The sequence below is a fragment of the Triticum aestivum genome, chromosome 3D (genome assembly GCF_018294505.1).
Source record: "Triticum aestivum cultivar Chinese Spring chromosome 3D, IWGSC CS RefSeq v2.1, whole genome shotgun sequence".
Taxonomy (NCBI): domain Eukaryota; kingdom Viridiplantae; phylum Streptophyta; class Magnoliopsida; order Poales; family Poaceae; genus Triticum; species Triticum aestivum.
Window position 1 is genome coordinate 528062264 of NC_057802.1, and position 72089 is coordinate 528134352.

A 72089-nucleotide genomic window follows, 5' to 3' on the forward strand; every position below is an offset into this window, starting at 1 on the left:
AACTTGTCGGAAACTTCTTTGAGACAAGTCGAGCTTCATAAATGGTGACATTACCATCAGCATCTGTCTTCTTAAAGATCCATTTATTCTCAATGGCTTGCCGATCATCGGGCAAGTCCACCAAAGTCCATACTTTGTTCTCATACATGGATCCTATCTCGAATTTCATGGCTTCCAGCCATTTGTTCGAATCCGGGCCCACCATCGCTTCTCCATAGCTCATAGGTTCATCGTTGTCCAACAACATGACCTTTAAGACAGGGTTACCAATCAGAAGTTGTACACACCCTTGTTGACCTACGAGGTTCGATAGTAACTTGATCTGAAGCTCTATGATCATCATCATTAGCTTTCTCTTCAACTGAGGTAGGTGCCACAGAAACATCTTTCTGTGCTGCTATTCTCTGGTTGAAGTAAAGGTTCAACAACCTCATCAAGTTCTATCTTCCTCCCACTCAATTCTTTCGAGAGAAACTCTTTCTTGAGAAAGGACCTGTTCCTAACGACAAACACTTTGCCCTCAGATCTGAGATAGAAGGTATACCCAATCGTATTGTTTGGGTATTCTATGAAGACACAATTTCCGCTTTGGGTTCGAGCTTTTCTGGCCGAAGCCTATCGACATAAGCATCGTAGCCCCAAACCTTAAGAAACAACAACTTAGGTTTCTTTCTAAACCATAGTTCATACGGTGTTGTCTCCACGGACTTAGATGGTGCCCTATTTAAAGTGAATGTAATTGTCTCTAATGCATAACCCCAAAATGATAGCGGTAGATCGGTAAGAGACATCATAGATCGCACCATATCCAATAGGGTACGATTACGACATTCGGACACACCATTACGCTATGGTGTTCCAGGTGGCGTCAACTATGGAACGATTCCACCTTGTCTTTAGTGATTGCCAAACTCAACTCAGATACTCTCCCCTTGATCAGATCGTAGGAACTTGATCTTCTTGGTATGATGATTCTCAACTTCACTCTGAAATTGCTTGAACTTTTCAAACGTTTCAGACTTATGCTTCATTAAGTAAATATACCCATATCTACTCAATTCGTCGGTGAAGGTGAGAAAATAAGGATATCCACTGCGTGCGTCAACACTCATCGGACCGCACACATCAACATGTGTGATTTCCAACAAGTCACTTGCCCGTTCCATTGTTCCAGAAAACGGGGTTTTAGTCATCTTGCCTATGAGGCATGGTTCGCATGTGTCAGGTGATTCAAAATCAACTGACTCCAAAAGTCCATTAGCATGGAGGTTCTTCATGCGCTTTACACCAATATGACCTAAGCGGCAGTGCCACAAGAAAGTGGTACTATCATTATCAACTCTACATCTTTTAGCACCAATGTTATGAACATGTGTATCACTACGACCGAGATTCAATAAACCATTCACATTGGGTGCATGACCATAGAAGGTGTTATCCATACAAACAGAATAACCATTATTCTCTTACTTAAGTGAATAACTGTATTGCAATAAACATGATCTAATCATGTTCATGCTCAACGCAGACACCAATGCAAACAACATTTATCTGGGTTCAATACTAATCCCGAAGGTAGAGGGAGTGTGCGATGGTGATCATATCATCCTTGGAAACATTTCCAACACACATCGTCAACTCGCCCTTAGCTAGTCTCTGTTTATTCCATAGCTTTTGTTTCGAGTTACCAATATTAGCAACTGAACCGGTATCTAATACCCATGTGCTACTAGGAGTACTAGTAAGGTACACATCAATAACACATATATCAAATATACTTTCATTGAAGTTTCCAGCCTTCTTATCTACCAAGTATTTGAGGCAGTTCCGCTACTAGTGACCGTTCCCCTAATAGAAGCACTTCGTCTCGGGTTTGGCTTCTTGGGTTTCTTCACTTGAGCGGCAACTGGCTTTCCATTCATGAAGTTTCCCCTTCTTGCCCTTGCCCTTCTTTGAAACCAGTGGTCTTGTTAACTATCAACACTTGATGCTCCTTCTTGATTTCTACCTTTACGGCCTTAAGCACGACGAACAGCTCCGGGATCATCTTCCTTTGCATGTTATAGTTCATCACAAAACTCTAGTAGCTTGGTGATAGTGACTGGAGAACTTTTATCAATCACTCTCTGGAAGATTAACTCCCACTTGATTCAAGTGATTGAAGTACCCAGACATTCTAAGCACATGCTGACTAGCTGAGCTATTCTCCTCCATCTTGTAGGCAAAGGTCTTGTCAGAGGTCTCGCACCTCTCAACACGGGCATGAGCCTGAAATACTAATTTCAGCTCTTAGAACATCTCATATGTTCCATGTCGTTCAAAACGCTTTTGGAGCCCCGACTCTAAGCCGTAAAGCATGGCGCACTAAACTATCAGGCAGTCATCAGAACGTTTCTGCCAGATGTTCACAACATCCACAAACGACGCCAGAGGGGTTGGCACACCGAGCGGTGAATTAAGGAGAGAAGCCTTCTATGTAGCAGTGAGGACAATCCTCAGACTACGGCCCTAGTCCGCAGAATTGCTTACAATATCTTTCAACTTAGTATTTCTCTAGGAACATATTAAAACAAGGAGCTAAAGCGTGAGCTATTAATCCACAACACAACTTGCAAAGACAATTTAGACTATGTTCATGATAATTAAGTTCATCTAATCAAATTATTTAATGAACTCCCACTTAGATAGACATCCCTCTAGTCATCTAAGTGATACATGATCCGAATCGACTAGGCCGTGTCCGATCATGACGTGAGACGGACTAGTCATCAACGGTGAACATCTCCATGTTGATCGTATCTACTATACGACTCATGTTCGACCTTTCGGTCTCTTGTGTTCCGAGGCCATGTCTGTACATGCTAGGCTCGTCAAGTCAACATAAGTGTTTCGCATGTGTAAATCTGGCTTGCACCCGTTGTATGCGAACGTTAGAATCTATCACACCCGATCATCACGTGGTGCTTCGAAACAACGAACCTTCGCAACGGTGCACAGTTAGGGGGAACACATTCTTGAAATTTTAGAAAGGGATCATCTTATTTATGCTACTGTCGTTCTAAGCAAATAAGATGTAACATGACAGACATCACATGCAAATCATAAAGTGACATGATATGGCCAATATCATCTTGCGCCTTTTTATCTCCATCTTCGAGGCGCGGCATGATCACCTTTGTCACCGGCATGACACCATGATATCCATCATTGTGTCTTCATGAAGTTTTCTCGCCAACTATTACTTCTACTACTATGGCTAACGGTTGGCAGTAAAGTAAGGTAATTACATGGCGTTTTCATTGACACACAGGTCATACAATAAATTAAGACAACTCCTATGGCTCCTGCCGGTTGTCATACTCATCGACATGCAAGTTGTGATTCCTATTACAAGAACATGATCAATCTCATACATCACATATATCATTCATCACATCCTTTTGGCCATATCACATCACATAGCATACCCTGCAAAAACAAGTTAGAATTCCTCTAATTGTTGTTGCATGTTTATGTGGCCGCTATGGGTTTCTAGCAAGAACGTTTCTTACCTACGCAAAAGCCACAACGGTGATATGCCAATTGCTATTTACCCTTCATAAGGACCTTCTTCATTGAATCCGATCTGACTAAAGTGGGAGAGTCAGACACCCGCTAGCCACCTTATGCATCAAGTGCATGTCAGTCGGTGGAACCTGTCTCACGTAAGCGTACGTGTAAGGTCGGTCCGGGCCGCTTCATCCCACAATGTCGCCGAATCAAGATAAGACTAGTAACGGTAAGCAAATTGAACAAATCATCGCCCACAACTACTTTGTGTTCTACTCGTGCATAGAATCTACGCATAGACCTAGCTCATGATGCCACTGTTGGGGAACGTAGTAATAATTCAAAATTTTCCTACGTGTCACCAAGATCAATCTAGGAGATACTAGCAACGAGAGAGAGGGAGTGCATCTTCATACCCTTGAAGATCGCTAAGCGGAAGCGTTATGAGAACGCGGTTGATGGAGTCGTACTCGCGGCGATTCAAATCGCGGAAGATCCGGTCTAGCGCCGAATGGACGGCGCCTCCGTGTTCAACACACTGCTACCTCTTGAGCACTGCGTTGGTTTTCCCTTGAAGAGGAAAGGGTGATGCAGTAAAGTAGCGTAAGTATTTCCCTCAGTTTTTGAGAACCAAGGTATCAATCGAGTAGGAGGCCACGCACGAGTCCCTCGCACCTACACAAACAAATAAATCCTCGCAACCAACGCGATAAGGGGTTGTCAATCCCTACACGGTCACTTACGAGAGTGAGATCTGATAGATATGATAAGATAATATTTTTGGTATTTTTATGATAAAGATGCAAAGTAAAGAAAGTAAAATAAAAACAGCGCCAGAAATAGCTTGTTGTCGGGAGATTAATATGATGGAAAATAGACCCGGGGGCCATAGGTTTCACTAGTGGCTTCTCTCAAGAGCATAAGTATTACGGTGGGTGAACAAATTACTGTTGAGCAATTGACAGAATTGAGCATAGTTATGAGAATATCTAGGTATGATCATGTATATAGGCATCACGTCCGAGACAAGTAGACCGACTCCTGCCTGCATCTACTACTATTACTCCACACATCGACCGCTATCCAGCATGCATCTAGAGTATTAAGTTCATAAGAACAGAGTAACGCTTTAAGCAAGATGACATGATGTAGAGGGATAAACTCATGCAATATGATATAAACCCCATCTTGTTGTCCTCAATGGCAACAATACAATATGTGCCTTGCTGCCCCTACTGTCACTGGGAAAGGACACCGCAAGATTGAACCCAAAGCTAAGCACTTCTCCCATTGCAAGAAAGATCAATCTAGTAGGCCAAACCAAACTGATAATTCGAAGAGACTTGCAAAGATAACCAATTATACATAAAAGAATTCAGAGAAGATTCAAATATTGTTCATAGATAAACTTGATCATAAACCCACAATTCATCGGTCTCAACAAACACACCGCAAAAGAAGATTACATCGAATAGATCTCCACAAGAGAGGGGGAGAACATTGTATTGAGATCCAAAAAGAGAGAAGAAGCCATCTAGCTAATAACTATGGACCCGAAGGTCTGAGGTAAACTACTCACACATCATCGAAGAGGCTATGGTGTTGATGTAGAAGCCCTCCGTGATCGATCCCCCCTCCTGCAGAGCTCCGGAACAGGCCCCAAGATGGGAACTCAAGGGTACAGAAGGTTGCGGTGGTGGAATTAGGTTTTTGGCTCCGTATCTGGTAGTTTGGGGGTACGTAGGTATATATAGGAGGAAGGAGTACGTCGATGGAGCAACAGGGGGCCCACGAGGGTGGAGGGAGCGCCTGGGGGGTAGGCGCGCCCCCCTACCTCGTGCCCTCCTGGTTGATGTCTTGACGTAGGGTCCAAGTCCTCTGGATCATGTTCGTTCCGAAAATCACGTTCCCGAAGGTTTCATTCCGTTTGGACTCCGTTTGATATTCTTTTTCTGCGAAACTCTAAAATAGGCAAAAAACCAACAATTCTGGGCTGGGCCTCCGGTTAATAGGTTAGTCCCAAAAATAATATAAAAGTGTATAATAAAGCCCAATAATGTCCAAAACAGAATATAATATAGCATGGAACAATCAAAAATTATAGATACGTTGGAGACGTATCACACACATACAGCCGGGGACGTCTCCTCCTTCTTGATCCAGCAAGGGGAGTTGAGGGAAAACTCTGGCAGCATGACGGCGTGGTGGCGATGGAGCTCGTCGTTCTCCGGCAGGGCTTCGCCAAGCACTATGGAGGAGGAGGAGATGTTGGAGGAGGGAGGGGCTGCGCCTGGGGAAGGGGTGCCTGGCAGCCCTCCCACCCCCCACTATTTATAGGAGAAGGGTAGAGGGGGGCGGCGGCCAAGGGGAAACCCTAGATGGATTTTGGGCGCCCCCACCCCTAGGAGACTTGCCCCCCAAGCCAGGAGGGGCGGCTGCCCTAGGGGAGGCGCCCCCACCTCTCCTGGTTATGTGAGAGGGGTTGGGAGGGGCGCACAGCCCCTTAGTGGGCTGGTTTGCCCCTTCCCCTTTGGCCCATAAGGCCCCCCAACGCTTGCCCGGGCCTCCGAAACCCCTTTCGGACATGCTGGCCATAGCCTGGTACCCCCGGAACACTTCTGGACTCCAATACCCTTCGTCCAATATACCGATCTTCACCTCCGGACCATTTCGGAACTCCTCATGATGTCCGGGATCTCATTCGGGACTCCGAAAAACCTTCGGTAACCACATACTATTTCCCATAACAACTCTAGCGTCACCGAACCTTAAGTGTCTAGACCCTACGGGTTCGGGAACCATGCAGACATGACCGAGACACCTCTCCGGCCAATAACCAATAGCGGGATCTGGATACCCATATTGGCTCCCATACGTTCCACGATGATCTCATCGGATGAACCACGATGTCGGGGATTCAATCAATCCCGTATACAATTCCCTTTGTCCATCGGTATGTTACTTGCCTGAGATTCGATCGTCGGTATCCCCATACCTCGTTCAATCACGTTACCGGCAAGTCTCTTTACTCGTTCCGTAACGCATGATCCCGTGGCTAACTCCTTAGTCACATTGAGCTCATTATGATGATGCATTACCAAGTGGGCCCAGAGATACCTCTCCATCATACGGAGTGACAAATCCCAGTCTCGATTCATGCCAACCCAACAGACACTTTTGGAGATACCTGTAATGCACCTTTATAGCCACCCAGTTACGTTGTGACGTTTGATACACCCAAAGCACTCCTACGGTATCCGGGAGTTGCACAATCTCATGGTCTAAGGAAATGATACTTGACATTAGAAAAGCTCTAGCAAACGAACTACACGATCTTGTGCTATGCTTAGGATTGGGTCTTGTCCATCACATCATTCTCCTAATGATGTGATCCCGTTATCAACGACATCCAATGTCCATGGCCAGGAAACCATGACCATCTATTGATCAACGAGCTAGTCAACTAGAGGCTTACTAGGGACATGTTGTGGTCTATGTATTCACACATGTATTACAGTTTCCGGCCAATACAATTATAGCATGAACAATAGACAATTATCATGAACAAGGAAATATAATAATAACCATTTTATTATTGCCTCTAGGGCATATTTCCAACAGGACTCACTAGCCATGGAGCATTGGATGCTAACCAAATAATATAGACTTGAAAGGTCTGGTCGGATTCGACGTAGTGGGATCCGAGTCGAGATAAGGTCCGAGTCAGACAAACCCAACTATGATACGCAGCGATATGTCATCTGTGAGTCTCTAGTACAACATACGTTCTATGTCCTAAGTCCTAGGCTGGCACATGTACTCGAGATGGTGACAGACTTGCTTTGGGCTGACCAAATGCTACTCCGTGACTGGGTAGTTACAAAGGTAGGTTTCGGGCTTGTCCAGACCCATGTTGCGAGACATGGTCGAGCAAGATGGGATTTGCCCCTCCGATCAGGACAGATATACTCTGGGCCCCTCGTGTGATCCGACCAGGATAAGCATGGCCATGCGACAAGGATTATGAGATAATCCGGATAGTGGTCGGCATCACTAGAACGAGAAAGAGATCGGGCTAGCACAAGGATGACACACTCGCCTTGAGCTCGACAACATATATCGTGTGGCAAAAGGAATGGAAGTATGATGTACAGGTTCGCTAACCAGCTTCATAGTCTGCTTGGTGTTCGGCATGCCTTGCTAGAGGCCGCTACCAACCGTGCAGTTCGGAGGTGCTCTGAATTGTGACCAAGCCGGCTTGAACCTAAGGGGTCGCGCGCTTAAGGGAAGGAACCTACGAGGTCGGATCCGAGGACACTGGTCGGATGTGATCCGAGCTGTATTCGGATTGTGGCCGAGTAGACTTATGGGCTTTAGGGTCTGTGTGAGGCCCATGTGTTGAGCCCGCTACGGACGCCTATATAAAGTGGAGGTGCGGCACACTCATGCGATTGATCGCTTCAGCGCTGTCACTAGGGTTTGCATGTGTTGCGAATAGACACCTCCACTCGCTGCCGGTTGTGTGATCGGACCTAGCAGTCCGCCACACGATGTTCCTCCTGCACGCGCGGATACCGTTAGAGGCGGTGCACTTGTGCCGCTCCGGCGAACCTGTACGTGGGATCGGACGACCGGATGTTCGAGGGAGATCGGACGAGGAGGAGAAGCACCACGCGGACGCGCTGCCCCAACTCTTCTTCCGTTGCACGGCACTGCGCGTCTAGTGGTAACGAACCGTGATCCATCTCCCATAGCATGTTCATGGTTGTTCTGCGCATAGGAAAATTTTAATTTGCAGTCGACGCACCCTACCGTAGAACCCAACAGTGGTATCAGAGCCTATGCTATAGGATTTGGATTCAGATCGTATGCATATTAGATATGTTGAGACGGCAGATGAGATCTGTTGTCGTAGATGAGATCGGCTATGTGCACGGTTGATGAGATCAACTGCACACGGGGAATGATGTGGCTATGTTTTCTGTCAATCGGGATCGATGAGGTCGTGACACGATCTACCCCTACCGGTCGGTCATCCGCCATCGGGGTTAACAGTGAAACGTAAATCCGACTCGGATTCACGATGATCGATAAGATCGATCAGAGCAGAAAATTCGGCGTGATCGGAGTTCAGATGTTTTCTGTCAATGGGGACCGCCGTGTGCGTAGCGCCGTGTATTTCGTAAATGATCACTCAAACCGGTAGAGTGTGATTCTATGCATAACTTTATTTTGCAGGGTTTGATGTGAATAGTATGGCTCATGTGTATGTGATGCATGTGTGTAAATTTATACATGGCCTGCGTGTCATGTTTGCCAGCCGGCAGGAGCCAAAGTGTTGTCATTATATTGTATAACGACCTTCGTGTCGACTTGTGATTCTCTATGTAAAATTCATTACTAGTTGTAGTAGTTGGATAATAGAGATCAGGTTGGTGGCTTGGCGTCCCGGCGTGACAAACAAGATGGAGTTCCTAGATGGTCATCGGAGTCGAAGCCGACCTGGAAGAACGTCCATGAAGGAGCCATACTATTTCACAATATGTGTTTATTTGTGATTGTTATGATTCTTGTTTTCTATGCATGCTAGAATGGTAGAAATATCCCTCATGAATATTAAGCGAATTTCCATCCCCGATGTTGCACCTTCGCACGTCAAGTACATCTAGTAGTGGGCTCATAAAATTGGGGTGCTGCTGGGTGTCCTTGAACTGAAGGGTTCGTGTCGGACACGGACATGCACTGCATCAGGTTAACTTGACAAGGCTATCAAAACAGTTTTGGGCCTTGTGGCTAAGAAGGTTGGGAGCCGGGGTATAAGATACCTACCCGACCGACAGGAGTCGTATAGAGATACGATTAGCAAGGAGTTGCTTACCGGATAGGCATGTTGTCTAGCAGTGATGCTAAAGCTCACTAGTCGCATGTGCTAGTCGGATCCTGAATCACTGGGAGTTTGCGGAGGGATGCTAACTTCAGTGGGAGTATTTCTATTTAAGGCTTGAATTACTCTACATAAACACATTGCTTAGTGATTGCATATTTTCTGTTGTAGATCAATGGCACCACCTACTCAACCCAACTTTGCATTGAAATCAATTCTGGAAAAGGATAAACTAAATGGAACAAACTTTACCACCTGGTATAGAAAGCTGAGAATTGTTGTCAAGCATGATAAAAAGGAACATGTTCTAGAGGATCCACTTCCAGAGGAACCTGCCGATAATGCTAGTGCCACAACTAAGAATGCCTACCAGAAACTCATTGATGAATCAACGGAGATCAGCTATCTGATGCTGGCTTGTATGGAGCCCGATTTGCAACAGCATTTCGAGAATGTTGAGGCTTGCGATATGATCGAGAGTCTCAAGAGCATGTTTCAGACACAGGCTAGGACCGAAGGGTTCAACGTCTGGCGATCATTGATGGATTGCAAGCTGAAGGAAGGTGATCATCTGAGCCCGCATGTGATCAAGACGATCGGATATGCGCAAGCTTTGGATCGGCTGGGCTTCCCGCTCTTGGATGAGCTGGCTACTGATGCAGTTCTGGGTTCTCTTCCACCCAGCTATGGGACGTTCATCTCGAACTATCATATGCATGGCATGGATAATAAGCTCACTGAATTGCATGGGATGCTCAAAGTGGCAGAGCAAGATATTAAGAAAGGCACGCATCAAGTGTTGATGGTGCAGAAATCGTCTAAGTTCAAGAAGAGTTGGTCCAAGAAGAAGGCTAAAGCAAAGGGCACGGAGATGGTAACCTCCGCCGCTGCGCCGAACTCTGGACCGGGCTCAAAGACCATTTGCTACCATTGCAAGGAAACTGGTCAGTGGAAGAGGAACTGTAGCAAGTGGCTTGCAGAGCATGGCAAGAAGGCCGGGAATGCTGCTTCGGGAAAAGGTACACTTGTTTCATATGTTATAGACATTTACCTTGCTGACATACCTAGTAGCTCTTGGGTATTTGATACCGGATCAGTTGTTCATATTTGCAACTCGATGCAGGGGCTGGTAAGAACTTGGCGTGTGGCACAAGGGGAGATTGACATTAGGGTCGGCAACAAAGCAAGAGTTGCTGCGTTGGAGGTCGGCACGATGCAGCTCCAGCTTCCTTCTGGATTTATTTTGGAATTGAATAATTGTTATTACATTCCTGCACTTAGTCAGAACATTATTTCTGCCTCATGCTTGATGAGTCAGGGTTATGAATTCAATTTAAAGGACAATGGTTGTTCGTTTTGTTTGAATGGTATGTTCCACGGCTATGCACCCATTGTTGATGGGCTATTTATATTGAATCTGGAACATGAACTGGTCTATAACGTGAATGTCAAGAGGCATAAGCCTAATGAGATAAATCCAACATACTTCTGGCATTGCCAGCTTGGACACATTAGTCTGAAACGCATGAAGAAGCTCCATGATGATGGGCTCCTAACTTCGTCCGACTTTGAGTCGTTCGAGACATGAGAATCATGCTTGCTAGGCAAGATGACTAAGTCTCCTTTTGCAAAGAGTTGCGAGAGGGCGTCTGAGCTATTGGAACTTATACATAGTGATGTGTGTGGTCCAATGGAGCACAACTGCCAGAGGTGGCTTTCAGTACTTCGTGACTTTTACCGACGACTTGAGTAGATATGGATATATCTATTTGATGAGGCACAAGTCGGAAACTTTTGAAAAGTTCAAAGAGTTTCAGAACGAGGTTGAGAATCAGCTCGGCAAGACTATAAAACTTCTACGATCAGATCGTGGAGGTGAGCACATGATCCAGGAGTTTGATGATCATCTGAAAAGCCGAGGTATAGTACCTCAGCTCACACCTCCGGGTACGCCACACAGAAACGGCGCATCGGAACGGAGGAATCGTACCTTGTTGGACATGGTTCGGTCAATGATGAGGAAATCGGATTTACCCTTGTCATTTTGGGGATACGCTCTAGAAACTGCAGCTTTCACACTTAACAGGGTACCATCAAAAGCCGTAGACAAGACACCACATGAGATGTGGACTGGGAAGAGTCCCAGTTTGTCTTTTCTAAAGATTTGGGGTTCTGAAGCATTTGTCATGTGACTTATGTCAAACAAGCTTACACCTAAGTTGGATAAATGCATATTCTTGGGATATCCGAGGGAAACCTTGGGATATAGCTTCTACAACCGAGAAGAGAACAAAGTGTTTGTTGCTCAGAACAGGGTTTTCCTTGAGAAAGAGTTTCTCAGTTGGGAGGCCAGTGGGAGGACGGTCTGACTCGAAGAAATTCGAGGACCACTCGGGGACGGCTCGGCTGGTGATGAGATCATACCGGGGTCAGTCGGGGAACCCGTAGTGGAAGCGGCACCAGAACCACGGAGGTCGGAAAGATTGCGCAGAGTGCGCAATGTATTGTTGCTAGAAAGCGACGAACCGGCCACGTATGCGGAAGCGATGGTGAGCCTAGATTCCGAGGCATGGTTGGAGGCCATGAGATCCGAGTTAAAGTCCATGGATAAGAATCAAGTCTAGGACTTGGTTGATCCGCCGCCTGGCGTAACGGCCATTGGTTGCAAATGGGTCTTTAAGAAGAAAACCGATGTGGATGGAAATGTTCAGATCCACAAAGCTCAGCTTGTCGCTAAGGGTTATGGACAAGTTCAAGGAATTGACTACGACGAGACTTACTCGCCGGTAGCGATGCTGAAGTCGGTGAGGATCGTACTAGCTATAGCTGCATATTTCGATTACGAGATATGGCAGATGGATGTCAAGACGGCTTTCCTTCATGGAAATTTAACCGAGGACGTGTATATGATACAGCCCGAGGGTTTTGTCGATCCGACTAGCACTAGTAAGGTATGCAAGCTCAAGAGATCCATTTATGGGTTGAGGCAAGCATCTCGGAGCTGGAATATTCGTTTTGATGAGGTCGTCACAGGTCTCGGTTTCATCAAAAGCGAAGAGGACTCTTGTTTATACAAGAAGTTAAGTGGGAGCTCGATAGTGTTTTTGATCTTGTATGTGGATGACATATTACTGATCGGAAATGATGTTTCGATGCTGAACTCGGTCAAGGAGTCATTGAATGGCAAGTTTTCGATGAAGGACCTTGGTGAGGCAATGTACATTTTAGGCATTAAGATCTATAGAGATACATCGAGGAGGCTGCTCGGCTTAAGACAGAGCACGTACATAGATAAAGTGTTGAAGCGGTTCAACATGAGTGAGGCGAAGAAAGGGTTCTTGCCACTCTCACATGGTATAAGGCTAAGCGAGACTCAGAGTCCTTCGACATCTGATGAGCGAAGCAGGATGAGTAGGATTCCGTATGCCTCGGCAATCGGATCCGTCATGTATGTTGATACGTCTCCAACGTATCTATAAGTTTTGATTGTTCCATGCTATATTTATATTCTGTTTTGGATGTTTAATGGGCTTTATTATACACTTTTATATTATTTTTGGGACTAACCTATGAACCGGAGGCCCAGCCCGAATTGCTGTTTTTTGCCTGTTTCAGTGTTTCACAGAAAAGGAATATCAAACGGAGTCCAAACGGAATGAAACCTTCAGGAACGTGATTTTTGGAACAAACATGATCCAGAGGACTTGGAGTCTACGTAAAGCAATCAACGAGGAGAGCACGAGGCAGGGGGTGCACCTACCCCCCCCCCCCCAGGCGCGCCCTCCACCCTCGTAGGCCCCTTGTTGCTCCACCGACGTACTTCTTCCTCCTATATATACCTACATACCCCCAAAACATCAGAGACGGAGCCAAAACCTTATTTCCACCGCCGCAACCTTCTGTACCCGTGAGATCCCATCTTGGGGCCTTTTCCGGCGCTCCACCGGAGGGGGCATTGATCACGGAGGGCTTCTACATCAACACCATAGCCTCTCCGATGATGTGTGAGTAGTTTACCTCAGACCTTCGGGTCCATAGTTATTAGCTAGATGGCTTCTTCTCTCTCTTTGGATCTCAATACAAAGTTCTCCTCGATTCTCTTGGAGATCTATTCGATGTAATCTTCTTTTGCGGTGTGTTTGTTGAGATCCGATGAATTGTGGGTTTATGATCAAGTTTATCTATGAACAATATTTGAATCTCCTCTGAATTCTTTTATGTATGATTGGTTATCTTTGCAAGTCTCTTCGAATTATCAGTTTGGTTTGGCCTACTAGATTGATCTTTCTTGCAATGGGAGAAGTGCTTAGCTTTGGGTTCAATCTAGCGGTGTCCTTTCCCAGTGACAGCAGGGGCAGCAAGGCACGTATTGTATTGTTGCCATCGAGGATAAAAAGATGGGGTTTATATCATATTGCATGAGTTTATCCCTCTACATCATGTCATCTTACTTAAAGCATTACTCTATTCTTATGAACTTAATACTCTAGATGCATGCTGGATAGCGGTCGATGTGTGGAGTAATAGTAGTAGATGCAGAATCGTTTCGGTCTACTTGTCGCGGACGTGATGCCTATATACATGTCATACCTAGATATTCTCATAACTATGCTCAATTCTATCAATTGCTCGACAGTAATTCGTTTACCCATCGTAATACTTATGCTCTTGAGAGAAGCCACTAGTGAAACCTATGGCCCCCGGGTCTATCTTCCATCATATTAATCTTCCAACACTTGGCTATTTTTATTGTCGTTTATTTTACTTTGCATCTTTATCATAAAAATACCAAAAATATTATCTTATCATATCTATCAGATCTCACTCTCGTAAGTGACCGTGAAAGGATTGACAACCCCTTTATCGCGTTGGTTGTGAGATTCTTATTTGTTTGTGTAGGTGCGTGGGACTCGAGCGTGATCTCCTACTGGATTGATACCTTGGTTCTCAAAAACTGAGGGAAATACTTACGCTACTTTACTACATCACCCTTTCCTCTTCAAGGGAAAACCAACGCAGTGCTCAAGAGGTAGCAAGAAGGATTTCTGGCACCGTTGCCGGGGAGATTCGCGCCAAGTCAAGTCAAGATTTGACTCCCAACAACAAGCCATCTCTGGCGCCGTTGCCGGGGAGTCTACGCACAAGTCAAGACATACCAAGTACCCATCACAAACTCTTATCCCTCGCATTACATTATTTTCCATTTGCCTCTCGTTTTCCTCTGCCCCACTTCACCCTTGCTGTTTTATTCGCCCTCCTTCCGTTCGATCTTGTGTTACCATGTGCCTTCTTTTTTTGCTTTCATCTTTGCTTGCTAGAAATCTATTGATATGGATCCACTTAAAGTGTTCTACTTGGATCATCTTCGATCCTTATGCCTCGTGTTGAAACCCCAACTAGTCTAGTTGATGGGAAATCTTTAGATGAGCATGCTCACTTTGTGCGTCACCGTTTGTCTGAAAAGGGGAGACTCTTATGGGATCAAATAAACAGATTGATGTGTTATGCTTGGAATCTTTGTGAAATTTATGATTTTACTTGTTGCTCTGAAAACCTTAGGAAACACCTTCCCTACCGATGTGAGTTTAGTGATAATGGAATCGTATCTTCGTATGCTAAGGGTGCTTATAATTACTATGATGTTCAACAAGTTGAAGAATTTGTTGCTTTTAAGGGTGCTTATGAAATTGCTTCTTTGATTGAAACGTATGATGCTACTCTTTACAAATCTGAAAATCTTGCCATACTTAAATATTGTTATGATAATTATGCTTCCAATGCCTATGTTAAACCATATATTGAGGACTCCTCCGCTGTCCAAGAAGAGGCTAATATTTCGCAGGAGTCTATGGAGGAAGAAAATAATGATATGCATGAATCTATAGATAATTATGATTCCAATGATTTGATTTAAATATCCCTTAATGAACATGATGCTTGCTATTCTTGTGGCCATGATGCCAATATTTATGAAGATGAATTTGCTATAGTTCCCTATGTTAAACATGAGACCGTTGCTATTGCACCCATACTCGATAGTTCCTTCGATGAAAAGCATGATCGCAATGATGTTATAATAAATTCTCTTAATGCCAACTGTGTTAATAATATGCAAAACCCTAAGCTTGGGGATGCTAGTTTTGCTATGTCTACTACTTGTTGCAATGATCATGATTGGGGTGATTCTTCTTTTGATCTTGAAAATTTATTTGAGCCCCATGATGAATATGAGATTGATAATAGTGTTTGCAATAATATTGAAAGTGGGTTTGGAAGAGTGTCAACTTTAGATCCCATATATTTGGATTTCGATCAATCTTATGAAATTTTTGATAAAAGTGGGCTTGGAGAGGTCATGACTTTAGTTAATGATAATCCCACTATTTTGGAAGAGTGTCAACTTCGCATGCATGTGGATCGTGTTGAGAACATGTTATGTGATAGCTATATTGTTGAATTTTCTTATGATCCTACATGTAATTATTATGAGAGAGTAAAATATGGTTATAGAAACTTTCATGTTACTAAATTACCTCTCGTTATGTTGAGACTCCTATTGTTTCTTTTCTCTTCCTTGCATATGCTAGTTTTTGCTTGCTATGATAATTTGTTTGCCTATAAGATGCCTATGCATAGGAAGTATGTTAGACTTAGATGTGTTTGTCACATGCCATATGATGCTCTCTTTGTGCTTCAATTCTTGTCTTTCATGCGAGCATCAATAAAATTATCAATGCCTAGCTAGGGGCGTTAAACGATAGCGCTTGTTGGGAGGCAACCCAATTTTATTTTACTTCTCTTGCTTTTTGGTTCTGTTTAGGAATAAATAATCCATCTAGCTTCTGTTTAGATGTGGTTTTGTGTTTTAATTAGTGTTTGTGCCAAGTAAAACCTATAGGATCTTTTTGGATGATAGTTATTTGATCTTGCTGAAAATTCCAGAAATTTTCTGTTCACGAAAACAATTGTTTAAAATCACCAGAACGTGATAAAATACTGATTCCAATTGCAGTAGATCAATAAACAAATTTTCTAGGTCTTCCTATTATGGTAGAATTTTTTTTGAGTTCCATAAGTTTGCGTTAGTTACAGATTACTACAGACTGTTCTGTTTTTGACAAATTCTGTTTTTCGCGTGTTGTTTGCTTATTTTGATGAATCTATGGCTAGTAAAATAGTTTATAAACCATAGAGAAGTTGGAATGCAATAGGTTTAACACCAATATAAATAAAGAATGAGTTACAGTACCTTGAAGTGGTGTTTTGTTTTCTTTCGCTAACGGAGCTCACGAGATTTTCTGTTAAGTTTTGTGTTGTGAAGTTTTCAAGTTTTGGGTAAAAGATTTGATGGATTATGGAACAAGGAGTGGCAAGAGCCTAAGCTAGGGGATTCCCATGGCACCCCAAGGTAATCTAAGGATACCAAAAAGCCAAAGCTTGGGGATGCCCCGGAAGGCATCCCCTCTTTCGTCTTCTTCTTCGTCCATCGGTAACTTTACTTGGAGCTATATTTTTATTCACCACATGATATGTGTTTTGCTTGGAGCGTATTGTATGATTTGAGTCTTTGCTTTTTAGTTTACCACAATCATCCTTGCTGTACACACCTTTTGAGAGAGACACACATGATTCGGAATTTAATAGAATACTCTATTATCTTCACTTATATCTTTTGAGCTATATAGTTTTTGCTCTAGTGCTTCACTTATATCTTTTAGAGCATGGTGGTGGATTTGTTTTATAGAAACTATTGTTCTCTCATGCTTCACTTATATTATTTTGAGAGTCCTACAAAACAGCATGGTAATGTGCTTTAATTATGATAGGCATCCAAGATTAGTAAACAAAATTTTCTTATGAGTGTGTTGAATACTATGAGAAGTTTGATGCTTGATAATTGTTTTGAGATATGAAGATGGTGATATTAGAGTCATGCTAGTTGAGTGGTTATGAATTTGAGAAATACTTGTGTTAAAGTTTGTGATTCCCGTAGCATGCACGTATGGTGAACCGTTATATGTGATGAAGTCGGAGCATGATTTATTTATTGATTGTCTTCCTTATGAGTGGCGGTCGGGGACGAGCGATGGTCTTTTCCTACCAATCTATCCCCCTAGGAGCATGCACATACTACTTTGCTTTGATAACTTGTAGACTTTTGCAACAAGTATATGAGTTCTTTATGACTAATGTTGAGTCCATGGATTATACGCACTCTCTTCCTTCCACCATGTTTATCTCAATTGTTAATACACATGCCTGTTTGCAAAATCTGAAGACCGTACTACATAACAGCATCAACAAAGTGTTGGAAATATGCCCTAGAGGCAATAATAAAATGGTTATTATTGTATTTCCTTGTTCATGATAATTGTCTATTGTTCATGCTATAATTGTATTAACTGGAAACCGTAATACATGTGTGAATACATAGACCACAACATGTCCCTAGTAAGCCTCTAGTTGACTAGCTCGTTGATCAATAGATGGTTATGGTTTCCTGACCATGGACATTGGATGTCATTGATAACGGGATCACATCATTAGGAGAATGATGTGATGGACAAGACCCAATCCTAAGCATAGCACAAGATCGTGTAGTTCGTTTGCTAAGAGCTTTTCTAATGTCAAGTATCATTTCCTTAGACCATGAGATTGTGCAACTCCCGGATACCGTAGGAATGCTTTGGGTGTACCAAACGTCACAACGTAACTGGGTGGCTATAAAGGTGCACTACAGGTATCTCCGAAAGTGTCTGTTGGGTTGGCACGAATCGAGACTGGGATTTGTCACTCCGTATGACGGAGAGGTATCTCTGGGCCCACTCGGTAATGCATCATCAAAATGAGCTCAATGTGACTAAGGAGTTAGCCACGGGATCATGCGTTACGGAACGAGTAAAGAGACTTGCCGGTAACAAGATTGAACGAGGTATTGGGATACCGACGATCGAATCTCGGGCAAGCAACATGCCGATAGACAAAGGGAATTGTATACGGGATTGATTGAATCGCCGACATCGTGGTTCATCCGATGAGATCATCGTGGCACATGTGGGAGCCAATATGGGTATCCAGATCCCGCTATTGGTTATTGGCCGGAGAGGTGTCTCGGTCATGTCTGCATGGTTCCCGAACCCGTAGGGTCTACACACTTAAGGTTCGGTGACGCTAGAGTTGTTATGGGAAATAGTATGTGGTTACCGAAGGTTTTTCGGAGTCACGGATGAGATCCTGGACATCACGAGGAGTTCCGGAATGGTCCGGCGGTGAAGATCGGTATATTGGACGAAGGGTATTGGAGTCCGGAAGTGTTCCGGGGGTACCAGGCTATGGCCAGCATGACCGAAAGGTGTTTCGGGAGCCCCGGCAAGTGTTGGAGGGCCTCATGGGCCAAAGGGGAAGGGGCAAACCAGCCCACTAAGGGGTGGTGCGCCCCCCCCCCCCCACACCCTTTCCCATGTTACTTGGGGAGGTGGGGCGCCTCCACCTGGCTTGGGAGGCAAGCCTCCACCTGCTTGGCTTGGGGGGCAAGTCTCCCTAGGATTTTCCCTAGGGAGATCCAATCTGCTTGGCCGCCGCCCCCTAGGGGAAACCCTAGGGCGCCTCCCCCTCTCCCCTTGCCCCTATATATATTGGAGGGGTGGGAGGGCAGCCGCACCTCTTCCCTGGCGCAGCCCTCCCTCCTCATACTCCTCCTCCTCCTCCGTAGTGCTTAGCGAAGCTCTGCCGGAGAACCACCAGCTCCATTGCCACCACGCCGTCGTGCTGCTGGAGTTCTCCCTCAACTTCTCCTCTCCCCTTGCTGGATCAAGAAGGAGGAGACGTGCCCGGGCTGTACGTGTGTTGAATCGCCACGAGTATGACTCCATCAACCGCGTTCTTGTAACGCTTCCGCTTAGCGATCTTCAAGGGTATGAAGATGCACTCCCTCTCTCTCGTTGCTAGCATCTCCTAGATTGGTCTTGATGACACGTAGGAAAATTTTGAATTATTACTACGTTCACCAACAGTGGCATCATGAGCTAGGTCTATGCGTAGATTCTATGCACGAGTAGAACACAAAGTAGTTGTGGGCGATGATTTGTTCAATTTGCTTACCGTTACTAGTCTTATCTTGATTCGGCGGCATTGTGGGATGAAGCGGCCCGGACCGACCTTACACGTACTCTTACGTGAGACAGGTTCCACCGACTGACATGCACTTGATGCATAAGGTGGCTAGCGGGTGTCTGTCTCTCCCACTTTAGTCGGATCGGATTCAATGAAGAGGGTCCTTACGAAGGGTAAATAGCAATTGGCATATCACTGTTGTGGCTTTTGCGTAGGTAAGAAACGTTCTTGCTAGAAACCCATAGCAGCCACGTAAAACATGCAACAACAATTAGAGGACGTCTAACTTGTTTTTGCAGGGTATGCTATGTGATGTGATATGGCCAAAAGGATGTGATGAATTATATATATGTGATGTATGAGATTGATCATGTTCTTGTAATAGGAATCACGACTTGCATGTGGATGAGTATGACAACCGGCAGGAGCCATAGGAGTTGTCTTAATTTATTGTATGACCTGCGTGTCAATGAAAAACGCCATGTAATTATTTTACTTTATTGCTAATTGTTAGCCATAGTAGTAGAAGTAATAGTTGGCGAGACAACTTCATGAAGACACGATGATGGAGATCATGGTGTCATGCCGGTGACGAAGGTGATCAAAAGGCGCAAGATGATATTGGCCATATCATGTCACTTTATGATTTGCATGTGATGTCTGTCATGTTTACATCTTATTTGCTTAGAATGACGCTAGCATAAATAAGATGATCCCTCACTAAAATTTCAAGAGATGTGTTCCCCCTAACTGTGCACCGTTGCGAAGGTTCATTGTTTCGAAGCACCACGTGATGATCGGGTGTGATAGATTCTAACGTTCGCATACAACGGGTGTAAGCCAGATTTACACATGCGAAACACTTAGGTTGACTTGACGAGCCTAGCATGTACAGACATGGCCTCGGAACACAAGAGACCGAAAGGTCGAACATGAGTCGTATAGTAGATACGATCAACATGGAGATGTTCACCGTTGATGACTAGTCCGTCTCACATGATGATCGGACATGGTCTAGTCGATTCGGATCATGTACCATTTAGATAACTAGAGGGATGTCTATCTAAGTGGGAGTTCATTAAATAATCAGATGAACTTAATTATCATGAACATAGTCAAAAGGTCTTTGCAAATTATGTCATAGCTTACGCTTTAGTTCTACTGTTTAAGATATGTTCCTAGAGAAAATTTAGTTGAAAGTTGACAGTAGCAATTATGCGGACTGGGTCCGTATACTGGGGATTGTCCTCATTGTTGCACAGAAGGCTTATGTCCTTAATGCACCGCTCGGTGTGTGAACCTCGAGCGTTGTCTGTAGATGTTGCGAACATCTGACATACACGTTTTGATGACTACGTGATAGTTCAGTGTGTGATGCTAACGGTTTAAAATTGTGGCACCAAAGACGGTTTTGAAACATCGCAGAACATATGAGATGTTCCAAAGACTGAAATTGGGATTTCAGACTAGTGCCCACGTCAAGAGGTATGAGACCTCTGACAAGTTTCTTAACCTGCAAACTAAGGGAGAAAAGCTCAATCATTGAGCATGTGCTCAGATTGTCTGAGTACTACAATCTCTTGAATCGAGTGGGAGTTAATCTTCCAGATGCGATAGTGATGGTTCTCCATAGTCACTGCCACCAAGCTATTAGAGCTTCATGATGAACTATAACATATCAGGGATAGACATGATGATCCTTGAGCAACTCGCGATGTTTGACACCGCGAAAATAGAAATCAAGTAGGAGCATCAATTGTTGATGGTTAGTAAAACCACTAGTTTCAAGAAGGGCAAGGGAAAGAAGGGATACTTCATGAAACGGCAAATCAGTTGCTGCTCTAGTGAAGAAACCCAAGGTTGAACCCAAACCCGAGACTAAGTGCTTCTATAATGAGGGGAACAGTCACTGAAGCAGAACTACCCTAGATACTTGGTAGATGAGAGGGCAGGCAAGGTCGACAGAAGTATATTGGGTATACATTATATTAATGTGTACTTTACTAGTACTCCTAGTAGCACCAGGGTATTAGATACCGGTTTGGTTGCTAAGTGTTGGTAACTTGAAATAAAAGGCTACGGAATAAACGGAGACTAGCTAAAGGTGAGATGACGATATGTGTTGGAAGTGTTTCCAAGGTTGGTGTGATCAAGCATCGCATGCTCCCTCTACCATCGAGATTGGTGTTAAACCTAAATAATTGTTATTTGGTGTTTGCGTTGAGCATAGACATGATTGGATTATGTTTATCGCAATACAGTTATTCATTTAAAGAGAATAATAGTTACTCTGTCTATTTGAATAATACCTTCAATGGTCTTGCACTTAAAATGAATGGTTTGTTGAATCTCGATCGTAGTGATACACATGTTCATGCCAAAAGATATAAGATAGTACCACATACTTGTGGCACTGCCACTTGAGTCATATTGGTATAAAACGCATGAAGAAGCTCCATGTTGATGGATATTTGGACTCCCTCGTTTTTGAAAAGATTGAGACATGCGAACCATGTCTATTAGTATATATGCATGAAGAAAGTCCATACAGATGGATCGTTTGGACTCACTTGATTTTGAATCACTTGAGACATGCAAATCATACCACATGGGCAAGATGACTGAAAGGCCTCGTTTTCAGTGAGATGGAATAAGAGAGCAACTTGTTGGAAGTAATACATTTGATGTGTACAGTCCAATGAGTGCTGAGGCACGCAGTGGATATCGTTATGTTCTTGCTTCATAGATGATTTGAGTAGATGCTGAGAATATTTACTTGATGAAACACAAGTCTGAATTATTGAAAGGTTCAAGTAATTTCAGAGTGAAGTTGAAGATCGTCGAGACAAGAGGATAAAATGTCTATGATACGATCATAGAGATATCTGAGTTACGAGTTTGGCACACAATTAAGACATTGTGGAAATTGTTTCACAACTAATACCGCCTGGAACACCATAGTGTGATGGTGTGTCTGAACATCATAACTGCACCCTATTGGATATGGTGCATACCATGATGTCTCTTATCGAATTACCACTATCGTTTATGGGTTAGGCATTAGAGACAACCGCATTCACTTTAAATAGGGCACCACGCAATTCCGTTGAGACGACAACGTATGAACTATGGTTTAGAGAAACCCAAGCTGTCGTTTCTTAAAAAATTTGGGGCTGCGACGCTTATGTGAAAAAGTTTCAGGCTAATAAGCTCGAACCCAAAGCGGATAAATGCATCTTCATAGAATACCCAAAACAGTTGGGTATACCTCCTATTTCAGATCTGGAAGCAAAAGTGATTGTTTCTAGAAACGGGTCCTTTCTCGAGGAAAAGTTTCTCTCGAATGAATTGAGTGGGAGGATGGTGGAGACTTGATGAGGTTATTGAACCATGACTTCAACTAGTGTGTAGCAGGGCACAGGAAGTTGTTCCTGTGGCACCTACACCAATTGAAGTGGAAGCTTATGATAGTGATCATGAAACTTCGGATCAAGTCACTACCAAACCTCGTAGGACGACAAGGATGCATTCTACTTCAGAGTGGTACGTAATCCTGTCTTGGAAGTCATGTTGCTAGACAACAATGAACCTACGAGCTATGGAGAAGCGATGATGGGCCTGGATTCCGACGAATGCCTCGAGGCCATAAAATCCGAGAGAGGATCCATGTATAAAAACAAAGTGTAGACTTTGGAAGAACTACTTGATGGTCGTAAGGCTGTTGGGTGCAGATGGATTTTAAAGGGAAGACAGACAATGATGGTAAGTGTCACCATTAAGAAAGCTCAACTTGTCGTTAAGATGTTTTCCGGCAAGTTCAAGGAGTTGACTGCGATGAGACTTTCTCACTCGTAGTGATGCTAAGGGTCTGTTGGAATTATATTAGCAGTTATTGCATTATTTTTGAAATCTTGCAGATAGGATGTCAAAACATTGTTTCCTCGACGATTTTCTTGAGGAAAGGTTGTATGTGATACAACCAGAAGGTTTTGTCAATCCTGAAAGATGCTAACAAGTATGCAAAGCTCCAGCAATCCTTCTAAGGATTTGAGTAAGCATCTCGGATTTGGAATGTACGCTTTGATGAGATGATCAAAGATTTTGGGTTTATACAAAGTTTATGAGAAACTTGTATTTCCAAAGAAGTGAGTGGGAGCACTATAGAATTTCTGATGAGTATATGTTGTTGACATATTATTGATCAGAAATAATGTAGAATTTCTGGAAAACATACAGGGTCATTTGAAAAGTGTTTTTCAATGCAAAACCTGGATTAAGCTACTTGAACATTGAGCATCAAGATCTATAAGGATAGATCGAAAACGCTTAATAGTACTTTCAAATGAATGCATACCGTGACAGGATTTTGAAGGAGTTCAAAATAGATCAGCAAAGGAGTTCTTGGCTGTGTTACAAGGTGTGAGTATTGAGTAAGACTCAAGACCTGACCACGGCAGAAGAGAGAGAAAGGACGAAGGTCGTCCCCTATGCTTTAGACGTAGGCTCTACAATATGCTATGCTGTGTACCGCACCTGAAGTGTGCCTTGCCATGAGTTAGTCAAGGGGTACAATAGTGATCCAGGAATGGATCACATGACAGCGGTCGAACTTATCCTTAGTAACTAGTGGACTAAGGAATTTTCTCGATTATGGAGGTGGTAAAAGAGTTCGTCGTAAAGGGTTATAACGATGCAAACTTTGACACTAATCCGGATGACTCTGAGTAGTAAACCGGATTCGTATAGTAGAGCAGTTATTTGGAACAGCTCCAAGTAGCGCATGGTAGCTGCATCTACAAGATGACATAGAGATTTGTAAAGCACACACGGATCTGAATGTTGCAGACTCATTGACTAAAACCTCTCTCGTAAGCATAACATGATCAAACCCTAGAACTCATTGAGTGTTAATCACATGGTGATGTGAACTAGATTATTAACTCTAGTAAACTCTTGGGTATTAGTCACATGGCGATGTGAACTTTGAGTGTTAATCACATGGTGATGTGAACTAGATTATTGACTCTAGTGCAAGAGGGAGACTGTTGGAAATATGCCCTAGAGGCAATAATAAAATGGTTATTGTATTTCCTTGTTCATGATAATTGTCTATTGTTCATGCTATAATTGTATTAACTGGAAACCGTAATACATGTGTGAATACATAGACCACAACATGTCCCTAGTAAGCCTCTAGTTGACTAGCTCGTTGATCAATAGATGGTTATGGTTTCCTGACCATGGACATTGGATGTCATTGATAACAGGATCACATCATTAGGAGAATGATGTGATGGACAAGACCCAATCCTAAGCATAGCACAAGATCGTGTAGTTCGTTTGCTAAGAGCTTTTCTAATGTCAAGTATCATTTCCTTAGACCATGAGATTGTGCAACTCCCGGATACCGTAGGAATGCTTTGGGTGTACCAAACGTCACAACGTAACTGGGTGGCTATAAAGGTGCACTACAGGTATCTCCGAAAGTGTCTGTTGGGTTGGCACGAATCGAGACTGGGATTTGTCACTCCGTATGACGGAGAGGTATCTCGGGGCCCACTCGGTAATGCATCATCATAATGAGCTCAATGTGACTAAGGAGTTAGTCACGGGATCATGCGTTACGGAACGAGTAAAGAGACTTGCCGGTAACAAGATTGAACGAGGTATTGGGATACCGACGATCGAATCTCGGGCAAGCAACATGCCGATAGACAAAGGGAATTGTATACGGGATTGATTGAATCCCCGACATCGTGGTTCATCCGATGAGATCATCGTGGAACATGTGGGAGCCAATATGGGTATCTAGATCCTGCTATTGGTTATTGGCCGGAGAGGTGTCTCGGTCATGTCTGCATGGTTCCCGAACCCGTAGGGTCTACACACTTAAGGTTCGGTGACGCTAGAGTTGTTATGGGAAATAGTATGTGGTTACCGAAGGTTGTTCGGAGTCCCGGATGAGATCCCGGACATCACGAGGAGTTCCGGAATGGTCCGGCGGTGAAGATCGATATATTGGACGAAGGGTATTGGAGTCCGGAAGTGTTCCGGGGGTACCAGGCTATGGTCAGCATGACCGAAAGGTGTTTCGGGAGCCCCGGCAAGTGTTGGAGGGCCTCATGGGCCAAAGGGGAAGGGGCAAACCAGCCCACTAAGGGGTGGTGCGCCCCCCCCCCCCACCCTTTCCCACGTTACTTGGGGAGGTGGGGCGCCTCCACCTGGCTTGGGAGGCAAGCCTCCACCTGCTTGGCTTGGGGGGCAAGTCTCCCTAGGATTTTCCCTAGGGAGATCAAATCTGCTTGGCCGCCGCCCCCTAGGGGATACCCTAGGGCGCCTCCCCCTCTCCCCTTGCCCCTATATATAGTGGAGGGGTGGGAGGGCAGCCGCACCTCTTCCCTGGCACAGCCCTCCCTCCTCATACTCCTCCTCCTCCTCCGTAGTGCTTAGCGAAGCTCTGCCGGAGAACCACGAGCTCCATTGCCACCACGTCGTCGTGCTGCTGGAGTTCTCCCTCAACTTCTCCTCTCCCCTTGCTGGATCAAGAAGGAGGAGACGTCCCCGGGCTGTACGTGTGTTGAACGCGGAGGCGCCGTCCGTTCGGCACTAAATCGGATCTTCCGCGATTTGAATCGCCGCGAGTACGACTCCATCAACCGCGTTCTTGTAACGCTTCCGCTTAGCGATCTTCAAGGGTATGAAGATGCACTCCCTCTCTCTCGTTGCTAGCATCTCCTAGATTGGTCTTGGGGACACGTAGGAAAATTTTGAATTATTACTACGTTCACCAACACAAAGCGTTTTGCCTAAAAAAATCTTTTTTTCCTTACAATAAATAACATCATCAATGTGTTCTTGTCTCAGTAGTAACATCCTAGACAGGTCTGGAAGAATAAATATACCCACAAAAAGTTCCACTAGATTAAATGCACGAGGAAAAAATATTGGCTTATGAATTGATGATATATGTACATAACAGAAGAGTTGATTGGATGTACAAGCAAAAAAAGCTTGCTTGCAAAAGATCAGTGAACATTAAAAACATGGGATCGAATGAGAGGAGCATCTGCAGTGCATATCAAGCCTGGAATTATCACACAAACCATGCCATCCACTGAAAAAATGGTTCCGGCAAAAGGGGAACAACAGAGCTGCGGCCAGATCCGTGGCCAAGGGTACCGGGTCACCATAGCCAACGGAGGCGGGTGGCGGGACCTCAGTGAAAGCTTGGAAGATGGGAAGTGCTTTCTAGTGGTTGGGTTCCATAGGATGGTGACAATGGGTCTCATTGTGGCCGGAGGCAGAGGTAGCGTGCCAGTGAACCATCAGATCTGGCAAGATGAAGGATTGGGATCATGATACGTCTCCAACTTATCTATAATTTTTGATTGTTCCATGCTGTTATATTATCATTCTTGGATGTTTTACAATCATTTTATACCATTTTTTGGTACTAACCTATTGACATAGTGCCCAGTGCTAGTTGCTGTCTTGCATGTTTTTTACATTGCAGGAAATCAATACCAAACGGAGTCCAAACGCAGCAAAACTTTTTGTGGATTTGTTTGGACCAGAAGACATCCAGTGGGCCGAAGAAGCACCTGAGGGGGTGCTCCGAGGGGAGCACAACCCACCAGGGCGCGCTTGGAGGCCCAGGCGCGCCCTGGTGCATTGTGCCCACCTCGGTTGCCTCCCTCACCGCCTCTTTACTCTATAAATACCCCAATATTCCAGAAACCCTAGGGGAGTCGACGAAAATCAATTCCAGCCGTCGCAAGTTCCAGAATCCACAGATCCAAGCTAGACACCATCATGAAGGGGTTCATCATGTCCATTGATGCCTCTCCGATGATGCGTGAGTAGTTCTTTGTAGACCTACGGGTCCGTAGTTAGTAGCTAGATGGCTTCCTCTCTCTCGTTTGATTCTCAATACGATGGTCTCTTGGAGATCCATATGAGGTAACTCTTTTTGCGGTGTGTTTATTGGGATCCGATGAACTTTGAGTTTATGATCAAATCTATCTTTTTATCCATGAAAGTTATTTGAGTCTTCTTTGATCTCTTATATGCATGATTGCTTATAGCCTCGTATTTCTACTCCGATATTTGGGTTTTGTTTGGCCAACTTGATCTATTTATCTTGCAATGGGAAGAGGTGCTTTGTGATGGGTTCGATCTTACGGTGCTTGATCCCAGTGACAGAAGGGGAACCGACACGTATGTATCGTTGCTATTAAGGATAATAAGATGGGGTCTATTTCTACATAAATAGATCTTGTCTACATCATGTCATCGTTCTTATTGCATTACTCCGTTTCTCCATGAACTTAATACACTAGATGCATGATGGATAGCGGTCGATGTGTGGAGTAATAGTAGTAGATGCAGGCAGGAGCCGGTCCACTAATCTTGGACGTGATGCCTATATAATGATGATTGCCTAGATATCGTCATGATTATTTGAAGTTCTATCAATTGCCCAACAATAATTTGTTTACCCGCCGTTTGCTATTTTTCTAGAGAGAAGCCACTAGTGAAACCTACGGCCCCCGGGTCTCTTCTTTAATATATTGGCCTTCGCGATTTATTCTTATTTGCTTTTATTTTCAGATCTATTAATCCAAAAATACAAAAATACCTTGCTGTAATTTATTGTTATTTACTTTATCTCGCGTTCCCACGAGATCTATTTATCCAATCTACTACAATTTTACGTATCTTTTTACCCGTGAGGGATTGACAACCCTTTGCAAGTATTTGTTCTTTGTGTGCAGGAGTTGTTTACATGGTGTTGCGTGGTTCTTCTACTGGTTCGATAACCTTGGTCTCATCACTGAGGGAAATACCTACCGTTGTTGTGTTGCATCATCCCTTCCTCTTTGGGGAAATACCGACGCAGTTCTAGCAGACATCAGATCACTATTGTAGAATTGTCTATAGTGGTAGACACTAAATGCCTATTAGTGGCGGGCAAGGTGCTTGCCACTAGTAATGTATCTACCAGTGGCGGACGTCTTAGGTCACCGACCACTAGTATATAGCTTACCAGTGGCATGGCGGTGCAAACAACCGCCACTGTTGTAGTAATTAACCATTGGTGAGTGAGCCTCCCAACACACAATAGGTAAGCTCGCACAGAGAAAAAATAGTACCGCCATGACAATGTTTTTTCTTGTTGTGGCAGCATTTTGCATATGCTACTGTGGCAACATTTGCACATGATCATCACATTGCATTACAATTATAAAATTTGATGTATCAACATTCAAACATGCACCATATATCGAAATTCCAATACATGCATGACATTACATCGCCTCCTTGAGACGCATCGCCTGATCTCTGTCCTCTGCATATCGGTACACCCACTCCTTGTCCGTCGCAAAGACCCCTTCACACAAATATCGCAAGCCCATCTGTCATTATTAGCGCATGACAAAAATTGATATATCACACACATGCACATCCATATACATGCATACACCACATTGCATTGATGACACAGTAATTAAGGGTATTACTCAAGCAAACAGAATATCACAAGAAAATACAGAAGTGCAGAGCATGCATGTGTCATTACATAATTAAGAGTTTGACACGTTTGAAAGGAGCCAGGCTGGCAACGAGAGACGTCAGCAATCGACGAGAACAAGTCAGCGATGAGCCCCCGCTGCTTGTCGTCGCATTCAAGCATCTCGTTTCTCCTTCGTCTCTACCGTGTTGCAGAACATCCGCCCGCCCTGACATCCTTGTTGATGATCTGCGCCATCACGTTCCGGAGGCGCGCATACTCTGTCAAGAAGTTCTATTCCACACTCTCAAGTTGTTTGGACCACGTGGTCATGGATGCATGATCTCTCAAAAATGATCTTGCACGTACATAGTCATTCATGACATGATATAGTAGCCAGACCTGTTGGAGCTCGACTCACGTGGTTCTTGTGTGCAACAGAAGCTCCAGTGGATCTTGAACTTCATATGCGTTGTGCGGGCGGGGTTCCTCGAGAGTGATTATACCTGTAGAGAGAAGTATCAAGAACTTTCTTCAGTGCGGTTCAGTCCTTGTTAGGGTCTCTCTTCAAATAAAAAAATAAGCCCGCCCATGCCCCAACAACAGTGAGATTAAGACCCTGTATTCGTCGATGCACAAAGAATTGAACAAAGTAATATGCATGAAATCAACCCATGAAGTCTGGTATATATGCAAGCATAAAGGAGTGAAGGACGTACATGGCATAGTAGGGCAAGAGTAAGGTGTCCTTGTTCAAATTCTCAAGCATGCATGCCATAGGTAGTCCACCATGATCTTTTGACCAGCGTGTAGATTCCATGTTGTCCACGTGCATGCGATACGGATCAAGGAAGGTGAGATATGATTTTGGAGTTTGGCCTATGAGGTTTGATAAAGCGTTCATAGCCTCATGAAGGACGGGTAGATCCTAAAGTAGTGGAAATATTGTTGTGGACCTCCTCAAAGGGCAGATATATTTTATCCGCAGGGGGTAATGTTCGACAAATTGAAGACCCTCTTTCACCTTGGTCATGTAACAATCGACATATTTTTCAATTGCCCAACTTAGCATGTCTCAGTCTCATGTAGAAGCCTCACCTTCATCGAGAGGTCCTTCGACCGAGACTCCGGTACAGTTCACTAGGCAGATATTGAGAGTATATATGCCCACTATCAACTAATATGCGCATACTATGAACCACCCGTTCTTTTGGTGCCTTTTTGGCGACCGGTTTGGCCTTTCACTTTCTATGCTTTCTGTCGCCCTTGCCAGACGCCGAGTCTTCAGCTAGACCCTGATCATCCCTTGCTGGCGGCGTATTGGCGGGGTGATGCTCACCCGCTGTGACATATTATCTTGAAATATTTCCGCAGTCTCAGCAAGGTAGGCCAGGGGTGAAGGCCCACAAAGGTGGGATCATCGTCATTAGCAGATGATGGAGGCCTGAAACACCTCTATGTCAGTCTGCGGCCACTTCAGCAGGTAGCTCTTGAGCAATTGTCTTGTTGTGACGTCCTTCGAGTAGGTTTAAAAACCGAACCGAACCGAAGGTCTGATGAAAAAATTGTTGCCCGGTGTTTAAGGTGTACCGATCTTTTAGTTAAAAAAAGGCGAAATATTTAAAAAAATTGCATCAACAAGGCAAGGCATGTTAAAGGCCAATAACCAACTAGGCTAATAACAATTTGTGATTTATTAATGATTTACATATTACGTGCATTCATTTGATTAAGGCCAACTTTTTAAAAATACCTTAAGTATTTTTTTTCATCGCAAATGAACCGGCAGTCCAATCAGTAAAAGCCTGAACCGAAAGCCTCGTCGGTTTTGTTCCTTTTTAAACTATGCCATCCTTCAATGCCCGACATTAGTCCTGGCCATGGGCAGCCCGGCCCAAATAGACCCGGCCCGAAAATACCCGACCCGACCCGACGCTGCACCCGTGCTTAGATTTTAAGCCTAAAGGCCGGGCCTGGCTCGGGCCTGCCTTTTTTCACGATTAAGTGAAGGGGCCAGACCCGCGGCCCGAGGCCCGGCGGGCTATATCACTTGGTATACCCGGCGCCGCGATCCTGATGAGGGGGAGGAGTCAGGAGCACGCCCGTGACCTGCTCCTCAGACAGAGAAGGGGAGGAGGGCACCACCGGCTTGACGTACACAAGCCGCTGGAGCCTCAGATGGGAGGATGCGGATCTGGACCGCCGCCACCGTCAGTAAGCAGAGAAGAGAGAGAAGGATGGGTCATGGGCGAGAGGAGTGATTCTTATTCAGGTTTGGAGAAGGATCGCTCCCCAAACTTTTATCCTAGTCGGATCTCTCCCCAAACTTGTACCCGCCCGGCTGTCCGTCTTCATCTCCACCTCCTCAATCCTCTTTTTATCCCTCTCGCCAGGCGCCTTGGATCCACGAGCGAGCAATCCACGAATTTTCGCTGCTCAGATTACCTTCCCGTCGGAGGCCGCCGCTGGCTGATCGACGCGTCCGGATGGACAAATTAACTCCTCCTGCCAGCCGCGGCAACAGCAGTTCACAAGAAAGCACGTTGACACCAGAGAAGACGGTAAACATCCCAATCCCAGCGACAGAAGAGAAGAAGGTTCTAACTGACCACAAACAAGAACAGGGACTAGAGGAATTACAAAACCTCCTTGATCTGGACCAAGAGGCCATCATGACGAAGTGCAGATTACTCATTGAAAAGTTGAACACTGCTAGTGTACTAGTATTTCCTTCTACGTGTGATGAAAAGCAGCAGCTTGAGGTCTACCAGCGGCTTTCCCGCTACTACATCCAAGCCCTTGAGGTATCTGTTCTTTTTGTGAACGTTACTTTGAGCGTCAAAACATTTAATCTGGAAATGAAACAACTTAGCTTTACAGTTTTCATGATATATTACCTGGTTGGTTTGGCCTGTGTATCTGAGTAGTCTGATTTCTCTGCATTTGTGTTTGTACTCATTTACTTTCTGCTTTTCTACTGCAGTTATCTTCTTTTAGAGAGAAACTGGAGGATGCACAAAGGAACAAGCAGTTGGACGCTCTGTATGTTTATGAAAATATTTTCCTTCAGCGCGTCAAACAGGATCCTGAATGGTATTTCCATCCTGAACAATGCAAGCTTGCTGGTTTGGACGACTACCAGCGGCTAGTGCTTCGTGATGATGTAGGTTAACAATTGACTCCTCCATGGCGATTATTTTAACTTCCATAGACTTGATCAAATTTGTTTCTACAACCACAGTTATTCTGCATTCTGTTTAAACTACTCCTGAGGTTCGGGATGGATTTTATTTTTGTTTGGTTGGACCATGATTATACTCCTTATTTAGGGAACTTGTTAATAACTTATTTTGGGTAGTCATGATTAACTCAGCAAGTGCATAATTTTTCTTTATGTGCTCTAGTACTAGCAGCTTAATGTTCTACAATTAACATTTCCTTTTTGTGCAGCCAATGTACGGAGATTGGGATGAGTACCGCCTGACTTACCATACCTACCAGGGAGATCTAGAATATGTCAAGTTCCGTGAGGAGATATCAGCGAAAATTAAGGTAGGCATGATGCAGTAAAGTGTAAACCATTGTATTGGTTCCGCTAATTTGATCTGATAGCGTTATTTCCCATGCGACAGTGGATTGAAGATGAAGCAGCACTCTTTGGGGATCAGGTACCTCTTAAAGCTTCTTGCATTCTATCTAACTACACTTGTGTTATAATGTCACACATGAGCATGATAACAATTTAATTTTGTTGTGTAGCGGATGAGAAACGAGCTAGTGGCTCTCTTTCAATCATTGAAGATTGCGCTGCAGTTTCGTGATATTCCTGGACGTTCAGTTATGTCTGGCTTCAGAGTAATGCGCTTGCCTCGCCTATTAATTTGGCGGGTGCAATACTGAAATATGTGGTGGTGGTATTTGACATTTCTGTTTTCAATTTCAGGAGCATATAAATAACCTTCGGTTTGACTTCAAAGACAGGAAGGACTTGGTTGGTCTCTATCTTGAGTTATGGAAACGGGTTGCTAAGAATAAGGTTGTATTCTCATGCCTAAATCTTCATCACAACCAAGAAAACTTGTGGTGCTCTTGTTCTCTCTGTGCTAGCTTTGTATGCTTGTTGACTTTGATATTCACTTGCCTTGACATTGCTAAGGTGAATTTCGGTGAGGCTTTGAGGCAATTGTATAAAGAGGACATTTTCCCCTCCCGCAGGGCTTTGATCAAATTTGCGCTGGATAGCTGTCCAGACACAAGTTTGGTAAAATATAACGTAGGTTCTTCTACATCGCATATAATGTTCATTTGGCTTCATCAACTAACTAATTAATTAATCCGCAGATGCTTCCATATTTCCATTTAATCATCTCGTTTCACTAATTTTTCTGTTTGTTTCACTTTGCAGTATGATACCTACGTGGATGGCATTGATGAGAAGGTAAGCTTGGTTTGTGTGGATCCATGCCTGGTTGGAATCTTTTACATCGATGTGACTAACACTGTTGCTTATCTGTAGCTTCCGGAAGACGAAGCTCATCCCTTGATCATGGAGGCCGTTAAGAAAATGGTTTGTTGATCTTGCTAGTTTTGTAGTTAGGAGATGTTTTTTTCAATCTGAATCTGATCCGTCTCCAATTGGCTTTCTTTTGCTGAAGTGGAAGTCTGATTTTTGTTTTTAGTTTAAGAAACGGAAGAACTATTTGGATTACACCAGAAAGAAGTTGGAAATCGCAGCGCGCATTGGGTTGATTCCCACAAGTACGAACAAACTTGACTCATGTCCATGTAATATGATAGAATGCTGTTTCTGAATATATATTTTTTTGTCGTGTAATTTTGCTTGCAGCAGCCTAGAGGTCACTACCCAACGCGGGGACGAAAACCATGGTGAAGCAAACGCGGCAAGAGTAGCCGAGGGAAGCGATGCCATGAGCGAAGAGTGGTTGTTGGTCTCCGGTGCTGATTCCACCCGTGCTCTGTCCCATGAGTTGCAAAGAGTGAGCTGAGGGAAGCTATGCCATGAGCACAGAACGATTGGTCTCCGGTGTTGTTTCTACCCTCTGCCCTTTCCCATGAGCTGCTGGCTCTTTTATGATACCATCGTCCCTATCCTATGTGCTCATTCATCCAGGGCACACTTTATAGCTTAGTTTTTTTAAGCGTAGAACTTATTGGCGATGACAGTAACAGGAGTGAATTGCAAAAAACCATCACATTTGAGGCATCGTTTGCGGAAAACTATCAGGTCACTAATCTTTTGTAAAAATCTCCACGGATTCGGTAAACATTTTGCAAATAGCACTGATCAGGTGATTTGGCTCATTTAATCACTTTCTGACAAGTGGGACCGGATTGTAAGGAGCTGACTTGACATAACATTTACACACAAACCCTTAGTTCTAAAAAGAAAAAGCAACCAACCCCTCCCTCCGTTCGCTGCCTGCAGGACGCCTCCGTGGCCGCTCCGCCCGCTCAGCCGGCGGCATGTTGCCTCACCGGCGAGCCACCGCGCCGCCACCTTTCATCTCCACCACCACGCCGCGCTCGCCGCCTGCTGTAGACCAAGCTGCACATCCCCTTCTTCCCCCGTCTCCTGCTCTCTGCAGCATCCATGCCCCCAGACGCGATGTGCCGACGCTTCTGCAGTGAGCCGGCCGCCATGGTCGTTTCCGTCAACTACCGTCGCGCGCCCGGGCACCGGTACCCCGCCGTGGAACTCATCCTCGAGGAACCCCGCAGCACGATCGTGACCCAGTGCGCGCTGGAGGTGTACCGCTTATCCCGCGCGCAATTGCGCGATCTGCAGCTCGACGACGGCGGCGAACTTGTGAAGCGTCGCCACCGGGAGGCTCACCGGCGCTTGTCCATCCAGCCCTAGCCTCTGGCCGCCGCGGTAGCCTGCTCTGCCCCTGCTCGCCGGCGACGAGGCAATAGAACAGGAAGCTGCACTGCCACCCGTCTCAGCCGGAGCGGCTTGGGTTTGACCGGGAGACGATGCTCCGGCAAGCAGCGCGAGCCAAGATTGCGGCCGACCAGGAGCTTCAACAAGTGCGCATGAGTGTGCACACACGTGCGTGGTTCAAATCAATAGAAAGTACTTAGAAGAGAACATGGGAAGAATTGATATGCTCTGGAGCTCGCCCGCTCGCGGCCAGATGCAGTCACAGCTCATCCTGCACGACTTCCTTGGCGTCTTTCTCGTCGCCGGCATCCCCAGCGTGGCCGACACGCTCGAGGATCCCTACCGCATCCACAGCGCGGCGGACATCCTTGGCCTTGCTGCGCGCCGCATGGACCGCACGCACGCCCGCGTCATCGGGCGGGAGCGGCGGGTAAGGAGAAAGAGGGCCGCGACGCTGTGGCTCGCCGGCGGGGTAGAGGACGCACGGGGTGGTGCCGGAGTGGCGCGGGAGTTGGGCAGCTCGGGGCCTCTCCCGATCCAGACGGGATCGAGGCAGGGGGGAGGAGGGTCTGATTGCTTTTTCTTTTTACAATTCAGGGGTGTGTCTGTCAAAACTTTGTCAAGTCAGCTTCTTACAATCTGGTCCCACTTGTCAGAAAGTGATCAAATGAGCCAAATCACCTGATCAGTGCTATTTGCAAAATGTTTACCGAATCTGCGGTGATTTTTGCAAAAGAGTAGTGACCTGGTGGTTTTTCGCAAACGATGCCCCAAATGTGGTGGTTTCTTGCAATTCACTTTAGTAACAGAGCTATTTAGACTTTTGCATGCGCCACTGAAAGAAAAAAGAAACTAATCTTCTTTGAAGGTAGGACCTAGAAAACTAATCATCTTTGAAGGTAGAACCTAGATGATCGGCTACATGCGCTCACTTCCTAATATACTAACGGGATTGCTCCGCCGGTTGCCAAAATGCGGTTTTGTTCGCGTTTTACTTGGCCTGCGGATATACGAAATGGTCTTAGTAAATCATGAATAAGATCATTTATTCTGACCTCAACAAGGGAAGCACCAGCCTTATTCACTACCAACGAATTTCTAACATATTGACTATTTGTGTGATAAACTTAACTTGTTATTTTCGTGAGAAATAAAATGGACAAGTCGAAGTGGGAAATTATTATTTTTCCTTCAAGAGATCATTAGGAAAGAGTGTTAATTTCTTCAGACCGAAACAAAATACTTTTGCTTGCTCTGAAATCTTTTTTCCATTGGGCATAAACCCAAATTTTCCTTTTGACTCCTTAGATTTTTTGTCACAGCGCCCTCTCTAAATACTTCCTTCATTTTTGTATACAAGGCCACAAACCTATGAGGGTGCTTGGATACGTTTTAGTCCCATGACTAAAAGTAGCGGGACTAAAACTTGCTAGCCTCATCCATGCTTGGATCCAAATATTAAAGAGACTAAAATCAAGTTAATGAGCATTTATTATCCTCCAAACCCTCCAATTCAGAACTCGCCTGTGTTTAAGGAGAGGAGTTAAATGAGGGGAGGGAGGACTAATCCATATTTTAGTAGGGGTACCCCTGACTAAAAAATTTTAGTCTCAAGACTAGTTTTAGCCCCTCTTTAGTCAGGGCTGTTTGGAACTTTAGCCTCTTAAAGAGACTATTTTTAGTCAGACTAAAATAAGTCCCTTGGATCGAAGCACCCTCTATATTACAGGTACCAAGGAAAAAGTTAATGCATGCTTAAGCCAATGTTGAAAGCCAACTTGTCTCCTTGTTCAACGTGTTAATTAATGTGTATTTTTCTTTTCTACCCATAGCAAGCCAATGCTTTCACTCCTTTTTGGTTGATTAATGAGGCGCATTCAAGCCAACCTCCTCACACCTGCATGCATGCAAGGGATAATTAATGTCCTCCTTTGCTAAAATGAGGCAAACACAATTAATCTCGTCTCGATTAGTGTTACTGGCCTTGTTGTTGGAAATATGCCCTAGAGGCAATAATAAATGGTTATTATTATATTTCTTTGTTCATGGTAATTGTCTATTGTTCATGCTATAATTGTATTGTGCGGAAATCGTAATACATGTGTGAATACATAGACCACAACGTGTCCCTAGTAAGCCTCTAGTTGACTAGCTCGTTGATCAACAGATAGTCATGGTTTCCTGACTATGGACATTGGATGTCATTGATAACGGGATCACATCATTAGGAGAATGATGTGATGGACAAGACCCAATCCTAAGCATAGCATAAAAGATCGTGTAGTTTCGTTTGCTAGAGCTTTTCCAATGTCAAGTATCTTTTCCTTAGACCATGAGATCGTGCAACTCCCGGATACCGTAGGAGTGCTTTGGGTGTGCCAAACGTCACAACGTAACTGGGTGACTATAAAGGTGCACTACGGGTATCTCCGAAAGTGTCTGTTGGGTTGGCACGGATCGAGACTGGGATTTGTCACTCCGTGTGACGGAGAGGTATCTCTGGGCCCACTCGGTAATGCATCATCATAATGAGCTCTATGTGACTAAGGTGTTAGTCACGGGATCATGCATTGCGGTACGAGTAAAGAGACTTGCCGGTAACGAGATTGAACAAGGTATTGGGATACCGACGATCGAATCTCGGGCAAGTAACATACCGATTGACAAAGGGAATTGCATACGGGATTGATTGAATCCTCGACATCGTGGTTCATCCGATGAGATCATCGTGGAACATGTGGGAGCCAACATGGGTATCCAGATCCCGCTATTGGTTATTGACCGGAGAGGCGTCTCGGTCATGTCTGCATGTCTCCCGAACCCGTAGGGTCTACACACTTAAGGTTCGGTGACGCTAGGGTTGTAGAGATATGAGTATGCGGAAACCCGAAAGTTGTTCGGAGTCCCTGATGAGATCCCGGACGTCACGAGATGTTCCGGAATGGTCCGGAGGTGAAGAATTATATATAGGAAGTCAAGTTTCGGCCACCGGAAAAGTTTCGGGGGTTACCGGTATTGTACCGGGACCACCTGAAGGGTCCCGCAGGTCCACCGGGTGGGGCCACCTATCCCGGAGGGCCCCGTGGGCTGAAGTGGGAAGGGAACCAGCCCCTAGTGGGCTGGGCGCCCCCCCATGGGCCTCCCCCCTACGCCTAGGGTTGGAAACCCTAGGGTGGGGGGGGCACCCCACTTGCCTTGGGGGGCAAACCACCCCCTTTGGCCGCCGCCCCCCCCCAGATGGATCTTGGCCGGCGGCCCCCCCTCCCAGGGGGCCTATATAAAGGGGGGAGGGAGGGCAGCAACATTACAGCCTTGGGCGCCTCCCTCCTCCCCTGCTACACCTCTCCCTCTCGCAGACGCTCGGCGAAGCCCTGCCGAGATCCCGCTACATCCACCACCACGCCGTCGTGCTGCTGGATCTCCATCAACCTCTCCTCCCCCCCGTTGCTGGATCAAGAAGGAGGAGACGTTGCTGCACCGTACGTGTGTTGAACGTGGAGGTGCCGTCCGTTCGGCGCTCGGTCATCGGTGATTTGAATCACGGCGAGTACGACTCCGTCATCCACGTTCATTGGAACGCTTCCGCTCGCGATCTACAAGGGTATGTAGATGCACTCCTTTCCCCTCGTTGCTAGTATACTCCATAGATGCATCTTGGTGAGCGTAGGAAAATTTTAAAATTATGCTACGATTGCCAACAGTGGCATAATGAGCCCGGCCTATGCGTAGTTACTATGCACGAGTAGAACACAAAGTAGTTGTGGGCATTGATGTTGCCAATTCTTCTTGCCGCTACTAGTCGTATCTTGTTTCGGCGGTATTGTAGGATGAAGCGGTCCGGACCGACCTTACACGTACGCTTACGTGAGACAGGTTCCACCGACTGACGTGCACTAGTTGCATAAGGTGGCTAGCGGGTGTCTGTCTCTCCTACTTTAGTCGGAACGGATTCGATGAAAAGGGTCCTTATGAAGGGTAAATAGAAATTGGCAAATCACGTTGTGGTCATACGTAGGTAAGAAACGTTCTTGCTAGAAACCTACAAGCCACGTAAAAACTTGCAACAACAATTAGAGGACGTCTAACTTGTTTTTGCAGCATGTGCTATGTGATGTGATATGGCCAGAAGATGTGATGAATGATATATGTGATGTATGAGATTGATCATATTCTTGTAATAGGAATCAGGACTTGCATGTCGATGAGTATGACAACCGGCAGGAGCCATAGGAGTTGTCTTTATTATTTTGTATGACCTGCGTGTCATTGAATAACGCCATGTAAATTACTTTACTTTGTTGCTAAACGCGTTAGCCATAGAAGTAGAAGTAATCGTTGGCGTGACGACTTCATGAAGACACAATGATGGAGATCATGGTGTCATGCCGGTGACGAAGATGATCATGGTGCCCCGAAGATGGAGATCAAAGGAGCATGATGATATTGGCCATATCATGTCACTATTTGATTACATGTGATGTTTATCATGTTTTTGCATCTTATTTGCTTAGAACGACGGTAGTAAGTAAGATGATCCCTTATGATAATTTCAAGAAAGTGTTCACCCTAACTGTGCACCGTTGCGAAGGTTCGTTGTTTTGAAGCACCACGTGATGATCGGGTGTGATAGATTCTAACGTTCGAATACAACGGGTGTTGACGAGCCTAGCATGTACAGACATGGCCTCGGAACACACGCAATACACTTAGGTTGACTTGACGAGCCTAGCATGTACAGACATGGCCTCGGAACACAGAGGACCGAAAGGTCGAGCATGAGTCGTATAGAAGATACGATCAACATGGAGATGTTCACCGATCTTGACTAGTCCGTCTCACGTGATGATCGGACACGGCCTAGTTAACTCGGATCATGTTTCACTTAGATGACTAGAGGGATGTCTATCTGAGTGGGAGTTCATTGAGTAATTTGATTAGATGAACTTAATTATCATGAACTTAGTCTAAAATCTTTACACTATGTCTTGTAGATCAAATGGCCAATGTTGTCCTCAATTTCAACGTGTTCCTAGAGAAAACCAAGCTGAAAGATGATGGCAGCAACTATACGGACTGGGTCCGGAACCTGAGGATCATCCTCATAGTAGCCAAGAAAGATTATGTCTTAGAAGCACCGCTAGGTGAAGCACCAATCCCAGAGAACCAAGACGTTATGAACGCTTGGCAATCACGTGCTGATGATTACTCCCTCGTTCAGTGCGGCATGCTTTACAGCTTAGAACCGGGTCTCCAAAAGCGTTTTGAGAAACATGGAGCATATGAGATGTTCGAGGAGCTGAAAATGGTTTTCCAAGCTCATGCCCGGGTCGAGAGATATGATGTCTCCGACAAGTTCTTCAGCTGTAAAATGGAGGAGAATAGTTCTGTTAGTGAGCACATACTCAGAATGTCTGGGTTGCACAACCGCTTGACTCAGCTGGGAGTTAATCTCCCGGATGACGCGGTCATTGACAGAATCCTCCAGTCGCTTCCACCAAGCTACAAGAGCTTTGTGATGAACTTCAATATGCAGGGGATGGAAAAGACCATTCCTGAGGTATATTCAATGCTGAAATCAGCAGAGGTGGAGATCAGAAAAGAACATCAAGTGTTGATGGTGAATAAAACCACTAACTTCAAGAAGGGAAAGGGTAAGAAGAACTTCAAGAAGGACGGCAAGGGAGTTGCCGCCCCGGTAAGCCAGTTACCGGGAAGAAGTCGAAGAATGGACCCAAGCCTGAAACTGAGTGCTTTTATTGCAAGGGAAGTGGTCACTGGAAGCGGAACTGCCCCAAATACTTAGCGGACAAGAAGGCCGGCAACACCAAAGGTATATGTGATATACATGTAATTGATGTGTACCTTACCAATACTCGTAGTAGCTCCTGGGTATTTGATACCGGTGCGGTTGCTCATATTTGTAACTCAAAACAGGAACTACGGAATAAACGGAGACTGGCGAAGGACGAGGTGACGATGCGCGTCGGGAATGGTTCCAAGGTCTATGTGATCGCCGTCGGCACGCTACCTCTGCATCTACCTACGGGATTAGTTTTAAACCTCAATAATTGTTATTTAGTGCCAGCTTTGAGCATGAACATTGTATCTGGATCTCGTTTAATTCGAGATGGCTACTCATTTAAATCCGAGAATAATGGTTGTTCTATTTATTTGAGAGATATGTTTTATGGTCATGCCCCGCTGGTCAATGGTTTATTCTTGATGAATCTCGAACGTGATGTTACACATGTTCATAGTGTGAATACCAAAAGATGTAAAGTTGATAACGATAGTCCCACATACTTGTGGCACTGCCGCCTTGGTCACATTGGTGTCAAGCGCATGAAGAAGCTCCATACAGATGGACTTTTGGAGTCTCTTGATTACGAATCATTTGACACATGCGAACCATGCCTCATGGGTAAGATGACCAAGACTCCGTTCTCCGGAACAATGGAGCGAGCAACCAACTTATTGGAAATCATACATACCGATGTGTGCGGTCCAATGAGTGTTGAGGCTCGCGGAGGATATCGTTATGTTCTCACTCTCACTGATGACTTAAGTAGATATGGGTATGTCTACCTAATGAAACACAAGTCTGAAACCTTTGAAAAGTTCAAGGAATTTCAGAGTGAAGTTGAGAATCAACGTGACAGGAAAATAAAATTCTTACGATCAGATCGTGGTGGAGAATATTGAAGTCACGAATTTGGTACACACTTAAGGAAATGTGGAATAATTTCACAACTCACGCCGCCTGGAACACCTCAGAGAAATGGTGTGTCCGAACATCGTAATCGCACTCTATTGGATATGGTGCGATCTATGATGTCTCTTACCGATTTACCGCTCTCATTTTGGGGCTATGCTTTAGAGACTGCCGCATTCACTTTAAATAGGGCTCCGTCAAAATCCGTTGAGACGACACCGTATGAATTATGGTTTGGGAAGAAACCTAAGTTGTCGTTTCTAAAAGTTTGGGGATGCGATGCTTATGTCAAGAAACTTCAACCTGAAAAGCTCGAACCCAAGTCGGAGAAATGCGTCTTCATAGGATACCCTAAGGAAACTATTGGGTATACCTTCTACCTCAGATCCGAAGGCAAGATCTTCGTTGCCAAGAACGGGTCCTTTCTGGAGAAGGAGTTTCTCTCGAAAGAATTGAGTGGGAGGAAAGTGGAACTTGATGAGGTGATAGTCACCCCTTCCGAACCGGAAAGTAGCGGAGCGCGGGAAGATGTTCCTGTGGTGCCTACACCGACTGGGGAGGAAGTTAATGATGATGATCATGAAGCTTCGGATCAAGTTACTACTGAACTTCGTAGGTCCACAAGGACACGTTCCGCACCAGAGTGGTACGGCAACCCTGTCCTAGAAATCATGTTGTTAGACAACGGTGAACCTTCGAACTATGAAGAAGCAATGGCGGGCCCGGATTCCGACAAATGGCTAGAAGCCATGAAATCCGAGATAGGATCCATGTATGAAAACGAAGTATGGACTTTGACTGACTTGCCCGATGATCGGCGAGCCATAGAAAACAAATGGATCTTTAAGAAGAAGACAGACGCGGATGGTAATGTGACCATCTATAAGGCTCGACTTGTCGCTAAGGGTTATCGACAAGTTCAAGGGGTTAACTACGATGAGACTTTCTCACCCGTAGCGAAGCTGAAGTCCGTCCGAATCATGTTAGCAATTGCCGCATACTATGATTATGAGATATGGCAGATGGACGTCAAAATGGCATTCCTTAACGGCTTCCTTAAGGAAGAGTTGTATATGATGCAGCCGGAAGGTTTTGTCGATCCTAAGAATGCTAACAAAGTATGCAAGCTCCAGCGCTCAATCTATGGGCTGGTGCAAGCATCTCGGATTTACACAGACTTATGGAGAAGCATGTGTTTACAAGAAAGTGAGTGGGAGCTCGGTAGCATTTCTCATATTATATGTGGATGACATACTATTGATGGGAAATGATATAGAATTCTTGGAAAGTATAAAGGCCTATTTGAATAAGTGTTTTTCAATGAAGGACCTTGGAGAAGCTGCTTATATATTAGGCATCAAGATCTATAGAGATAGATCAAGACGCCTCATTGGTCTTTTACAGAGTACATACCTTGACAAGATATTGAAGAAGTTCAATATGGATCAGTCCAAGAAGGGGTTCTTGCCTGTATTGCAAGGTGTGCAGTTGAGCATGGCTCAATGCCCGACCACAGCAGAAGATAGAGAAAAGATGAGTGTCATCCCCTATGCCTCGGGCATAGGGTCTATTATGTATGCCATGCTGTGTACCAGACCTGATGTAAACCTTGCCGTGAGTTTGGTAGGAAGGTACCAAAGTAATCCCGGCATGGAACACTGGACAGCGGTCAAGAATATCCTGAAGTACCTGAAGAGGACTAAGGATATGTTTCTCGTTTATGGAGGTGACGAAGAGCTCGTCATAAAGGGTTACGTCGACGCTAGCTTCGACATAGATCTGGATGACTCGAAGTCACAAACTGGATACGTGTATATTTTGAATGGAGGAGCAGTAAGCTGGTGCAGTTGCAAGCAAAGCGTCGTGGCGGGATCTACATGTGAAGCGGAGTACATGGCAGCCTCGGAGGCAGCGCAGGAAGTAGTCTGGATGAAGGAGTTCATTACCGACCTAGGGGTGATTCCCAATGCGTCGGGCCCGATGACTCTCTTCTGTGACAACACTGGAGCTATTGCCCTTGCGAAGGAGCCCAGGTTTCACAGGAAGACCAGGCATATCAAGCGTCGCTTCAACTCCATTCGTGAAAGTGTTCAAAATGGAGACATAGATATTTGTAAAGTACATACGGACCTGAATGTAGCAGATCCGTTGACTAAACCTCTCCCTAGAGCAAAACATGATCAACACCAGGACGCAATGGGTGTTCGATTCATCACAATGTAACTAGATTATTGACTCTAGTGCAAGTGGGAGACTGTTGGAAATATGCCCTAGAGGCAATAATAAATGGTTATTATTATATTTCTTTGTTCATGGTAATTGTCTATTGTTCATGCTATAATTGTATTGTGCGGAAATCGTAATACATGTGTGAATACATAGACCACAACGTGTCCCTAGTAAGCCTCTAGTTGACTAGCTCGTTGATCAACAGATAGTCATGGTTTCCTGACTATGGACATTGGATGTCATTGATAACGGGATCACATCATTAGGAGAATGATGTGATGGACAAGACCCAATCCTAAGCATAGCATAAAAGATCGTGTAGTTTCGTTTGCTAGAGCTTTTCCAATGTCAAGTATCTTTTCCTTGGACCATGAGATCGTGCAACTCCCGGATACCGTAGGAGTGCTTTGGGTGTGCCAAACGTCACAACGTAACTGGGTGACTATAAAGGTGCATTACGGGTATCTCCGAAAGTGTCTGTTGGGTTGGCACGGATCGAGACTGGGATTTGTCACTCCGTGTGACGGAGAGGTATCTCTGGGCCCACTCGGTAATGCATCATCATAATGAGCTCTATGTGACTAAGGTGTTAGTCACGGGATCATGCATTGCGGTACGAGTAAAGAGACTTGCCGGTAACGAGATTGAACAAGGTATTGGGATACCGACGATCGAATCTCGGGCAAGTAACATACCGATTGACAAAGGGAATTGCATACGGGATTGATTGAATCCTCGACATCGTGGTTCATCCGATGAGATCATCATGGAACATGTGGGAGCCAACATGGGTATCCAGATCCCGCTGTTGGTTATTGACCGGAGAGGCGTCTCGGTCATGTCTGCATGTCTCCCGAACCCGTAGGGTCTACACACTTAAGGTTCGGTGACGCTAGGGTTGTAGAGATATGAGTATGCGGAAACCCGAAAGTTGTTCGGAGTCCCGGATGAGATCCCGGACGTCACGAGAGGTTTCGGAATGGTCCGGAGGTGAAGAATTATATATAGGAAGTCAAGTTTCGGCAACCGGGAAAGTTTCGGGGGTTACCGGTATTGTACCGGGACCATCGGAAGGGTCCCGGGGGTCCACCGGGTGGGGCCACCTATCCCGGAGGGCCCCGTGGGCTGAAGTGGGAAGGGAACCAGCCCCTAGTGGGTTGGGCGCCCCCCCCCCCAGGGCCTCCCCCCTGCGCCTAGGGTTGGAAACCCTAGGGTGGGGGGGCGCCCCACTTGCCTTGGGGGGCAAGCCACCCCCTTTGGCCGCCGCCCCCCCTCCAGATGGATCTTGGCCGGCGGCCCCCCCTCCCAGGGGGCCTATATAAAGGGGGGAAGGGAGGGCAGCAACATTACAGCCTTGGGCGCCTCCCTCCTCCCCTGCTACACCTCTCCCTCTCGCAGACGCTCGGCGAAGCCCTGCCGAGATCCCGCTACATCCACCACCACGCCGTCGTGCTGCTGGATCTCCATCAACCTCTCCTCCCCCCCTTGCTGGATCAAGAAGGAGGAGACGTTGCTGCACCGTACGTGTGTTGAACGCGGAGGTGCCGTCCGTTCGGCACTCGGTCATCGGTGATTTGAATCACGGCGAGTACGACTCCGTCATCCACGTTCATTGGAATGCTTCCGCTCGCGATCTACAAGGGTATGTAGATGCACTCCTTTCCCCTCGTTGCTAGTATACTCCATAGATGCATCTTGGTGAGCGTAGAAATTTTTTAAAATTATGCTACGATTCCCAACACTTGTATAGTTGTAAATTGTAATTTTGGTAGTGGCCTTGTATATAAAAATAGAGGGAGTATGAAGAGACGAAAGTGAGGTAGCAACACATGGAACCGATAGCTTATGGCATTACAGACAGTACATATTTTGATCCTGAACACTAAACGATTATAATGTATGTTATAGTTAAGATGTGCAAAAAAGATGTGTACTATGATCAAGTAAATTAAGAATAACATATTTACGGTATCTTGGTACTCAATTCCAGTTTATCCAGTGCACAGGAAAAGTGGAAATCCTAGTAACTAAAGTCATCCAAATTTATGATAAGCTTCAAATGCAGCACAACTAAGTCATTTTTCATAATTGAGCTTCAAAATTGGATGAACATGACAGAACACCCACAAGGCGAGAGATATCACAAAGAAAAATAATTCCATCACGTAAAAAGTCTATCCGGACAATATACGCACACGCCATCCAATAGGACAAGATCACTTCGTTGTTTATAAGAGGAATAGGTAGCAGTATTATACATCAAGCTAACTTTAGTACAAACATTAAATATGTAGCGGTATTATACATCAGCTATAAATTATTTGAATAAAGAAAACATAAATTTTAAAAGTATTCACCAAACCACGAATTGAAAGAAATCAAAATTCCGGAAAAGATTTGTACCAATTGAATTCACAAAAAATGGAAAAACTTTGTGAATTTGAAAATAATTCATTGAAAGTGAAAAAAATTCATCAAATTTAAAAAAAAGTTCATTGAATTTTAGAAATGTTCATCGAATTTGAAAAGGTTCAAAAATTTCGAAAAAAAAGTTCACCAATTTCGAAATAAAGTTCACCAAATTTGAAAAAAGTTCAAGAATTTGAATAAAGTTCATCGACTTTCAAAAAAAGTTCACCAATTTGAAAAGAAGTTCATCCACTTTGAAAAAAAGTTCACCAAGTTGAAAAAGTTCATCAAATTTGAAAAAAAAAGCTCATAGATTTTGAAAGTAGTTCATCAAATTTGAAACAAAAATCAACAATTTTGAGACAAAGTACATCAAATTTGAAACAAAAGATCAATGATTTTGAGAAAAACTCATTGATTTGAAAAAAGTTCATCGAATATGAAAAAGGTTCATCAAATTTGAAAAACAAATCATCAAATTTTAGAAAAAAGTTCATCGATTTGGAAAAATTACATCAAATTTTCAAAAACATCTATTTTAAAAAAAAGTTCATCGAATTTTAAAAAAGTTTGTCAAAATTGAAAAGTGTTCATGGATTTAAAAATAATAATCAACAAATTTGAAAAAGTTCATCGATTTTTTTAAAAAGGGTTCATTGAATGGAATGAAAAAACATTCACTTTTGAGAAGGAAAAAGTAAAAAAGAAAAGAAGAAATAAGAAAATTAGGAAGAAGATATAATCATGTCGGGCATGATACCGCGGTGGTTATTGCTGCGTAGTTCGGTTCTGAGGTCACCAGTTCGATTCCCTGCACGGGCGAGAGCAACTAGTTAACGAGCGCTCCTTCGGGAGCCTCGCAAACGATCAACGCCACTTGGCGCGCTCTCAGCCATTCGCCATGTGTTGCGCTCTGGACGCTCCCTCCCGATTTTGTTTTTTTTTCGCACGCGTTTTCGGCTTTTTAAACGGTTTTTTCCGGGGTTTTTTTTACGTTTTGGTTTTCTCCCGGTCTTCCTTAGCTTTTCGACCCAAAAAATTTTGGGAAAAAAATTTTGCATGAAAAAACGCGTTTTCTTTTTTTTCTGCATAAAAACGCGAAAAGTCACGGTTTTCTTCTACGAGAGTCACGGCCGTGCCTTTCGGAAACGAAAAAAACTCATTTTCTATTTTTTTTCTTTCGCCAGAGTCACGGTTTTACTTTCGTGAGAGGCACGGTTGTGCTTTCGCGAGAGTCACGGCCGTGCCTCTCGGAAAGGGAAAAACAAAACGCGTTTTCTGTTTTTTTTTCTTTCGCGAGAGTCACGGTTTTGCTTCCGCGAGAGGCACGGTTGTGCTTTCATGAGAGTCATGACCGTGCCTCTCGGAAAGGGAAAAAAATACGTGTTTTCTATTTTTTTCGCGAGAGTCACGGTTTTGCTTTTGCCAGAGACACGTTACGTTTGTGCTTTCGCAAGAGTCACGGGCGTGCCTCTTCGGAAAGGAAAAAAAAACCTGTTTTCTGTTTTTTCCCTTCCACGAGAGTCACGGTTTTGCTTCTGCGAGAGGCACGGTTGTGATTTCGCGAGAGGCATGGGCGTGCCTCTTTCGGAAAGGGAAAAAAACCATGTTCCCGGTTTGATTTTTCCGTCCGGTTTTTTTCGTGAAAAAAAAGTTCGTTAAAACCTATTAACATGGGATCTAGTTTTGAAGATCTCGACGCGAGGAATCCAATGGTGAAAACGGTTTGAGATTTGGACGCACGGTTTAAGTGATAAAACATTTCGAATAAACGGATCTACGAAAAAAGGGAAATCTCCCAGGTTGCGACAAGTGGCGCGCTGCATGTGCGTCACTTGTCGTGACCTGGGAAAGTGGAGTGTTCTTTACATCGAATACTCTTTAATTAGTGATTTCGTGTACGGGCGCTGTTTTTTGCGCGTCTAAAAAAACAGGTAACGGAGGCGAGATGGGCCAGGCTGGCCCGCGAGTAGCTGCTGCAGGCGCTGGTTAGCAAAAATAGTAGAAACCGGCACCTGCAGCGCCAAATAGGAAATGCCGCAGGCGGTCGCTGGAAAATCCCCAACTCGAGTGGTTCAAATACGCTTGGGCAACTAAATGTGCGCCCCTATTGATATGATGGAACCTCAAATATGCGTGGGCAAATAAATGGATTAAAGAAACTAGTGTTAGATGTTAATCCTCATGCATTCTACTCCCTCCGTTCCTAAATATTTGTCTTTCTAGATATTTCAAATGGCTACCACATACGGATGTATGTAGAAATATTTTAGAGTGTAGATTCACTCATTTTGCTTCGTATGTAGTCACTTGTTGAAATAGTTAGAAAGACAAATATTTAGGAACGGAAGGAGTATGTTCATTGTTTTGCCCATCAACTTCAATTAGTTGTGTGGCTTTTGTGAAGGGTGTTCTTGCCGTTAGTGATTTATTTGGATATGCAAATATGATTGTAACCATGGTTAGCACGTTCTACTACTCAATCAATATTGGAAAAATCATACAATTTATTTGCTGACTTGTTTACAATGCTTTGACTTGTCACAAGCATTGCAACAAAAGGATTAGAACATAGTAAGTGCAATGAACATGGTTGTGTCTGTGAAAAGTTTATTGCAGCAGTTGAGGGATGAAGGATGGGAGCCACTTTTGGAGGCCGTCACTTCCTTTTGTATTAAAAGAGAGACCTGGTATGAATGAGAATATTCCAGCAAAGGGTTACCCAAGGAGTTCCCGCAAAATGGTTAGTTGCTTCCATCACTACAAGATTAAAAATTTCAATGAGGTGCTTGATAGGAACATAGCTGAGATGAACAATCAATTTAGTGAAACTTCTACAAGGTTATTGATATGCATCGCAAGTCTAGATCCTAGAGACTCATTTAGCATATTTAATCATGAGAATCTACTTGAGCTTGCATCCATTTACTCAGTTGACTTTGATCCAGAAGAACAATATCATCTGGATAGCCGGCTCAAGATATACATTGATATGTTGAAAATGTCTCCTACTTTTTGTGGTGTGACAGTCTCGCTAATCTTGCTCTCGAGTTGGTTGAAACTAAGGAACATTTACATTTCCTTTGGTTTACCGACTCATCAAACTTGCTTTGACATTGCCGGTAGCGACGACATCGGTTGAAAGAGTTTTCTCAGTCATGAATATCCTAAAAACAGATTTGAGAAATAAAATAGCTGATGATTGGTTGAATGATATGGTGATATGCTATGTTGAGCGAGATATATTTGCTGGAATTGATGACAAGAAGATTGTAGTACATTTTCATTTCTTGCGAGAACGTAGAGGCCATCTACCAGAACCTCTTTGTATCATTACAACTTAGGTAAATACTTTTCTTACCTACTGTTTCAAACTATTAGCTTGTGCAATATAGATATATTGATATGCAGTTTGTGCACTGGTTGTCAGGACTGTTGGTTGTAGGTGCCAATCAGACTCAGATATTTTGGGCCAGAGAATGAATGATTCAAGCAGCTAGAGTCCATGTTAGTAGTCCTCGTCCACCAAGTTGTATTTTGTGTTTTTTGATGATTACATCATGTGTTGAGAATCCAGAATTACTTTGGATCATTAGCTGGTTTTTAGAGTACATGTTGCGCAAAATCCTTCTCTGAGCCCGGGCTAATCTGCACCCGTGTTGAATAAAAAAAATGAAAACAAAAAATACTAAAATAAATAAAAAATTCCAATTTTTTCTCATGTTAGAAAATTTGATGCGTGAGGTCCGCCCCAATTTTCAAGTCATTTGGACAAATGAGCAACTCTTGGTAAAAAAGACAAATTCAAGGTCTGTAAAACAGTTTACTGTGCATGTACTGTTTTTGACCTGATTTGTCCTTTTTGCTGAGAGCGCCTCAGATGTCCAAATAAGCTAAAATTTGGTGCGCACCTCACGCAACAAATTGTTTACTATGAGAAAAAAATTGAATTTTTTTATTTTTTCTAGTATTTTTTATGATTTTTTTCTGGCCAGCAGATGAGCTTGGGCACCGAATCGCTTCATTCACATGTTGCTTCATATTTTGTAAGTTGTGTTGATTTTCAGAGTGCACATGCGTTCATATTTCTGAAGTAAATTTTTCACCCCTGATAACTTGTATTCTTGGATCCACCACTGCCCCGAGAACCCAGTGTGAAGGTGCTTGGAATGCAATAATGGTCGATGCCACTGGTAATAGAGAACACCTATGAAATAAATGTCCCCACTAAGAACGCGGGGTCTTAGTTCATCATGTCATGAGACATCGAGCTCGAGCACCTCACCCAAGGATCCAAAATTATGCTTGGGAGTATCGATTGCGGCGCTGCTATACACACGACAACCCAGCAGCCGACTCATGGACGATCCCATGTGGCAGCTCCAACCGCGTCCGTGCATGCAGGAGGCGATTGGTTTTTTTTTTTAGCTGATGCGTTGAGAACGCATCGTTCGCAGATCGTTCATGCTGTATCGTGTGTGAAGCAATTCCGTATCGATTGCGCCATCAAAACACGCAGTTGGGACTGTGCCACATGGTGAGTAGCCCTATCATGAGAACAACTAAGTGATCTACACAAAACCGAGCAACCACACCCACCCAAAAAGACCATATTGGTCTCAGGACAACCATGTTCACAAGAAACAATGTCAAAGCCCCATAGGGAATGTACGATCTATCTGCTCGCAAAATAGGACACAGTCACTAAGACTTTTTCGAAAAGGAAGATTACCCCCGGCTTCTGTATCAAGTGATGCACAACCATTTTATTAAACATGGTAGTAACAGAGTACGTAGTTCAGCACATGTCGCAAACAAACTTAAAAGAAAAGGAATAAAAGGTCACAACCGATGAAAAATAGGATAAGATGACTAAACACCTATCCTATTATTGGACTGTCATCAAAACTGGTTGTATATAGTTTGTGCTACGGTCTCTCAATTAATGGTTGCACCCATATGGCATATGCTCACTGACCTCCGCACGACTAAGTAACGACCATGTACGGATCCATCCAGACGCCCGGAAGATGACCTGCAAAATTTTTGTAATATTGTTTCGCTTAAATATGAAGTCATCCCACAGTTCCAAATGACCCAAAGTAATGCACACACTCTAACTCGAATATGTGTTGTTGTCTTTGGCTCTTCCCCGTGTAACCATGCCCCGAATAAACTGAAGATGCTAGTAAAGGACATATGTATTGTACATCATAATAACTTGGCTAGTGGGCATTTTTAGAAAAAATATGTTAGATTGATTCGTCCTGATCACAAAACAACACCGTTTATTATCCTCCCATTTACGCTTTTCCAATCATTTCTTGTGCACAAACCACATACAGACTTTTCTTTTAATGGCATCTTAATTTTTCAAAATATGAAGTGATTTTGGTATTGGACCCGTGTTTATGTTTATTAAATCTACATACAAAGATTGAAAATACTCGTGTTTACTGATTTTACTGGGATTGGAGCCGTGTTTATTAAATCTACATATTAAAGAGGTGTGATTCAGATTTGGACAAGGATAGAACGCCGCCGGATCGCTCGCCAAACTTTTATGGAAGCCCAGCTTCTATCCTAGTCCTGATACTCGGATCGCTCCCTAACCCCTTGTACTCGCCGGCAGCTGTCCGTCTTCATCTCCACCTCGTCAATTCTCTTTCTTTTTATCCCTCTCCCCAGGCGCCTTGGATCCGCGAGCGAGCAATCCGCGAATTTTCGTTGGGTAGATAGACTAGGGTTCCTGCTCAGATTACCTTCCCGTTGGCGGCCGCCGCCGGCTGATCGACGCATCCGGATGGACAAATTAATTCCTCCTGCCAGCCGCGGCAACAGCAGTTCAGAAGAAAGCACATGGACACAAGAGAACACGTTTAGTTCAGAAGAAAGCACATGGACACAAGAGAACACGTTTAACATCCCAATCCCAGCTACAGAAGAGAAGGTTCCAACTGACCACGAACAAGAACAGGGACCAGAGGAATTACAAAACCTCTTTGATCTGGACGAAGAGTCCATCATGACGAAGAGTGGATTTCTCATTGACAAGCTGAACACTGCTAATTTACCAGTATTCCTTTCTACGTATGATGAAAGGCAGCAGGTTGAGGTCTACCAGCGGCTCTCCCGGTACTACATCGAAGCCCATAAGGTACCTGTTTTTTTTTGGAATGGAACCGTGAGCTTCAGGACATTTAATCTGGAAGTGAAACAACATTAGCTTTACAGTTTTCATTATAATATTACCTTGTTGGTTGGTTTGGCCTCTGTATTTTAGCAGTCTGATGTCTCTGCTTTTGTGTTTGTATATTCATTTCCTTTCTGCTTTTCTACTACAGTTATCCTCTGCTGGAGAGGACCTTGAGAATGCACAAAGGAACAAGGAGTTGTACCCTCTGCATGTTTAGGAAAAGATTTTCCTTCAGCGCGTCAAAGAGGATCCTGAATGGTACTTCCATCCTGAACAATGCAAGCTTGCTGGCATGGATGACTACCAGCGGCTAGTGCTTCGTGATGATGTAGGTCAACAATTGACTCCTCCATGGCGATTATTTTAACTTCCATAGACTTGATCAAATTTGTTTCTACAACCACAGTTAGTCTGCTTTCTGTTTAAACTACTCCCGAGGTTCAGGATGGATTTTATTTTTGTTTGGTTGGGTTTTATCAAACTCAATGTTCTCATGTTGGCAAGGTGTCCTAAGGCGAGCACTCACCGCCAGGGCGCCTTGCCACCTAGTTTCCAAAGTGGGATGCCTTAAAACAATGATTATACTTCTTATTAATTAATGGAACTTGTTAATAACTATTTTGGTAGTCATGATTAACTCAGCAAGTGCATAATGTTTCTTTATGTGCTCCGGTACTAGCAGCTTAATCTTCTACAATTGACATTTCCTTTGTGCAGCTAATGTATGGAGATTGGCATGCCTGACTTACCATACCTACCAGGCAGATCTAGAATATGTCAAGTTCTGTGCAGAGATATCAGAGAAAATTAAGGTAGGCATGACCCAATAAAGTGTTAAACTATTGTACTGGTTCTGCTAATTTGATCTGATAGTGTCATTTCCCGTGCGACAGTGGACTGAAGATGAAGCAGCACTCTCGGGGGATCAGTTACCTCTTAAAGCTTCTTGCATTCTATCTAACTACACTTGTCTTGTAGTGTCACACAAGCGCATGTTAACAATTTAATTTTGTTTGTAGCGGATGAGAAACGAGGTAGTGGCTTTTTATCAATCATTGAAGATTGCACTGCAGTTCCGTCATATTTCTGGACGTTCAGTTATCTCTGGCTTCGAAGTAATGCACTTCCCTCGCCTATTCATTTGGTTGGTGAAATATGTAGTGGTGGTATTTGACATTTCTGTTTAAAATCTCAGGAGCAAGTGGAAAGCCTTCGGTTTGATTTTAACCCCCACAAGGACTTGGTCGGTGTCTATCTTGAGTTATGGAAACGGGATGCTAAGAAAAAGGTTATATTCTCATGCCTCAATCCTCGTCACATCCAAGAAAAATTGTGGTGCTCTTTTTCTCTTCGTGCCAGCGTTTTATGCTCGTCGACATTGATATTCACTTGCCTTGACATTGGTCAGGTGAATTTGGGTGAGGCTTTGAGGCAATTGTATGAAGATGACGTTTTCCCCTCCCGCAAGGCTTTGATCAAATATGCTCTGGATAGCTGTCCAGACACCAGTTTGATAAAACATAATGTAGGTTCATCTATGTCATAGATAATGTTCAGTTGGCTTCATCAGCTAATTAATTAACTAATTCGCATATGCTTCCATATTTCCATTTTTGTTTCACTAATTGTTCTGTTTGTTTATTTTTGCAGTACGATACCTATGTGGATGGCATTGATGAGAAGGTAGTAAGCTTGGTTTGTGTGGATCCATGCCTGGTTGGAATCTTTTACATTGATGTGACTAACACTGTTGCTTGTCTGTAGCTTCCGGAAGACGAAGCTCATCCCTTGATCATGGAGGCCGTTAAGAAAATGGCTAGTTGATCTTGCTAGTTTTGTAGTTAGGAGATGTTTTTTTAATCTGAATTTGATCCGTCTCCAATTGGCTTTCTCTTGCTGAAGTGGAAGTCTGATTTTTTATTTTAGTTTAAGAAACGGAAGAACTATTTGGATTACACCAGAAAGAAGTTGGAAATCGCAGCGCGCATTGGGTTGATTCCCACAAGTACGAACAAACTAGACTCTCTATTTACATGCATGTCCATGTAATCTGATAAGAATGCTGTTTCCGAATTATTATTTTGTTGTGTAATTTTGCTGGCAGCAGCCTAGAGGTCACTGCACAACGCGGGAAAAACCATGGTGAAGCAAAGGTTGCAAGAGTGAGCCGAGGGAAGCTATGGCATGAGCGAAGAATGGTTGTTGGTCGCCGGTGCTGATTCCACCCTGCGCTCTGTCCCATGCGGTGCAAGAGTAAGCTGAGGGAAGCTATGCCATGAGCAAAGAATGGTTGGTTTCCGGTGCTGTTTCTACCCTCCGCTCTGTCCCAGGAGCTGCTGCCTCTTTTTCTGATGTCATTGTCCCTATCCTATGTGCTCATCATATATCCAGGGCACAGCACACTTCGGAGCATATATAGCTTAGTTTTTTTAAAGCGTAGAACTAGCTTAGATTTTTTTTAAGCGTAGAACTTATTTTAGTGATGATAGTAACAGAGCTACATGCATCACTGAAAGAAAGAAGTCTAATAATCTTTGAAGGTAGGACGTAGAGGATCTACCAGATGGGAATGTGTACTCCGCCGGTTGCCAAATTGCGATTATGTTGGCATTTTACTTGGCCTGTGAATACATGAAATAGTCGACTTGGCTAACTTGATTATTATGAAATCGTGAGTAAGATCATTTGCTCTGACAACAGGAGAAGCACCAGCCTTCTTTTTCCCTTGTTCCCATCTCGTAGACGACTAACGAAGTTCTAACAAATTAACTATTTGTGTGATAAACTCTTTGAGTTAACGTGTTATTTTCATAAGAAATAAAACTGAAAAGATTAAGTAGGAAATTACGTTTTTCTTGCAAGAGATCCTGTGGAAAAATGTTGCTAAATTTCTTCTTCGTCCATTTCATATGCGATTGTAGGTGGAACCAAAAAATAATAATTTTGCTTGCTCTTTGGATTTTTTTTCTAATTGGACATAGATCCAGTTTTCCTTTTCTTTTTATTCTTTAGGAAAAATATGTCGCAACGCCCTATGTATCTTTTAAGAGACCAAAATGTTGTAACAATCATGGAACCGATAGCTTAGAGCAACTTTAGCTGATCCCCTAAAAGTCTATACTCTATAGAGGACCGGCACCTAGACGAACTCCTAAATTCTGTAAGGGGGTAAAAAATTTACTCCTTCGCCGAAAATCAAAATTTTACTCCCCTTAGTTTTACTCCTCTAACTGGCACCTAGCCGAACTCCTAAATTCTGTAAGGGAGTAAAAATTATGTATGTCAGAGGAGCTGGCTCCCAAGGGGAGGTACATCACAAAGAAAAATAATTTCATCATATAAAAAGTATATCCAGACAATATATGCACCTCACCCGAGAACCAGCGAGTGATAAAAGACAAAAGGGTTAATTATCCTTTTGCCCTCAGTGGTGTCCATGTGCTCAGTTTTGCCCTCAGATGCGAATTGTGCTCAGTTTTGCCCCTAGTCCGTGCGCACCGACTCGTTCCGTGAACTCTGCCGTCTCCGTCAGGTCAACCTTTTGACTCGGCCCTTACAGGTGGGACCAGGCGGCAGAGACGCCCAATTCTATTCAGACCGTTGCACGCGTGGCTTGTGGGACCCAGCAGAGAGCCGTTGAGCAGAGAGCCGTTGCGGGTGTGCTATATAAGCGGGCGACAGACAGCCGCGGTGACCACGGCGACAAAGAGCACGGCGGTGACCACGGCGAGAGAGAGAGAGAGCACGGCGGTGGGAAGCTAGCTGTGGAGGGCGCGGCGGCGTTGAGATCCCCTTCGGCTCCGAGCTCCATGTCTTCCTCAAGCTCCCGCGCCACCTCGCGGATGCAGAGCCGGGCGCGTGTGGACATGCCTGTCTTCGTCTGTCCGCGGTGCCGGGCGGGCGTTGATCGGAGGGTTTCTCACACACTGAGGAACCAGAATCGTTCGTTCTATGTGTGCAGCGAGAATGGGGTAAGAATCGGGGCAATTGCACCATTTTCGTGGTCGGGATCTTTGAGCAATGGGTTGATCTGTTTGGTGTTCATGCAGGTGACATGCTTCTTTCTTTGGGTCGATGCTGTGGCCAAGACTCTGATGAATGAACTGCAAGAAGAGCATGAAGAATGATTGCGCATGCTACCACGAACGGTAGTGGCCGCAGCACGAGCTCCGGAAGAAGAGATGGAGGGCGAAGCACGCAATGACAGAGAGCTAGCTGTTGAGCTTAGGATGTTGAAGAAGAAGGTTAGGAAGCTTGAAGATCAAGCACAAATACCAATACCCATTTACAATTACTTTTGGGCATTTGTAGGTATGGTAATCGCACTGGTTGTAATGTTGAAAATGTATGGAAAGGCATGAATTATGGAGGAATTTGTTGGTCAACCCTAGTTTAAATGTTGGTCAAAGTTGTTTAAATGTTGAGAAAAGAAGAAGTGACCAACATTTAAATATGTTGAAAAAAGGGAGAAGAAATGAGGAATTCAGAAACTTTTGATCAATGAAATGCAGCTCTTTGATGTGCCTTTCTGCAAAAAAAGTTTCCTCTGTGGGCCAAATTCAGAGCGTAGAGCCAAGTGCAGGCTAGACTAATGGGCCAACTGCATCAAATTAGGCCCATTCGGGGGTTCTCTTGCGTGTTTTTCTGTTTTCTGTTCTGATTCAATTTAGGCAGTAAATCATAATGCTGAAACTTTTTGTGGAAGCTAATTAAATTATTCCAGAGCCAAACAATTAAGTTTAGAATTTTTTTTGAGCTGTTAAATATTTAAACTCCAATTCAAGTACACCGTGATTTAAATCAAAGACCAAAATGTCATGGAAAATGTGCCTCAACTCTGGTAAAGGTTTACACCTTGTGCTAAAATTAATGAACATTTTTTAAGGGCATTACATTGAGAAGAAAATAATTTGTCTAAAAAATGAAGGGTGGAAAATGCACAAAAAATTGGTGCCACTGGGGACTCGAACCCAGGACCGCGTGGGTTTGTGGCATTTAGGGCTACGCTAGTAACCGCTAGGACAGATGGAAAGACTTTGACATGGGTAGGGAAGGAAGGTATACATAGTGAGACCGTGAATGTTTGCACACGCGTGAGAGTGGTTTTCCTTTGTTTTGCACTGAAATTTTGGAGGGTTGGAAACGTATGTTTGCACTGCCACATGATTTTGGTTAGAGTGGCACTTGGTTTAGGATTTAAAGGGAATAAATTTGCATGTTAGTTCATGACTTAGTTTTTTTGAATGAAAGAGAGGGGTTCTCACCCCCTCCGATTTTCATTAATGAAAACCACAAGTTCTCGAACTTCATGACTTGGTTTAGGGAAGAAATGATATGTTTGGGCACGGACATTTTTTAACACAGATAATAACTTGGATATATAAGATGCAACACTCTGTACCCTTACATTAGGCAATAATAACTTGGACCCATAAGTTCACGAGTTCACGGACACGGCACGACATGCACGACATAGAAAAGCAACAAAATAAAAACGATAAGATAAAACTAGAACATGACGAGCTTGACTCCGGGCTCGCACCCCTTCTTGAACATCTTCATGTTGACCTCCTTCTTCCACCTTGGCCGCGCGCCCCTTCAACACCGTCTTCAACTTCACACTCCTCCTCCTCGTCGTAGGGAAGGGAGTGCATCGGGCCTGGAGTGGGGAAGATGCTCTCATAGTTGGTGTAGATGTTGTACACCGTGAAGAAGATGGCCTCGCAGCCGCACCAAAAGACTTGGCCGAGGAGCTCGCGCGCGTCAAACGGGCTGGTGAAGGTGACCGTGAGCAGTAGGAGGATGTCGCCGCGGTCACGAACCTCGTTGAGGGTGAACATCCTAGGCGAGCCCCGTGGGAGGTGGGCATAGCCGGCTCTAAGGAAGGCGCGGGTGAGTTCGACGGACCCCCTCCACCTTGAAGTCGTCCACACACGGAGCTCCCTCTCCACGAGCACGCCCGGTGGGTAGCGCAGCTCCGGCACGACAGGCGGACGATTGAAGGTCGGCCCGTTGAACTGCATCTTCACTTGGTCGCTTGGAGAGGGCTCGGTCGCTTGGGTGTTTGATGTGGAGAGAATGGATCGGATCTGGCTTGTGGGTGGGAGAGGAAGAGAGGCACCCCATTTATAGGCCTGTGGGTGGGAGAGGAAGAGAGAAGGGACGAGAACGGTGCGTGTGTGACTCCGTACACGTGTGTGTATCCGTTACGTTTTGGAACCTTAAATTTTTGCACAAAAACGATGCATGGGGTGCGTGCGTGCATCTGAATCACTGCATAGGGAAGCTCTTTGACCGGGCGCGTGCATCTGACTCACGGCCGTAATCTGAACCACTGCCGTAATCTGAAACAATGGCCTAACTCTAAATCAATACGTGCATGGCCACCTAGCTCGCCTAGCTCGCATCGCTCGCCTCGCTCGCATGCATGCACGTCCGCCTCCCTCCCGCGCATGCAAACCCACGTCGCCGCCCTTCCTATGCATGTAGGCCTAAAAGGCTGCGACGGGCTATTAACTACGGTCTTAGGCCCAGACAGCGAGACGGCCGAACGGTCCATCCAGCGCGCCCGGTACTTATTGAGTAAAAACAATCTCTCAGCCAATCAGATTGCATCTCGCGGATCGCCCCCTCCTCCCCGCAGATTCCTTCTAGAAGGGTTAGATTGACGGTCCTTGATCGCCGCTAGGGTTAGATGGACGGTCCTTGTTCAGCGCTAGGGTTAGCGGGGTTTGGGAGGGGTTTGGAGCAGTCAAAGATAGGTTTGACCAGATTTCAAATGAGCATAATAAATTAAATAAAAATCAGAAAAATGAAAAACCTGCGCACATAGTCTTCTTATGTCATACACTAACGATTTAAGTTGATAAACAAGGTTTACATACATTTAAACGAAAAGTTCATGTGTCTTATGTGATATCTCAAGTATCTCAAACTCTCTTGTATGAAGTGAAGAGAAGTGTTTTGGAGAAATGAACATGAAAATTTCAAAAAACTCACCACAGCTTCATTTTGGAGTGACTAAGAAGGATCCAGGCTTAGTTTTTCATTTTGATGTTTTAGACTTGTTTAAATCTTGGTCAAAGTTAAGTTTGACCAGAATTCAAATGAGCAAAACAAATTTAAAAAAATCAAAAAATGGAAAAACCAGCGCACATAGTCTGTATATATAGAATATATGTGTAGGAAAGTTATTTGGCTGATTTAGACAAGGTCGAAAAAAACCTTGCTTAGAAATGAGGCCGTTTACCCTACCTTTGGACCCCTCTTTTTTAGCACATTTTTCATGAAAATTTCAAAAACCTCACCACAGCTTCATTTTGGAGTGACTAAGAAGGATCCAGGCTTAGTTTTTCATTTTGATGTTTTAGACTTGTTTAAATCTTGGTCAAAGTTAGGTTTGACCAGAATTCAAATGAGCAAAACAAAATTCAAAAAAATCAAAAAAAGGAAAAACCAGCGCACATAGTCTTTGTATATAGAATATATGTGTAGGAAAGTTATTTGGCTCAAATAGACAAGGTCAAAAAAATCTTGCTTAGAAATGAGGCCGTTTACCCTACCTTTGGAGCTCTTTTTTAGCACATTTTTCATGAATGTGAGTTTACCAAAGTTTCGAAAGAATTTCAACATCCATATAGCATGTCAAATTTGAAGTTCTAACATAGTTCCAACATCATTCAAACATAGTTCTAACATAGGTCCAACATCATTCAATAGAAATACAACATTATTCATAATGTTTCATAATTATTCATAAATAGCGTTGGGGCTTCTGTCTGTTCCTTGAGCTTCTTGCCATCACTTTGCTCCTCGTGCACCTTGTGCTCATTGCTTTCTTCTCCTCTCCTCTTGGTTGTCGGTACCTTGCGCGTCTTCTTCAAACCTACCACAGAGCTGTGCAAAACATAAAGGGTAATGAGATCATGTCAAGTGATAAATGTACAGTAGTATTTGCAAGATTTACATACCTAGCAGAACTCACAACAACAGAAGGTTGGTCACCATTTGGAACCTCACTTGGATCACCATTTGGAGCCTCACTTGGATCACCATGATCACCATTTGGAGCCTCACTTGAATCATCATTTGAAGGATATTTTGGATCATCGTCAAAATCATGCGTCTGTTGACCATCATCATTTGGAACCTCGTCAAAATCCTCATCTGATGCAACCGGTTGACCATCATTTTCATCATCTGTTGAGGCAACCGGCTGCTGACAACATTTTCATCGAAGCCTTCATCGAAACTCTCTCCGAACGTTGGATCTACTGTGTTATCACAATACTTACCGAAATGACTAGACCCACCACACCTTGTGCACTTACGATTCCTCGTTCCAAGTCCAGCTCCTTCTCTGCAAGGTTTGATTCGACTCTTCCTTGGTCTACCTGTTGCTCTCTTCAGAACTGGAGCGCAAAGCTTGATTCCAGGGTCCACCATGTCCCATTGTTGTTTTCCCTCCATAGCAGGCAATGAATACGCATATGTGGCTTTGAACCTTGCAAAAGAGTAGTAATCATGCACATACTGTTGTATGTTCCCTGCTGGACCTAGGAGAGAAGTGATGAAAAACAAGGCATGAATGCATGGCAACCCAGTTATCTGCCATTGCCTACAACTGCAAGTTAAAGCTTCTAAATCCACTGGATATCTCCATTCCCTCTTCTCTTTATCCAAATATGATATCTCTGATGTGGTACCCGAGCAAAGATTCATGTTCATTTCCAAGCCTGTAGTTTTCTGCTTCAGTTCATTCATCACGGCAGGGATGATAATGTGGCCCATGAATTTTGCCTCGGCTATTCCTGCACGATAATGAAATTTCTGCATGTATTCTATCCTTATCCTGTCAAGCAAATCCACCACATAATGATCCTTTAGTTTTTGGATCGTTGAGTTGAAAGACTCTGCTAGATTATTGTGCACATAGTCAACTTTGCTCAGTTCACTGAATTGGCTTCTGGCCCATAACTTGGAGTGGTGTGTTTCCAAGTATTCTTTCACTTCGGGATTCATGTATAACTGCCTCAAGTGGTAGTTGTGCTTCTTCACACTGCAAGTCAAAGATGCTGGCCATAAATTGTCGGTATACACCTTTCCTTTGAATTTCTTCATGAAATTTGCAGCAAGGTGACGCATGCATTCCCTATGCTCTACTCCAGGGAACACATTGTCCACGGCCACTTCTAAACCTTTGCAGGCATCTGTATGAATGACCAAACCATTGGGATGTGCAATAGCCCGGCGCAGATTATGCAAAAACCAAGTCCAGCTCTCCTCAGACTCTGTCTCCAGCACACCATACGCAACTGGAAATACAAAACTGTGTGCATCAACTGCACAAGCTGCTACTAACTGTCCTTTAAACCTCCCTGTGAGAAAAGTGGCATCAATAGCCAAATAAGGCCTACAGCCTGCCAAAAAAAACCCGGCGACAAGCCTCAAAGCAGACAAAAACCCTCCTAAAGCATTCCTTGGTCTTTGTCACTCCCTTGAATGTGTACTCCACGGTGTGGTGGTCAATATCTACAATACTACCTGGGCTGGTCCTCTCCACTTCACCTTTGAATGAATACAACAATTGAAAACTTTCCTGCCAGTTACCATAAATAGAATCCATAGCATGTTGTTTACCATTGAACAACCTCATGTATGGTAAATCTATCTTGAACTTGTCTTTGATGTTCTTCTGCAATTCCTTTGGACCCACTTGCTGGTTTTCTTTCACCCACTTCTTTACTTCTTCTGCCACCCATCTTGACTTGGCTCTACTGATTGTATCCTTCCTAAGGGTTGATTCCTGGCATGTGTGCTTAAAAGGGTTCACTCTGACCTGAACATTCATGCTATTTCGCATTTTAGATGCGAGCATCCTCCATGGACAACCCCCAGTCGGACAGTGGACTCTGTAACGTACTTAATCGCTCTTGTCAAATTTGAAAGTACGTTCTATCTTGATGCAGTATGTCACACGTGCATTTCTACACTCAGTCATGGATGCAAAAATGGTACCTTCTTCCATATTAGGGTTCAAAGGGTCTCATTCAACAGCTGCAAGGTCTTCGTCCTCACCCACCGTGTCATCATCCACACGGACTGCATTGTGAGCCTCATCTTGGTTTTCAGCCTGAGGTGCCTGTCGTAAATTCTGAATAACATCAGAATATAGCTTCTCTTCATCAACCCCAGAATTGTATTCATCAGGCTCCACTTCAAGGGGGACCCTACTGCCGGTGCCCACACTTGTTGAGCCACCATGTCGCCGTGCACTAATTGAACTGTTCTGGCTAGAGATGCCATTACGACGACTTGGTTCTCCCCGAGATGTTGCACCCGCCATCCTAGGTCCAAATGCCTGCTCAAGCACATCAATTTGCAGCCTCACATGAAAATTCTCTTTCTCTTTATGCCTAGCAAACATGGTAGCCAGCTCTTCATCATTACTAACTGTCACCCATTTCTTTTCCCCATCATAGTATTTGTATACCACTTCATCAAGCAAACCCCAAGGATATTGGCTACAAATTACCTCCCCAAATTGTCTGAAACTCCAATTACTAGCCATTGGCAACCGATAATCGAAACCTCCTTGGAATTTCTTCTTATTCTTTGCATTGAACATGTACCAGTCCCTTCTAATGTGCACCAAGAAAGCAAACCGCAACTCCATCCTAACCGACGAAAAGCAGAGACGCAATTAGCACACTAATCAGGCAAACCTACTCGAATCGACTGTTCAAATGCACAACTAAGCTCAATCTACACAGGAGGCGTGACTTACCCCTCGGGAACCCAGTCGTGGACACGGCAGATCTCCGGCCCGATGCCTGCCTCGCCAAATACTCCAGGGTCGCCGCTGCACGCCATTTCGCCCTGGGGTTCTTCCTCCTTGTTCAAATAGCTCCACCAGCCCCCCACATTTGAGCGCTCCGGCCGGGCGCACGGAAGGAGGTCGCGCCGCAGGTGGCGGGCGCCCCACCCGTGGCGTCGCAGGAAGGTGGCGGGCGTCGCAGGTAGCGGTGGAGCGTCGGTGCAGGACGGTAGCGGCGGAGCAGGCCGTGCAGCTGGTGGCGGGGAAGGTGTTGGCTGCGGCGCAGGTGGCGGCGGCGGCGCAGGACGGCCGGCCGGCGGATGGGCAGAGTGGGCGTCGATTTGGCTGGCTAGAACCATACGAATGATTTGGGGATTTTGTTGCACGGGCCCACATGTCAGCTCCGGACCCACGTCCACGCGGTCCTGCGTGTAAGCTCCGGACCCACAACCACTAACGCCTGCGTACGGAATGGACTAAAATTTGGCCGTTTGGCCTCGTCATAGTAGCTGCGCATGGAATAGGGGCAAAACTGAGCACAATTCGTATCTGAGGGCAAAACTGAGCACATGGACACCACTGAGGGCAAAAGGATAATTAACCCAAAGACAAATATGGAATCAATGGCCCCACTAAGGACGTGGGGTTTCGATTCGTCAGGTCATGGGACGCCGTGCGCCTCACCCGAGGATCCAATATGGTCTTTGAAGTTGTGCTTGGGAGGCTTGATTGCGCCATCAAAACACACAGTTGGGGCTATGCCAGACTGTGCGTAACTCTATCATGAGAACAACTAAGTGACCTATACAACCGAGCAACCACACTCACCTGAAAGACCATAGTGGTCTCGAACAACCAAGTTCGCAAGAAACAATGTTAAACCCCCACAGAATACTATCTACTTGCTCGCAAAAAATAGGACACAATCAGCTAATAAGGTACCTTCAGCTTTTTTTAGCTAATAAATATCTACAAGCCACACAACAAAACGAAAAGAATGGCTAAAGGCCCGCTAAAATAAGGTATCTCAAAAATAAGGTTATGTTCGAGGGACTTTTCTTTGATCTTAATAGCGGCAAAAGGAGGAGTGTGTAGAATTTGTAGTCGAGATGACGTCACGTCAGGAGACCAGGGGGTCTTGGACACAAATCACAGAGGCACATGTTTACCCAGGTACATGCCTCCAATGAGGGAAAAAGCCTACGCCATGTCCTGCTCTTTTCTTATATATGTGGATAATACACGAGATTACAGTATGTGGGGGGGGGGGGGGGACTCGGCGAGTTATGATGGTGATTTGGGCATTAAGCGTCAGAATTATTCTGCATGGGAGAGGCCCACCTCTATGATGCCCCTTGCACCCCTTATATAGCACATGTTATGGAAGTCTTCCATGTCGGTGCGTTGAGGCGTGCAGAATAGGAGTCGGACCTGGTATCTTTACAACACATTTAGGCATTTTTATTTATTCATAGTGTTTTGTAGTTCCTTTAGTGTCATATGATGGTAAACCTCGTCATATGATGGTAAACCTCCTCCTGAGGCGGTGGCGATCCTTCTGGTGTCTGTGGGGTTTCCTGCTGTTTGAAGGGCAAACTTTGGCGTCGAAGGGAGGCATGTCGATAAGTGATTTAGTTGGAAATATGCCCTAGAGGCAATAACATTGTATTATCATATTTCCATGTTTATAATTAAGAGTTTATATTCTATGTTATAATTGCTATGATCCTGAAATGTGTGATTCAGTGGAGAACTCATATGCACGTGTGGAATGATAAACGGTAAAACCAGATTCCTAGTCTCGTCGTGCTTTGACTGCAGCTCCCCGTCATCGCATCCCAGCACATCGTGATAGAAGCCGATGCCGGTGCAGTGTTGAAGGAGTCACGACTATCATTGTTAGATGCTCTTTGTTCCCTCTAGCGCAACCCTTGTTTGGCCTAGAGGCCCTAATTACCATGATATAATTTATGAAACAATGCCACACCACTTTATAAAAGCTGCCATCTCTCTAAATTTATAAATATACAATGAGTATGATTCAAAAAAAGTTTGTATGAACTACAAAATAAAAAATGCCATGCTAAACTTTAAAATTGCCATCCCCCAGAAAAAAATGCCATGAACAAAAATACATACAAATTTATAAATTGAGAAAATGCCATACCTTGAAAAAATCACTGTGCTGCTTTATAAAACTGCCATTCTCTATAAGACCCAAATAAAACTTTCATGCCATTAAAAATAAAAAATGCCATCCCCTCAAACAGTAAAAAATGCTATCTCTTTATAATAAAAAAATGCCATCCTATTGTTATTAAAACTGCCATGCCAATAAAAACAAAAATTCCATCCTCTCAATTATAAAAATGACATCCTATTATTGGTAAAAGTGACATCCTGCTATTAATAAAAAAATGCCATGCGCTTAGTAATAAAACTGTCATGCCATTAAAAATAAAATATCATCTCTCAATGACATCCTCTGAATAAAAAATGCCTATCCTCTTAAAAAATGACATGCTGTAATAAAATAGAACTTCCATGTGAGGAAATAAAAAAATCAGGATTTTCGGATGGACTAAAAAGTAAATTAACTTCAGAAAAATATATATGTGCCGTTTTAAACACAAACCATTCACAAAAGCCCTCTCAGCCTTGTGGTGATGGGCGTTGCGCATGCACAGTAGGTCGCGGGATTGATTCCCCACCTTGCGACCTTTGTTGTGCATTTTTTGTACAAAACAAAAACCCGTGTGTTCGCCAGGCATCAGCTTACCGCGAACGAATGGAGGGGATGTACGTGGTAATGGCCTCAAGCCAAGATCCATGCGATGGCGAACCAACCTGTGGTTGAAATGGTTAGGTGGACAGTGGTATCCCCAGCCCATCAGGGTTCAAATCCTGGTGCTCGCATTTATTCTGAATTTATTTCAGGATTTCCGGCGATACACTTTCAGTGGGAGGAGACGTTCCCGTCGACTACGAGGCGCCTACGGTGACTTCGTAAAATGTCAGATGATATGTCGGCTCAGTCTTTCGGAGGTGCTCATAGGGGTAGGGTGTGCGTATGTGCGTTCATAGGGGTGAGTGTATGCACGTTTATATGAGCGCTTGCGTCTGTACTGTGTTTAAAAAAAAGATCCATGCGATGGCCGAGAAGGCGTTCGCCAGGGTTGGTCCCCGGGCGGATGTTCGCTAGATAACATTTCTCTTTATCTTTGTTTGCTCTATTGTCTTGGTTTGTTCCAATATCTTCGAGTACAAACTTTCAGATTGCAGTTGCAACACTTTTCGAAGGACAAAGTAAACACTAGCTTTTCTTTTAACCCTAGTTTTTTTTAAGAGGGGGCAGATATATGTATGTGGTTAGGCCAACTCCAGCGCACGACCCTAAACGGACGTTCGTTTTGTCCGGATTCTGTCCGTTTAGGTAGGGCAATGGGGTCGTGTCCGGGCATGTCCTGGGATGTGGTGACCGTGCGCCCAGCGCGCGGACGCATCCTTTGGCCCCATCCTATTCGCCACGGCCAAAAATGTCCATATATTCATATTTCAATGTTCAAAACAAGTTTGCACGTCCAAATATTAATTGTCTGAAAATAAAAATAGTTTTACAACCCAATCGAAATTGTTTCTAATAAAATAGTTCTACAACCATATCAAAATTGTCTTGAATGAACATAATGAACCAATACATCTATTGGTTGCCAATGTGAGTCCACACGTACTCAACCAAGTCATTTTGAAGATCCAAATGAGTGTCTCAATCACGCATTTCATGATGAAATTGGGCAAACTTTCAAACGTGGCCGGTTCTTGGTGCAGGGGCTCAACATTTTCACCTTGAAAATCAAATCCTTGGTCGAAGATGATGTCATCACGCTCGTCCTCGACGATCATGTTGTGCATGATCACACAAGCAGTCATCACCTCCCAAAGCTTCCCGTCATCCCATGTCAGTGCAGGGTTTCGAACGATACCCCATCGGGATTGAAGCATATCAAAAGCACGTTCCACATCCTTTCTAGCACTCTCTTGCATTTGGAAAAATCTCTTTCTCTTCTCACCTTGGGGGTTCGAGATTTTCTTCACAAAAGTTGACCACTGAGAATATATACCATCAGCTAGGTAGTATCCCTTGTTGTACTGGTGGCCGTTGATCTCAAAGTTGACAGGTGGGGAGTGGCCTTCTGCAAGCCTTGTGAAGACTGGAGAATGTTGCAGCACGTTGATATCATTGTGAGAACCTGCCATGCCGAAGAAAGAATGCCATATCCAAAGATCCTACGAAGCCACCACTTCTAATATGACAGTGCACGCTTTAACATGCCCCTTGTACTGGCCCTGCCAAGCAAATGGACAGTTTTTCCACTCCCAGTGCATACAATCTATGCTGCCAAGCATGCCTGGAAAGCCTCTAACTGCGTTGGTCGCCAACAATCTCTCTGTATCAGCGACATTTGGCCGCCTCAAGTACTCAGGGCCAAACACTGCCACCACGGCCTTGCAGAAATTGTACAGTGACAACAGACATGTGGACTCACTCATACGCACATACTCATCCACTAGATCGCCTGGAATTCCATATGCAAGCATGCGGATGGCCGCGGTGCATTTCTGGTAAGAGGAGAATCCAAGCTTGCCAAGGTCATCCGTCTTGCACTCGAAGTATGGGTCATGAGCAACCACTCCCTCTCGGATACGATTGAACACATGCCTTGCCATACGAAAACGGCGACGAAATTTATCCGGCTTGAAGAGCGGGGTGTTCACAAAGTAATCGGCATAGAGCAAGGCGTGGCCTCTCTCCCTGTTGCGGTTCAGGTTGGGAGCACGGCCAGGGAGTGACCCCCTGTACCGAGGAAGCTGCCGTTCAATGTGGTCGTGAACGACTAGTGCAGCCACCACAAGATCTTCATCATCCGAGGACGAATCGTTCGATGAATAAATGAAGTGGTGGAAGAAAAATTCATCTCCACTATCCATACCTTTGTGGGCACAGTGTCAAACACCTTGCGGTCGTGGTGGCAAAGAGGCTGCGATGATCACCTCGATGCAGCAGGGGTGGTTGGCGGTCGGCTACTGGCCGCTCTGGAGCACTTGTCGGAAGCTGGTGTGGCCGCCGTGGTCCATAAACGTCGCCGGTGGTCGTATCCCCTCTGCCACCGGCTACGACGGCGACGGCCAAATCTCCTCCAAGCGACGGCCGAAACTCCTACGAAAGCGTGGGCGTGGTGGCGGCCATGTCGAGACGTGGTTTGGTATGGACGGTCGGGGGGTGAGCAGTCAGGAGGCGGCTGGAGAATAGTGGCGGTGCCAGCGGCGGGGTGGGGCAGGGGAGAGCGGGTGGAGGCGTTGGAAGCGAATGGACTGCTAGTGTCCCTGATAGGCGTCCCACGGGGGGACAAGGGCGTGCGTCGAGCCCGTGTTGGAGTAATGGGCCACGGGTAGGCTGACCCGAGACCGAGAACCTTTCAAGACATCGGGGCTGGCTGCACCCCTCAAGGCATCAAGACGAAGTGCCGCCTTCTGGTAGCCAGCTGGAGGAATAGCCGGCTGCCCGTAGACGGCCGAGTTCCAGAGAAGCCGACTCCTAGTGGGCGGCTTCCGGAGAAGCTGGCCCCTAGCAGTCGGCCCGTGGCGCCAAGACAAGCCGACTCCTAATGGGCGGCTTCCAGAGAAGCCGCCCCCTAGCAGTCGGCCCGTGGCGCCCACAAAGTCCGCACCCACATCAAGAAAGACAACACATGGAGTGCTACAGTGTAGCCCACCCCTCCCAAATCCAGGGCCGGGCGTGGCCACAGTGCCCCGTACAGACGGAGATCTCCGCACGGCGCGGCACTTGCCACTCCCCCCTTGACGTCATCCCCGATGGGCGGAGCCCTGTTCCCACGACGGCCTGTCGGTACGGCCCGCAGGCGGCGGGCCCCACCAGGCAGTGAGAACCCAGAAGGCGGAGGAAGCCGGACCAGCCGGACCCGAGGGCGGCCAAGTTCTAGCAGGCGGCCAACTCCCCCCTCAGGACCCGTGAGCCATTAACCAGACAAGACACTGAGTGGCTACAGTGAACGCCTGCCAGGCGGCGAGGCTGTAGCCACGCTCCCCCGACCAGGCCTGCGTCATTAGCATCATGGCTACAGTAATCAGCAGCCGGCAAGACCCGCGAGCGGCGGGAGCGGCCTGTCGGCTCCGTACCAGACCAGTCGGCGGGCCCCAGCAGCCAGCGGAGAAGCCGGAGGCCGGAGACACTGACAGCCGGGTCCTACACCCGACGAGATTACCAATGTACCCTTGGGGGTAGGCCTATATAAACCCCCCAGGGCACCCATGCAAAGGGTTCCCAACCTGTTAGAACTAGACTCACCCATAGAGAAAGGAGAGAGCTAGCCTTGCTTTCTTCCACCTCTAGCAAACAGCTCAAGGAGCACCATTGTATCACTAGTGCCTTAGTGATCATGCGGAGACCCCGCAGAGCAGGACATGGGGTGTAATCTCCACGGAGAGCCCCGAACCTGGGTAAAGTTCGCCGGCGTTCGTGTCTACGCCTTATCCCGCTTCCAGGCACCGGCGATGTTCTACTTGCTCCCACCATGATAAGCCATCCATTGGCATATGTCGCACCCAACCCCTGACATTTGACGCCCACCATGGGGCGAGGTGCACCGTCGTCCGGAGACCTATTCTGGATGGGAACCTTGTTCCTCCCTGGCGAGCGCAGCCAGCCCAGCACGCCAGACGGAGTCTGTGCCGACACGTTGCATGGTGCGGAGGTCGCCTGCGCAGCGAGCTGCCTCACCGATCTTGTTGGCGAGATTCGCCTCTCCGATGAGCCCGCGTCTAATGCGGGCACGGAAGACCCCGAGAACCGCCTCGTCAGCCTCCTCGATCAGCTCCATGTCGCCAGCGAGCCTGCTGTAGACTTGGAGTCCGTCGGCTCCACCGACCCGATGCTTGTCGACTCCGACACTGCGTCGCTTGACGCGTTCCCCACCAACGTGGTGGTCTACGACGAGCCGCTTCCTCGTGCGGAGAGCGCCAGAAGCACCGTCACGGAGGTGCTGGTCATCGGCCACGGCGAGCACTCCGGCGGAGGTGCTCATGACCCGCTCGATGCGGCGCTGCAAGACCTGACGGCGCCCATTGCAGAAGACGCTGACGCTGAGATGCTGGAAGCATGCCGCGCCCAGCTCGTCGAGAGCGCCAAGAAGCTAGCCAGCATGAGACGCCTATCGGAGGCCTACTAGCGCGAGACGGACCGCGTTGTGGGTGGCACGCCGGCTCCTGGTGGGCCTAGCCGCATCGGCACGGTCCAGCAACGCAGCGTGGCCATCGCCAGCCTGTTCGGGGCAGATTGCCCCGTCTACGCCACGCCCGCGGAAAACATACGAGCTGCCCAGGCGGCAGCAGAAGAGCTGGACAAGTTCGAGGGCGAGGAGCGTCGCCAGATGGCGGAACGCGTCCAGCGACTCCTCGATGCGGCTGCTGAGCAGCACGAGGCCGGATGCCGCACTGAGGCGCCCAACCAGCAAAATGACGATCCGCCTCCCCGCCGAGACCAAGGCGCGACATCTCGGACGCCGACTGGTAGCGTCCGCGGAAGAAGAGACAAGGAGCCGGCCGCCAGCCGCAGCCGGACTCGCATCACTATCGAGCGCGACCAAGACGGCCGCCCAAGAGCAGTGGAACGACGGGATGACTGTCCGCCCCCTCCCACCCGCAGGGAGAGGCTCGTCTCCCCGCCGCCGGTTGAGCACCCGACACTCGGCGACCGCCTTGGGCGCCGAGAAGGAGTCGGAGAGAATGATGCCCGCCACCGGATCGACCGTCTCAACCGATCCCTGGTGCTAGAAGAAGAAGATGAGTTGGGTCCGCCTTGTTTTGGCCCCCGCATTCGAGATGAGCCCTTCCCCAAAGGGTTCACGCTCCCGAGAGATACGCCCAAATACACCGGCTCCGTGAAGCCGGAGGACTAGCTAGTCGACTATTCCACAGTTGTCAACATCGCAAATGGCAACAAGCGCGTTGCCGTGAAGTACGTTCCGCTCATGCTCCAGGGCAGGGCCCGGACATGGCTGAACAGCCTGAAGCCCCACAGCATCAACAACTGGGTCGACTTCACCGAAGCCTTCATCCGCAACTTCACCAGCACGTACAAGCGGCCGCCCAAGCCTCGCCAGCTCTCCTTGTGCGTCCAAGGCCCCAACGAGTCGACTCGTGACTACCTCACGCACTGGGCCGAGCTCCGCAACTCTTGCGAAGGCGTGCACGAGGTGCAGGCCATCGAGTACTTCACCGCCGGGTGCCGAGAGGGCACCCTTCTGAAGCACAGGCTTCTCTGCGACGAGCCGGCGACCCTCGACAAGCTACTAATCATAGCAGATAAATACGCCACGGCCGACTCCTCCATGAAGGCAGAGATCCAAGTTGATGCATCTGCAAAGTGGCTCCTCCAGCTCCTCGGGCCCCGGCTGGCGACACCAGTCGGCGTCAGCAACCAAGCGACAACAAGCGCAAGGCCACGCAGCCGGCTTCCATAAGCCGGCAGGTGGCGACAGTCGAAGACCAGCAGCCGGAAGGGCAGCCTCCATCCAAGCGCCAGAAGGGCGGCAAGCCCAATTGGCTGCCCACTTTCTCATACGAGCAGACTCTTGATGCACCCTGCAAGTTCCACAGTGGTGCGAAGCCATCCAACCACACCACTCGGAAGTGCCATTGGCTCACCAGGATCGCCAAGGGTGACGGCCTTCTGCCTCCTCCGCCTGCTG

At 45.4% G+C, this 72089-nt stretch overlaps 2 protein-coding genes across 4 annotated transcripts; both read left to right on the forward strand.

Moving 5' to 3' along the window:
* The first annotated feature begins 31181 nt into the window (after positions 1 to 31181).
* Positions 31182 to 54632, forward strand: LOC123075217 (uncharacterized). Of its 3 annotated transcripts, XM_044497878.1 has the most exons (12): positions 31182 to 31329; positions 31451 to 31861; positions 32041 to 32220; positions 32508 to 32609; positions 32690 to 32725; positions 32817 to 32912; positions 33001 to 33093; positions 33214 to 33330; positions 33463 to 33495; positions 33574 to 33624; positions 33737 to 33815; positions 33904 to 34384. In XM_044497878.1, the coding sequence occupies exons 2-12, from the start codon at positions 31544 to 31546 to the stop codon at positions 33909 to 33911; spliced, it is 1113 nt and encodes a 370-aa protein (XP_044353813.1). In that variant the 5' UTR covers positions 31182 to 31329; positions 31451 to 31543; the 3' UTR covers positions 33912 to 34384. The 3 variants fall into 3 exon arrangements, with proteins under 3 accessions (XP_044353813.1, XP_044353814.1, XP_044353812.1); XM_044497879.1 differs by lacking the exons at positions 33737 to 33815; positions 33904 to 34384 and adding exons at positions 54432 to 54510; positions 54610 to 54632 and having other exon boundaries at positions 31202 to 31861; XM_044497877.1 differs by having other exon boundaries at positions 31202 to 31861.
* On the forward strand, positions 51922 to 54506 carry LOC123075218 (uncharacterized). The gene is made up of 8 exons (XM_044497880.1): positions 51922 to 52466; positions 52654 to 52833; positions 53223 to 53317; positions 53399 to 53620; positions 53701 to 53793; positions 53914 to 54030; positions 54156 to 54188; positions 54270 to 54506. The coding sequence occupies exons 4-8, from the start codon at positions 53528 to 53530 to the stop codon at positions 54327 to 54329; spliced, it is 396 nt and encodes a 131-aa protein (XP_044353815.1). The 5' UTR covers positions 51922 to 52466; positions 52654 to 52833; positions 53223 to 53317; positions 53399 to 53527; the 3' UTR covers positions 54330 to 54506.
* Positions 54633 to 72089: the final 17457 nt, after the last annotated feature.

What these genes read in the sequence shown, in the direction of transcription:
- LOC123075217 (XM_044497878.1), top strand. Translation starts at nt 31,544, where the DNA reads ATGGACAAATTAACTCCTCCTGCCAGCCGCGGCAACAGCAGTTCACAA. An exon ending in CAGTTATGTCTGGCTTCAGA is followed by an intron (nt 32,913 to 33,000) that starts GTAATGCGCTTG and finishes TTTCAATTTCAG; the next exon opens with GAGCATATAAATAACCTTCG. An exon ending in AACGGGTTGCTAAGAATAAG is followed by an intron (nt 33,094 to 33,213) that starts GTTGTATTCTCA and finishes GACATTGCTAAG; the next exon opens with GTGAATTTCGGTGAGGCTTT.
- LOC123075218 (XM_044497880.1), top strand. Translation starts at nt 53,528, where the DNA reads ATGAGAAACGAGGTAGTGGCTTTTTATCAATCATTGAAGATTGCACTG. An exon ending in AACGGGATGCTAAGAAAAAG is followed by an intron (nt 53,794 to 53,913) that starts GTTATATTCTCA and finishes GACATTGGTCAG; the next exon opens with GTGAATTTGGGTGAGGCTTT. An exon ending in TGGATGGCATTGATGAGAAG is followed by an intron (nt 54,189 to 54,269) that starts GTAGTAAGCTTG and finishes GCTTGTCTGTAG; the next exon opens with CTTCCGGAAGACGAAGCTCA.